This window comes from Haliotis cracherodii, unplaced genomic scaffold (assembly GCF_022045235.1).
Source record: "Haliotis cracherodii isolate W230 unplaced genomic scaffold, xgHalCrac1.p SCAF_13, whole genome shotgun sequence".
Taxonomy (NCBI): Eukaryota; Metazoa; Mollusca; class Gastropoda; order Lepetellida; family Haliotidae; genus Haliotis; species Haliotis cracherodii.
In genome coordinates, this window is record NW_027266268.1 from 9601854 (window position 1) to 9667026 (window position 65173).

A 65173-nucleotide genomic window follows, 5' to 3' on the forward strand; every position below is an offset into this window, starting at 1 on the left:
GTTCTGATGCCACACAGCACTCTGTGTTGATAATGTTTGATTGTGAACATCTTGACTTAAAATGTGTTTGTGACCTGACCCACAATAAAGATTCCTGGAGTAAATTGGGTAGTCAGACTCTGTGCTGTGGCTGATTACAATGGCATGGATTGCATGGAATCACTTGTGTGTCCTGTGTTGACAGCGTGAGGATGCCATGCAGTTGGTGCGAGATGCCATTGCTGGAGGCATCTTCAACGACCTTGGCTCTGGCAGCAACATTGACGTGTGTGTCATCACCAAGGACAAGACGGAGTACATTCGGCCATTCGACCAGGCCAACCTCAAGGGAGTCAGGTAATGAAGACTGGGTGTTGGGTAATAGAGACTGGGTAATGCAGACTGTGTGTTGGGTTATGCAGACTGGGTGTTGGGTTATGCAGACTGGGTGTTGGGTAATAGAGACTAGGGGGTGGGTAATAGAGACTGGGTGTTGGGTAATGCAGACTTGGTGTTGGATAAGAGAGACTGGGTGTTGGGTAATGCAGACTGGGTGTTGGGTAATAGAGACTAGGGGGTGGGTAATAGAGACTGGGTGTTGGGTAATAGAGACTGGGTGTTGGATAAGAGAGACTGGGTGTTGGGTAATGCAGACTGGGTGTTGGGTTATAGAGACTGGGTGTTGGGTAATAGAGACTAGGGGGTGGGTAATGCAGACTGGGTGTTGGGTAACAGACTGGGTGTTGGGTAATAGAGACTAGGGGGTGGGTAATGCAGACTTGGGGTTGGGAATAGAGACTGGGTGTTGGGTTATAGAGACTGGGTGTTGGGTAATACAGACTGGGTGTTGGGTAATAGAGACTGGGTGTTGGATAATACAGACTGGGGGTTGGGAATAGAGACTGGGTGTTGGGTTATAGAGACTGGGTGTTGGGTAATAGAGACTAGGGGGTGGGTAATGCAGACTGGGTGTTGGGTAATAGAGACTGGGCGTTGGGTAATACAGACTGGGCGTTGGGTAATACAGACTGGGCAATGGGTAACACAAGGATCTGGTTTCACAAAGCGATCTTAGCACTATGACTATTCTTACTCCCATTCTTTAATATAGACTTGCATTGTGGAACAGGGCCAAATTCATGTCGTGATTGTATTGTTTGCCTGTATCTTGTGAGTTCCTGGGACCCACTTCATGTTGTGATTGTGTTATGACTATCTTGTTACTTCCTGTGTGCAGACAAGGCTCCTACCGCTACAAGCGAGGTACGTCGTCTGTGTTGAAGACTGAGGTGAAGAAAGTCGAGTTTGACGTTGTGCAGACCGATGTGCGACCCCAGGCTATGGACACCGACTAGACCAAGTTCTCAGTTCCTGGTGTGCTACAAGTACACATCTTTCCATCTTGGGTACATCATGCAGATTGTATAACTCATGACTTGACACAAACACAAAAAAACAACACTGTAAAATAGGATAGAGTTGTTGATATTTTGTATCGGTGTCAATTCCTGTGTTGGTAGCTGCCTCTCTAACATGGCACAGTAAATGTTACAAAACATTTCATCTCATAGCAGCATGGTCATTCGATACAGAGTTTTATGTGAACTATATCTAAGTGCTATGAAGAGACGGGTTCGATTATGTTTGTTAACAGTTCATGTCCAGCTGATGTCTGACAGCTGTGTTGTATGAATAAACCTTGTCACTGTCTGGTCTGGTCCTGTTGTGTGTGTACAAGCTCCTCACAGCGATAGTCCGTTTGGGGAGCTCTCTATGCTACCAGTCAAAACTCCCCACTGTGATAGGCATGCTTGGAGTTGAACTCGCAACCGAACGACTGTTATGTTTACAAACAAGTGACGACTGTCGTGACGCCGAAAACACTTACCACTGATAAATTACTTTGTTTGTCAATTTGAATTTCTATTTCATTAAAAGTATCATCTTTAATTGGTATAGTAAAAATGTAAGGGAGAAGTTGGTTGATTTTCCATTAGTCTGCAATCTTGAACCGATCTGATTACTAAAACAACAAAGTAAATTCATCTGGAAAACATGGTCAGTCGTAAACCTTTTCAAAATGAAACATGATGGCATTCCCAAAGACATAAACAATAGTATAAACGTTACTAATATGGGGTTAGAGGGCAAATTTCAAATTTTTTGTAATGGCAGCGCCCACACTGGTGGCAGCGATGTTACCGAGATTGTAACGAAGGTGTCACGCGCTGGGAAGGAGCTTGGTGTGTGTACTACTCAGTAGGGGCAGGTAGCATGGCCATTTGTCAGCAGTAATATAATAGTGTCTCCGACAGTCTGGGGGCACAGGTCACCCAATTGTCTTGGGAGCCATAATTTCGTTGTGCAGTTGCACATGCATGCCACAAACCTATGATCATGGGTTAGAATCCTGCCCTGTTATGTTTCTAGGTTTGTCAGCACCATACCTGTGTTTGTGAGTTTTGCCAAAGCAGTCAACGTCAGAGACCTGCATCACTTGGGCTTTCCTCCCCTATTAAGCTGACATGCCGTAATATAACTGGAATACTGTTCAAAGCGGTGTTGATCCTTTATACCCAACTCACACCCACTCTCCATCATCCTGGGGCGGTGGGGGTAGCCTAGTGGTTAAAGCGTTCCATCGTCATGCGGAAGACACAGGCTCAATTCCCAACATGGGTACAATGTGTGAAGCCCATACCTGGTGTTCCCAATCGTGATATTGAAGGGATATTGCTAAAAGCAAAGTAATACAATACTCACTCACTGCCCTGAGGATGTTTCTGGTTTGTCAGCACCATACCTGTGCGTTTGGTTTCACCAAACTTGTAAATGTCTAAGACCTGCATCACTTCAGGCTTTCTTCTGTCATCAAGCAATGACATGCGATTTAGCTGAAATACTGTTAAAGCAGGTCCATCTGTCACTTTGAGTGGGACAGGGCAGAGTTGCATCCCTTATTAACTGTCAGGATCTGCTGTTTGTTGGTTCAAATCCTGGATTTCTCCAGATTTTGCATGTCAAATTCATATAGCTGCTGACAAGATTGTACAACCATTGCCAGGGGTCCCTCATGGTAATATAGCCGAAATATTGATAAAAGCAGCTTCAAAAGCAACTTATGACTTTGAAAAATCGAGTATATCCACATATACTACTCAAAAGAAGTTAGGGACCACTCAATTCTTTCATATGACTACAGTTGATTTGTCAAGGTATGACAGATTAACTAAGTACACATTCCTTAACTTCTTTTGAGTAGTATAATGTCATGTGACTATGCAAGCCCTGTACTGTGTGGTTTCTCAGTGTTCTGCCCTGTACACTGATCTTAGCACTGTTTTTGAATCTATAAAATGTCTCCCTTTCATTGTAGCGAAATGTCTACCTTAGAGGTTGAAATTTGAGGTGTCTTAGAAAATACATCTGATATCTGATAAACACATTTATGACAAACGTTTTTAGTGTGGAGCTATGTTACCTGTAGTGCTAAACACTTTACATGTAACACTGAAACCTCGTGCTCCATATTCAATTCCTAATTCATCTTTGTTTACATGGAACCAAGCCATGCTTGCCGTAAGAGGCGATTATGCTTGCCGTAAAAGGCGACTTTGCTTGTAAGAGGCGACTAATCCGATCGGGTGGTCAGGCTCTCTGACTTGGTTGATGCACGTCATCGATCCCAAATGCGTGAATCGATGCTCATGGTGTCAATCACTGGATTGTCTGGTCCAGACTCGATTATTTGCAGACCGCCGTCATATAGCTGGAATATTGCTGAGTTTGGCGTCAAACAACAAAACAAACCGAGTTACCATACCATTGGGTGATAGTACAGATGTACGGATTGTACAGATTCAGATACGTCATCACCTGAGTCAGACGCTGGCTTAAGAAATCATCTGTAGAACAGCAAATACTTCTTCCTTCAAAAACCCAACCCTCCAATACTCGTCCCGTTTCACAGCTTTTAACTATTTAACCAATTATAATGCAGTACATATCTTTATCGCTACCCCGTCAACCCATATTTCAGTAAGGTACAATAACAGCAATATTTTGAGACCAACACAGGTGACATTTGCACCTGTGAGAATGTAGGGCCCCCTGTGGTGTCATCACCTCGGGGCAGGTGTTGGGTAATTACCTCAGGCTGTAAGCAGTTGCATACATGCATGACAACACACGGATAATTTCCAAGTTTATCATTATTTTACCTGTTAAAGTACCTTTTAAGGCTAATCGGAGTGACGGTACGGATGATGTTCGTTAATTAATACATGCTATTTTCTCAGCCCTATGATTCGTATTTATTAAATGAAACCAGAAAAGCATTTTTCGACATCACTTTAATGACCACTTCTTTTCTACACTTTTAGTTTAGTTCGACAGTAGGATTATTGACAAGGACGCACATTAAAAAACATACTGTGGATTTTACACGACAATATACGATGCAGTTATATGTAACTTATAATGCTTGAAAGAACGAATGATCATCATGGACTTGACATATACATACAAATCCATCAAGCCGGCGTAAACAAACACACTTGAAGATCCTGGTTAGAATGTGTCTTCAGCAACCCATGCTTGCCGTAAAAAGCAACTAACGGGATCGGGTGGTCAAGCTAGCTCACCTGATTGATGCATGTCATCGTATCCCAGTTACTTTGATCGATGCTCATGATTTTATTCACGGCATTGTCTGGTCCAGACTCGATTATATACAGACCGCCGTCATATAGTTGGGATATTGCTGAGTGCGGCGTTAAACAACAAACAAACAAACAAACAAACAGCATTCACAAAAGCTGACAGCAGTTTACCAGGCACTGCCGTCATGACAAAAGGGAAGTAAACGCTGCTTGGGGAAGGTATATATCTGGGTGTGTCCGCTCCATGCCATCGTCATCTCCACCGGTTTGAGTTAACTACGGTCCTCCTCCGTGACTACAAACAGCCGCAATGTCGTCTCTTCTTTTAACCAACAGCCTAAAGCAAAGTCATGATACCAAGGAGAGTATCGAAACATGGTCTTCGAATGTCATAAGTATTGATAAGTCTGGTCGATAACATTCATAAATGAAGGTTTTGTTTGAGCATTTTTTTGACATTTTCTGTGACGTTTTTAAGGAAATTGAATAGATGAAATATGTTTGTAATCAAATTTCCATTCACCCAGGTTACACCCCAGTGGGATTATCCATTGCTTGTAGTCAGTGTGGACTATGCCGTAAAATGCGACTATGCTTGTCGTTAGAGTCAGTGAGTGAGTTTGGTTTTACGCCGCTTTTAGCAATATTCCAGCAATATCACGGCGGGGGACACCAGAAATGGGCTTCACACAATGTACCCATGTCGAGAATCGAACCCGGGTCTTCGGCGTGACAAGCAAACGCTTTAACCACTAGGCTACCCGACCGCCCCTTGTCGTTAGAGGCGGCTAACGGGATCGGGTGGTCAGGGTCGCTGACTTGGTTGATGCTTGTCATCGTATCCCAATTGCGTTGATCGATGCTCATGATGTGAGTCACTGGATTGTCTGGTCCAGACTCGATTATTTACAGACCGCCGTCATATAGCTGGAACATTGCTGAGTGTGGCGTTAAACAACAAACAAACAAACAAAAATGTGGACCAAACTGAGGATGTGGTGGGGCAAGGTCCCTTTTTCCCATCACTTGTGTTCTATTCTGTCACTGTAACCCAGGGGTGGTCACTCATGCTGTCAACCACTGGTTCGTCTGGACCTCGATTGCTTTCTGGCCGCCGTGATTAATTAAGCTGGTCTAGTCATCACTGCGACTTGTAAGCACGCCTACTCACCATCACTGTACTATATATAACAGGTGTCATTTCCTGAGCGTTGTGCTTCCTACAGATGTTTCCTGCTTGCATTGACATCTATGCTTATAACGATGCCCAGGGACCCGTTCCACAAAGCAATTTTAGATCGTAATTCCCATTCTTTAATACTGACTTGCGACAGTCGTAGCCCTAACATCTATTTGTGAAACAGGGCCAAGGCCTGTGTTGGGAGTTAAATCGCACAATTATGAAACATCTTGACAAATTATGCACATATTTCGGGAATGTTTTCCCAAAACAGATTTATTGCTGGGATTGGCAACATAACATTGCCAAAAACGACATAATCATTGCTTTCGAAGAGCCTGCACAAGCAGGGTCGAGTCTCCTGGCGCTGCTGGGTGTGCGCGTTGTTCAACAGCCATGACGTCATCGGCTTGTTATCTATACTCAGATGTCAAATGGGATGAAACAATGACTGGTTAGATACAAAGTTCCATTGTGTTGAAACCTGCACTGGCGGAACCTAGGCCTGTTTGTGATTAAACAGGATCTCCCGGGCGTGTCCCACGCGAGTTGATTTCCCTACTTCTCCGTGTGTGAACATCTACGATAGACGCTTATAAATATTCATACTCCAACACTTCACGTCAGAAGTGTTTGATGAGCCCGAGGGGTGGACCCTAGGGGCATGGGCAGCAGGCCGTAAGCATGAAGTGGAAATAAAACAAAATCCTCGACAAAAACAAACAGATCACCTTTTGTAGACTGAACCAGTCTCTATTTTATAATAAATATGTCATTGATTTTACAAAATGAACGCTCAAGCGAAACCACACAGCACGCTTTATAGGAGTCCCAGTGTTAAAACAGGCGCTCTTGTGCATTTGACACTCCTGTGTTTTGTTTCATGCGTCGTAGACGTGATGTTTTCTTTCAGAAAGACTTAGTCCAGTCTACTCTTGGGGGTGTAAAAACAATCATTTTACATTTGTACTAGCGGACCTGACTTTCGTGTCCGCGAATATGTCTGCTACAGACCCCAAGTGACGTGTTTGCTGGCCACGCCGTTCAGAGTGTAAAAGCACAGTATGGGTATTTTAGTTCACCGTGAAACTTCAGAACTGAGCTGAATAGATATGCCCCCCCCCCCCCCCCCCCCCACCCCCCCCCCCCCAACTAGGGGTGTCACGATAAATCGAAATATCGATATATTGCTATTTGTAAGCACTTAGAGTCAATAAACGATTGTTAAATCAGTTCCCGATCAATAGTATCGATTTCAGTTAGGAATATCGATAGTTTCGATTGGATTTACCATATCAATAAAATACATGCACTGCTGTTCAAATTTGTTTTTCTTTTGATCATGAGTGGTAGTAATTTACACATGGTAATGTGGAAGTTCCTTTTTCTTAAATTATTAGGGTAAAGAAAAAACAAATCAGTCATATCTAAAACTTTACTTTTTATTTGTTGTTATGGTTATCACATTCAAAGTAAACCTCAGTTCCAATTTTTAATTCAACTCTAAAATGATACACTGAAAACTATCGATATTTATTGCAATAGTTGCTTGCAATATCAATAGTTATCACAATAGTTTTTTTCAATATCAATAGTTATCGCAATAGTGATTTCCAAACCAATAGTCACCCCAACTCCCCACCCCCGCCCCGTGCCCCCTAGAGTCGGAACAGAGAGATACAGTAACCAACCACCCTGTCGGAACAGAGTGATGGAATCTCCCACCCTTCCCTGTCTGAACAGAGAAAATGTACAGTGCCCCTTCCTGTCTGAACAGAGAGATACAGTCACATACCCTGTCTGAACAGAGAGATACAGTCCCCTACCCCCACCCTGTCTGAACAGAGAGATACAGTCACATACCCCCAGCCTGTCTGAACAGAGAAAATGTACAGTGCCCCTTCCTGTCTGAACAGAGAGATACAGTCACATACCCTGTCTGAACCGAGAGATACAGTGCCCCACCCTCACCCTGTCTGAACAGAGAAAATGTACAGTACCACTTCCTGTCTGAACAGAGAGATACAGTGCCCCGCCCTCACCCTGTCTGAACAGAGAGATACAGTCCCCTACCCCCACCCTGTCTGAACAGAGAAAATGTACAGTACCACTTCCTGTCTGAACAGAGAGATACAGTCATACCCTGTCTGAACAGAGAGATACAGTCCCGTACCCCCACCCTGTCTGAACAGAGAAAATGTACAGTGCCCCTTCCTGTCTGAACAGAGAGATACAGTCACATACCCTGTCTGAACAGAGAGATACAGTCCCGTACCCCATCCTGTCTGAACAGAGAGATACAGTCCCCTACCCCCACCATGTCTGAACACAGAGATAAGGTGCCCCAACCTGTCTGAACAGAGAGATACAGTCCCCTTCCCCACCCTGTCTGAACAAAGAGATACAGTCCCATACCCCCACCCTGTCTGAACAGAGAAAATGTACAGTGTCCCTTCCTGTCTGAACAGAGAGATACAGTCCCGTACCCGATCCTGTCTGAACACAGAGATACAGTCCCCCACCCCACCCTGTCTGAACCGAGAGATACAGTCCCCCATCCCAACCTGTCTGAACAGAGAGATACAGTCCCGTACCCCCACCCTGTAAGAACAGAGAGATACAGTCCCCCTACCCCCACCCTGTAAGAACAGAGAGATACAGTCCCCTACCCTCACCATGTCTGAACACAGAGATACGGTGCCCCAACCTGTCTGAACCGAGAGATACAGTCCCCTTCCCCACCCTGTCTGAACAGAGAGATACAGTCCCGTACCCCCACCCTGTCTGAACAGAGAAAATGTACAGTGCCCCTTCCTGTCTGAACAGAGAGATACAGGCCCGTACCCGATCCTGTCTGAACACAGAGATACAGTCCCCTACCCCAACCTGTCTGAATCGAGAGATACAGTGCCCCACCCTCACCCTGTCTGAACACAGAGATACAGTCCCGTACCCCCACCCTGTCTGAACCGAGAGATGCAGCCCCCACCCCCATCCTGTTTGAACAGAAAGATACAGTGCCCCAATCCCTGTCTGATCAGTTCAGCCGACGGGCAATTATCCCGGTGTGAGGCAGGGCAACAGGGGTGAAGCTGTAAAGACAATGATCGAATGTTGGAGTGTTATTTCCCGTGCATTAGGAAATGGGTTGTCGATAGTGTGTGCATTACATCTTCTCGTGGGTGCAGCAATCTGACTAATTGCCCCATCTCGTGGACTGTTTGTTGTATTGTCCGGCAGGAATAGTCCGGCACGGTCCGGATTCTCAGTTGTCGTGGGTGTTGTCCCTGAAACGTTATTTAATATTTCAGCAATTTAAAAAAATGCTTTGTACGGTGTGCAAAAACAAATACATTTTAAAGTGATAACGAATTTGTAGTCATCCGCCTTTGCTATCCACCCATCCCTGGTGTCCACCATCTTCCCGTGGCAAGAGAGTTAACTGACTATAAAAGTCCAGTTTCCACCCTTGCCGAACTAGGCTGGTATTATGGAGTTACATTTTTACTGGACTTACGAGTTTATGCATAGTCCAATCAAAATCGCGCAACGAAATAGAAATCTGGTTCGTAAACTGTCGCGCAGATTTCGGTCGATTGCAGGATTTGCAAAGCATGTGCACCGCCAGGTCGTTGTCAAAAGATTATTTTCCAAACCTTTTCATGTTTTTTATCAAGGTGCTCACGTGATTTGATGCACTTCGCGATGTAAGACCCGTTTTATGACAATATAGATCTTGATTATCGATCAGATCGTCTTGACTGGGCGCCACCGTTTTGTTTGAAACAAATGCAAGTGATGGAATCTGATTGGTCCATAGGACAGGCTTAGAAGGGACATAACCACTGGTGGCGCTACGATCGAGCCCAGGAATTCCAGCTAAGTTCGGCAAGGGTGGAAACTGGACTTTTAAAGTCAGTTAACACTCTTGACCAGGGAAGTTGGGTGTCCACCAGCCGTGATATTGCCGGGATATATAGCTGAATAACAGCCGCGTCAGACCCACTCACTCTGCTCATTAGGGTACCATCTCCCCATTCTATTATGATAAATCATATTAAACACTGGATAATTCATAATAGATTAAAATAATATAACTGGGTAATTCTTATAATATTATACACAATATATGTCCCAGCTGTGATGTATATAGTAACACCCATATAACTCACGGGGTAGTTCAATACACTGAACTCTGTCACAGCTGTGATATATCTGTAGTAACACCCATATAACTCACGGGGTAGTTCAATACACTGAACTCTGTCACAACTGTGATATATCTGTAGTAACATCCATATAACTCACGGGGTAGTTCAATACACTGAACTCTGTCACAGCTGTGATATATCTGTAGTAACACCCATATAACTCACGGAGTAGTTCAATACACTGAACTCTGTCACAGCTGTGATATATCTGTAGTAACATCCATATAACTCACGGAGTAGTTCAATACACTGAACTCTGTCACAACTGTGATATGTCTGTAGTAACACCAATAAAACTCACGGTGCATGCACGTCGCTATATAAGTGCAATAAACTTGGACGAGACGTTAAAACCCATTTCACCTCACCTCACCTCACCTCACCTCACCTCACCTCACCTCACCTCACCTCACCTACGGTTACATTCAGTTTGCTAATCCCTATCAAGGCAAGCATATTTCACGCGCTTCAAAAAGTTTATTTCAACCCGCGGCAAATAGTTTAGTAGTGTTAATCAGTGCCTTAAAAAACTATCTCGGTTAATTTGTCCTAAATACATGCACATGCACTCTGATGTCCTTTGCAGTACCGGTGCACTATAGGGTCACGTGTCTGCTGTATGCGTTGTTCATTGCCGGACCCGTCCATAGGTATTCGACACAGATTTATTTCTAGGTCGCCGTGATATACGCATGCATCGTAAAACAACGTTCACTCATAATCTGTGGTGATGACGGATTGGGGCAGAAGAAAACCTTTTATGGTGAACTGTCGCGCTAAAAAGGTGAACTGTCGCGCTATACGGTGGGCCTCAAGCGGTCAATGTGGTCAAAGGCAGGTGTGTCCACTTAGTTGGTGTCATATCGCCTGGGGTGGCCGGGAGAGGTCCCAAGGCCATTTACAGCGATAAGATGCTCTTTCATCATAGTGTGATTGTGATGTCAGCTTACAGACTTTAACCTTTCGTCCCGTTACGCTCACCGCAGCACATCAAAGATTTGACAGGCTGTGTTATAATCTGAAATACTTCAGCGGCACCCAAGATCTATTAATACCTTTATACGCCATTTAACAATGCTTCGTAGATATCAGTCAAGATTATCAGTTAACGTTTATTATTTCTGAAAAACTTAACTCGATCATAAGAGCGAGAAATGTAAAACAGTATTATAAGCTTTACAATGAGAAGTTTAATGGTTGATATAAATGCATTACTAGTATATCTAATATTCAGGACATAAATAATATGGGGGGTTGGGGTAAGGGTACAAAATATATGTAATTATTGATAAAATACAGTATTTATTTGACAAAAGAATTGAAATCTTATTTGAGTAAAATAACACATAATATGCCAAAACTACTTGCCTACATTTCCCTATACCCAAGTAACACCGCGAATACCACTAAAACGATACATGTACAACACACAATACAGTTGTTTTGAGCCAGAAAAATGATTGCGGAAAAGCTGCATTTTATATAACTAAAAGTGTCTAGATAATAATGGGCAAGTTTTGCGAACTATACCACATCATTAGAAAACAACGCTTCTTGTAGAAGTTTAAGAGGCGACACTAAAAATATCCAAATATAGGTGACAATGCTTTAATTGTATGAGAGCATGGTCGGTTCTGGTTTCGTTTATTTTCATTTGTCTTATTTCCTGTAAACGCGGACATGTGGAGTTGCGCTGTGATCGATGCGGGAATGTCGTGACGCATGCACCGTAACGGCATTCCTTCCGTGTCGGCGTGGTAACACTCCTTCGTCTCCTAACACAGAGGCTGCAGGGGTACTTGTGGGTCGTCATAACTGTCTTTCACGGCAGTCGGTCAGTAACGCGAGGACGCATCGGAATTACAGTCAGCAGTGTCCCCAATCTGAGCGATAATCCAGTAGCTGACACTTAGTTTCAGAATCGGCGATCGCGTGAGTGACAAGTATTTGTAGGTGTGTTCATTTTATTGAAGCCGGTTGTCATCAACGAGTTGGACACGCCCACTTGTCTCCGCTTTTCCGGTTTGAAGAAAAGGGAGAAAACTCGTCAGCGTCATATCCAGGACATTCAAAATGGCGGCTTTTCACTACAATTACGCGATTGTGTCTCGTATTCCTAACAGTTTCAAAGATAAAGCAATAACTGCTGGAAATGAACAGATCGACGTAGAGAAGGCGAGAGAAGAGTACAAGGAACTGCTGGCTGTGCTACAGAAATGCGATATAAACCTGATCGAACTTCAGGAAGATGAGAAGTACCCCGACTGTTGTTTTGTCGAAGACACGGCTGTTGTGATCGGGGGGACAGTACTCATCACTCGGCCAGGCCATCCCTCGAGACAAGGGGAGGTGAGTGTTACAAATTGTTGCTTACTTTGCGGTGTTACATTTTGTAGGATATGCGGGTGGCTGTTTCCGTTTTTATGCTTGGAAGCTTCAGCTGTGAGTCACCGCGTGAAAGTAGGTCAGGCGCGTCCGTAACTCGCTCAAGTAGGAAATGCCTACCTGCTGACTACCGGACAGTTGACATTTAAGGACGTCCGTCTGCTGGTCTGGTATAAATTAGTTTCTGAAGAGCACTGACAAGCAGTGATAGGTCAGTCTGTTCATTGAATACATGAATACAATGAATATAAATCTCTCCTGTTCATCAACAGGCCCCTACTGGCAGTACTGCCGAATTGGGTTGTTGTCAACACTTAGGCTCTATAGGATGGTACGCTATTTTATCGCGGGAGTTAAATCAAAATGGATCGTAATGGCGATTGCTTATTAACACATTATCCATGTCATACGCAAAATGTTTCTTGTTCTTTATTCAACTTTTATGACACATCAATTAGGATTGATTGATGCTGATTTTCTTTACCGAGTTTGGTAAAAGAAGTACCTGTCATTAGCAACTCAAGGGCAGGCAACTCTATATTATCCTGGTATGGCTATTTTGTCGTGCGATATGTGTGGATTATGTGGTTTACATCGCTTCCTGTTTTGGATTATGCATAATCAGTGTACAAACAACTTAGGTTGGGTCAAGGACTCAAGGGCCTTTGTCTAAACAAATGGGTTCTTATTCTAATCAGTTTCAAATGGAGGTAGGGATAATTCCACTTCAAAATCATTCCAGAAACAATTTTATAAAAAAAAGTTAACAAGTATACTTACGAGTAGCCGTGACACATTCCGCGAGTCATGTATTCGATCAAGCAATCAAATATCGTCCTTAGATTTGTATAAGTAAACAGTCGAAGGGGGTGTGGATTATGAGATTTAACAATACCACGATAAGACATGTAAGATAGAGCCCACGATAATATAGAGTCATACTCTACATTGTTTACCAGTATATCATCTGTGCATATTACCCATACTGACCACTACTTGAGCACCATTACACAGATAGAAACTAACAGTTTCAGTCCACTAGTCCTTACAATGATAGCATATAGCAAGACCCTTAAAAATGGCAAATTTCTACTAGTCCTTATGGTACCTTAACTATTGGTCAGTTTGGCAAGGACTACAGGACTAGTGCCAATTTCTAATGCTGCATTACTGTAATAGCCAAGACAGTGTCTGTTTAAATGAAGTGATGCACCTCCACTGAAAGATGTGAAAGTGGAGTTGACAGAGTGACAATACTAACATTTAAAACCCATGATAAGCATTGATAAGTTAGCTTTGACCTGTTTGAACATTTAACCTAAAATCAGATCCCGTTAACAGGCATTCAAATTGGTATTATCATGTTTCACACGTTTCTAGGAGTATGACATTGACTGCATATAATAAAAAATGGGATTACCTTTGGAATCCACCTTTCTTCCATCTGTCACTCAGACAAGTAACAAGTGTTTGTGAAAATCTGTCACATTCAAACTTGCAACCTTGGGAATGTTGCCCCCATGAGCTAACCAACTGCGCTAAGCTAAGCTGAGTGTAAATTTAGCTTGTCATGACTGAGACATTATGGAACTGAATGGAAGGGGACAACGTGGTGACGGGTACTTGCTTAGGTTACAGGTAGCCATGACTTCAGTCTGCGGAACTTACGAATGGTCACAGTGCGAGTTGGCATACTTGTCCCATTCTGTAATCTACATATCTCAAGTGGTAAGGAATGAGCCAATATGGTGCAAACGAAACATGAGATGGGGGCACTTCCCTCTTAGACCCCCTACATAGCTCATCAATCCATGTCATTACAGACCTGATTGATTCATTGTGAAAAATGAAAGGATGTCCCTGTAATGTCCCATGGTAGAAAGTGTTCAGAATACTGACGTTTGGATGTGGGCCTGGATGTGTCCAGGCCATTCACCTGTGTTGAAGGGGGACGAAACAGCCCTGAAATGTGTGTGTACAATGAAGATGTCATCCATAATATTTCTTGTCAGAAGAAAGATCTTATTACTGTGAATTCTCCTTATTGATTCCTGCTTGAGGTATCTTCATCTCCACCCAACCCATGTTTCAGGTTGGTGAGATCCGCCGAGTTCTGAAGAATGACCTTCACTTCAACGTGAGTGAGATGAAAGAGGCTGATGCCAAGCTGGATGGAGGAGACGTTCTGTTTACAGGTGAGCACATTGCAGGGGAATACCAGGCTCTGTAGACTGGGGAATATGAGGCTGAGTATAGATACCAGTTAGTGAGTTGGGTTTAACACTGCTTTGAGCAGTATTCCAGTTATATCATGGCATGTTAGCTTTATGTGGCAGGAAAGCCTGAAGTGGTGCAGGTCTCTGATGTTTACCACTTTGGTGAAACCCATGAGTACGGGTATGGTGATGACAAACCTAGAAACGTAATTGGGTTGGAAAACCAGGCTCTGTAGATGGGAATTACAAGCTCCATATACAGGGGAATACCAGGCCCTGTAGACGGGATAACAAGCTCCATTTACAGGGGAATACCAGGCCCTGTAGATGGGATAACAAGCTCCATTTACAGGGGAATACCAGTCCCTGTAGACGGGATAACAAGCTCTATATACAGGGGAATACCACCCCGAAGACAGGATAACAAACTCTACATACAGGGGAATACCAGGCCCTGTAGACAGGATAACAAGCTCTATATACAGGGGAATACCAGGCTCTGTAGATGGGATAACAAGCTCCATATACAGGGGAATACCAGCCCTGTAGACGGGATAAAAAGCTCTATATACAGGGGAATACCAGGCCCTGTAGACAGGATAACAAGCTCCATTTACAGGGGAATACCAGGCCCTGTAGATGGGATAACAAGCTCCATTTACAGGGGAATACCAGTCCCTGTAGACGGGATAACAAGCTCTATATACAGGGGAATACCAGCCCTGTAGACAGGATAACAAACTCTACATACAGGGGAATACCAGGCCCTGTAGACGGGATAACAAGCTCTATATACAGGGGAATACCAGGCTCTGTAGATGGGATAACAAGCTCCATATACAGGGGAATACCAGCCCTGTAGACGGGATAAAAAGCTCTATATACAGGGGAATACCAGCCCTGTAGACAGGATAACAAACTCTACATACAGGGGAATACCAGGCCCTGTAGACGGGATAACAATTTCTATATAAAGGGGAATACCAGGCCCTGTAGACAGGATAAAAGCTCTGTATACAGGGGAATACCAGCCCTGTAGACAGGATAACAAGCTCTATATACAGGGGAATACCAGGCCCTGTAGACGAGATAACAAGGTCCGTTTACAAGGGAATACCAGCTCTGTAGACAGGATAACAAACTCTGTTTACAGGGGAATACCAGGCTCACACACCAAATACCATTGTATACAGGGGAATACCAGGCCCTGTAGACAGGATAACAATCTCCATTTACATGGGAATACCAGCTCTGTAGATGGGATAACAAGCTCCATATACAGGGGAATACCAGGCTCTGTATATGGGATAACAAGCTCCATATACAGGTTCCATATACAGGGGAATTCCAGGCTCTGTAGACGGGAATTACAGGCTACATATACAGGGGAATACCAGCCCTGTAGACGGGATAACAAGCTCCATATACAGGGGAATACCAGGCATTCTAGATGGGATAACAAGCTCCACATACAGGGGAATACCAGGCTCTGTAGATGGGATAACAAGCTCCATATACAGGGGAATACCAGGCATTCTAGATGGGATAACAAGCTCCATATACAGGAGAATAAGTTACCAAGTTTAAATGTATGATGTGGCATCATCATCACTGCGTCATGTAAAGCTTGCATGACTGAAAGCTGTGATTTGGTTGAAATAGTGCTGACTGCATTCACTCACTCATTCACGGCAGTATTCGAAATTCAGCATGAAAAGACTAGGATTCTGGTCTGAAACCTGACGTTAACAGATCAAGAATGAAGGGGGATAAGAAAACATGACACAACCCCACACCCCACACCCACCCCTTATTTACTTGCACAGCACTCACCACTGAACAGCACTCACTTTCTGACACCTTCCCCTGCAGAATGTACATCGTTCATATTCATCATGTTTCCTGCTTTTTTCCAGGAAAAGAAATCTTTGTCGGCGTTGGCAAAAGAACAAATAATGCAGGAGCAACAGCAGTGGCGACAGCATTTATCGATTACGATGTCGTCCCCATCAACATCGGCGACACGGATGTCCTTCACCTTAAAGATGCTGTCAATGTCATTGGACGGGAAGAGCTGGTAGTTGCAGGGGGTGACGGTCCACGGACTATCATGAAGGTAGGTTCTGCCCACTCAGGGGGTCAGCCCTGGTCAGATGGTGCCCAGCACCGTCGTCGTCATGACGACAGGTGTTTTACACTTGGAACCTTGACATTACTGTCCACCAATTTCTTCACCCAGATCTAATCTGTTATTGATCGTTGACCATTATTAATGAGATTGCATGCTTTTTCACAGTTTGCTCATGTCGTGTCATGTATGGTGTTTCAGCGTATGGATGCCCTAAAGACTTTCAACTACAAGATCCTGCAGATGCCGAGCCCGCTGGGGGCAGACATGCTGTACCTGAACGGCCGACTCATCCACAGAACCAATGAGGAACTCACCAAGGAGGGCTATGGGGTGAGTGTCAAGCTTGTAGTCACAGTTTATAATGGTAATGGTGGGAACTATTTTCCTATTTTGTCTTATTGAGGCATCTTACCAATCTAATTAAAATCAGATCTTAGTTCTCGCTACCGCTAAACAAAGGCCTGAGGACACCCCATTACGGGTCACGTCAGACCGAACTTGTGTGAACTTTGACAGACCAATGGAATGACTGACATTAGTGACAAGAAGTCAACATTAGCCAGTCAGAAGGCAGCTTTCTAGTGCTTTTCGGCACTAATATCAAATTGGTGACTACGCTTTGAAACATATTTTGACAAATTCTCGATTAAAAATTTTAAACCTGAACAAAAGAACATTCTGTAATTGCTAATAGATGGTCTAGATTGTATGGATTCAGTCGTTAAAACCAAAACTATTGTTCGGAATACCCAGTGTTTAGAAATCACATTCCCACTTTTACTTTCATGAACTGGTAAGCGATGCTCTGATTGGTTGGATAAAGGGTCGTTCTGACGTGACCCCTAATGGGATGTCCTCAGATCTTTGTTTAGTTGTAGCAAGAACGAAGATCTGATTTGAATGAGATTGTACATCTTACCAGTATTTCTATGAGGTATTTGGTCTGTCAAACATTTTATGAAAGTTTGTAACCATGGTGTTGCCATGCAGAGCTCTCGATAAGCTTTTGGTTATTGGGGTATTTTACTCAGGGGGGTGATTTTTATTGGATATCCACAATTTTTTGAGGGTATTCAAATATGTTTTACCTACCTGTTTCTTGACATTTGGGTATTTTAACTTAAAACCTATTTCGTAACAATCCCCTTAAATCATTTAGTAGTATTTATGTCTGCGTCTGCTTGCAGCTTCCTCTCCGGGAAGCCATTTTTGTTTGCAAAACTTAGCATAGTAAGAAAGGCAGTATTTTTTAAATCACCAATCAGCGACTATTCAAGATACAACATATACACTGACTAGGCACGATGTGCTTTTCAATTGGCATCTATCGGTATGTTTGACGCACAAACTTTTCCGAATATAAGTGTTGGTAAGTGAATTTTGCAATCGGCTGATACACAACCATTATATCTAAGGATTTAAAAATTGTAAAAATCGGTTCTCAGGCAATGGGTGGGGGGTGTCTTTTTTTTCTTCTTTTTGTTTGGTTGTTCAAACCTGGTATCTAAACAAGTAAACAGTTGTGTTACCAAATAAACAATTGTGTACAATTAACCCGGGAAAAGGCCTCCCTACATAAATGTATTCCTTGATGAGTAAAATACTCGAATTCACTATTTGACTACCATTGGGCCTCGAAAATTTAAGGTTTTTTTTGGTTTTTAAAAAAAATGGAAAGAAAAACGAAACATGTGGCAAACTTTATGATGATGCGGGTGGTGCCTGAGAACCAAGGCTATTAATTTTTTTTTAGCCTAACAGTTGTAATTATATGCAATCGTTTTAACTAACAGTTGTAATATACACATTAATTTTATTTCAATAGCGTATTTATAGTTTTTGCTGCATATTTGTCTGCGTATATCAGTTAATTTATTAATGCATACTTTACGTAAATACGCAGCTTATCTCTAGATCTTGCCATGAATCACTTGTAGCAGAAACTTACTAAGCAAGAGAAGAAGAATCATGTCAGGAAATTATGTTTACATATCTCAGTTGTTGCATGAGGTTATCAGCGTTAGAAATTGGCACTAGTCCTGTAGTCCTTGACAAACTGCCCAATAATTAAGGTATCCTAAGGACTAGTAGACATTTGCCCTTTTTAAAGGTTTTGCTATATGTTATCATTATAAGGACTAGTGGACTAAAACTGTTAGTTTCTATGGCTGTTTTTAGAAGATGAGGGGAATGTTTGACTGTACACAGTGCTTCTCTAGTTTATGAGACATCCATGTGACTGCAGTAACTACTTCTCCTTTGTTACAACTTACACGAGAGTGACCTGCCCTTGTCATGTGACTAACCTGTAGAGAGAGATTGACAACTAATTTGTGCCCATGTAAACATCCTGTCATGTGACTGCTGGTAGGCATGTTGTGTTGAGGGAAAGGTTGTATCCCTCAACATCTCGTTCTGTTCTGAACTGTGTTGGTGTTTTGTTGGTGTTATAGAGAGGTCATACTTATACCATGGCTGTGTCCAGCATGTGATAGACAGAGATCCTGCATGATCTTACACAGAGACAATGCCTTACTGCAAGATGACACATAAATAATAATAGTAATAATAGTTGTCTATTTATGTGGCGCTGTACTCCATGCATAAGCATGCTCTGAGCGCTAAGACATTATTACCCTGGTCCCTGGATCAGTGTGTATTCAACCGTCATTCTCAGCTCCCTGGGGAGTATACAACCCAAGCTGCCTGTGAGGCGCTAGAAGACATAAAGATCATGCATGATGTTACACAGAGACAATGCCTCATTGCTTGGTGACACATAAAGATCATGCTGACAAAGACCATGGATTAATGCCTGGTGATACACAAAGATCATGCATGATGTTACACATAGACCTAGAGCGGTTACATAAAAGTCATTCTACAAACTATTAAAGGAAGTTATCGGTAAGGTAGAGGGTCTGTAAGATCAAGGACCATGCATGGGGATACACAAGACCATGCTTGAAGTTCCTTGGAGGCCATGCTTTGGACCAGGATTGATGTTACACAAAGACAATGCATGGTGTTATTTTACTCAAACAGTCATAGACCACCATGCATGACGCTGTGTTATGCATGAAGTTAAATTATGCATGATTGTACCTCACTGCCATGCATTGTTTGTTCTGATGGGAGGCATGTCAGTACAGTCAGCTATGGGCAAGCTCATATGACTGTGTTGCCCAGACTGTTATAGCCAAGTATATGATGTGAATAACTGACTTGCCAGAGTTGAAGACTAACATCACTTCTCATCCACATGATGGATTGCTAACAGCCCTGCAGTTGGATGTGGAGATGTGTGGAATGTTTGCATGATTGAGATCATAGCCAGCCTTGACCTGTGTGATGACTGGATGCCTTGACCTTTGAGGACATGACGTCCTTGACCTTTGTAAGGTCAGCTTCTTCTAGGACCCTGTTGCCTCCTTGTTGCATGGATTGTTGGACCTCGGTCAGCCTTACAACCAAGGGAGGTAACTGTGAACTCTGTAACCAGGAGCTGCAGAAGATTCATGGAGTTGAGAAGCATGAGGTCGCGTTGACCCAGCTGCAAGGATGCGGTTTACATCGGATGCCACTGTTGGTCCTGAAGCTGAAGTACCAGAAACACATCATCTCCACTCTGCCCTGATTGGATGACAGCATCACCATGGCAGCACAGACACACTGACAGACTGGGTTGGTAATCTGTGCATGAGGACCTCCACGTTGTATATGTAGACTCCCACCACCACTGCTCTGGGGTTATTTTGACAGTGATGTTTTGTTGTGTTCGGTGTGGGTTAGATTTGGTTACCATGGACACTCTGTGAGTTCAACCAGGGTACAGTTGGGATCAGAAGTTGCTGATGATCTGGTTGTCAGGATCTCTCATCTGTTGTGTGTTGTAAGAAGACATCCAGTATTGCGGGATGGTAACAGTGTTCTCTGTTTGTGGGTGGGCAAACGCCTGCTCTATAACTACTGATGTTGTGTGTTAGCAGGAAACGCAAGGAGGGTATTTGTGAAAATCTACCTTGTTATATATAGGCTGTCAGAACTACAGAAATGAATGTGATAGTATATACAAAGATCAAAGATCAAAGATACAATACACAATGCATTTACCCTTTTCCAGAAGTAATATTCTCCTAGCTTTGCATTAGTTCAGTTTGTTAAACCTGATAATGAGCCAGCTAGCGTTATCTTACTGTCTATCACGAAACAACATTGACCTCTTGTCAGCGGTACTATCCACATGCTGATTGATTTCACAAAAGGGATAAACTTCTATGAGTTATCACTTCGGACACATTTTTCCCACTAAATCTGACACCCCACAATATGACTGAAATAGAACTTTAAGGGTCAGGACATTGACTGGTATGGGTGTTTCCTACGGTGGCCCATACCCGCCACTGGTGAGATCATTTTTCACTGTATGCCTCTATATTTTATCTGGCGGCCGCCAGGTACTTCCACTGGTGAGATCATTTCCCCCTGTAAACCTCTATGTTTTATCTCACCAGTGGAAGTGTCTGGTGGCCGCCAAATACTTTTCTTTATAGAGGCATACAGTGAAAAATGATCTCACCAGTGGAAGTGTCTGGCGGCTGCCAAATACTTTTCTTTATAGAGGCATACAGTGAAAAATGATCTCACCAGTGGAAGTGTCTGGCGGCCGCCAAATACTTTTCTTTATAGAGGCATACAGTGAAAAATGATCTCACCAGTGGAAGTGTCTGGCGGCCGCCAAATACTTTTCTTTATAGAGGCATACAGTGAAAAATGATCTCACCAGTGGAAGTGTCTGGCGGCCGCCAAATACTTTTCTTTATAGAGGCATACAGTGAAAAATGATCTCACCAGTGGAAGTGTCTGGCGGCCGCCAAATACTTTTCTTTATAGAGGCATACAGTGAAAAATGATCTCACCAGTGGGAGTTTCTGGCGGCCACCGTAGTTTTCCAATCATGCATAAAATAATTACTGTTTGTGACATCACACCTTTATTTCATGCGAAGTTCAATTGTCAAACCAAAACGATAGAGCTCCACACTGAGAAGCTGACTTGTGACACAAGCACTGTGCAGAATAACTGGCAAATTAAAGATAAAGCTTGTGTGTTTTTCTGAGGATGAGCTATTTGCCAGGTTGATTAGATTAGAAGCCAGTGTTTATCAAAGCCTAGATTACAATACATGTGCCTCAATTGTATGAAGCCAATCACCTTACAGAAACAAGGCAGGGGTATTCCCTGAAAAGAATGACTTCCTGACCTGATGGGAATACTCCTGAAATATGGTCACTGGAGCAGAAATTTCTCTCACAGAAAAGGGCGGGTTATTGACTGTTGTTTGCAGTGCTGTCAACGTCAACATCCGGGCATTTTAAACCCTTCTCATTCATTTTGTTTATTTTGAATGTAGCTCATTTTAGAATTGTGTTGGCTCTTGAAATTTTGCTTAAGCTGTGCATATAAATAACAATAGAGCTGGTAGGGGCAAAAACAACTTTGCATGTGGATTATTTTGTCTGAAATGTTGTCTGTTTCTTCCACAGCTGCTGGATGAGAAGCTGCAGTGCACGCGACACCAGACGTCGCTGAGGGAACTGAGCAAGGCATATGGAACCATCAGCAGCATGTGTATTCTGCTCCGTATCAACCGGCGCATACAGAAGGTTCTGTCTAACGTCACAGAGCCCGACCTCACACAGTTCCTCAGCATTGGCCACCAGAAGCCCTGAGTTGACGACCACACAACGCTTAAACTCTCAAATATCCTCTGTCTTAACGCTATGTCTCCTTTATAGGTAGGATATATGACTAGTATTAACATCAGGATGTTCTGCGCTAACTCTCATCATCAGTGATTTGTACCAGGAAGGATGTGATAGTTGATTCAAGCCAATTTGTATGTAAATAAGGGAAGTTTGTACATTGTGAGTATAGGAGAGAGCTGAGTAGGACCGCCGCGATATTGCCAATTAGGTTGACAGTGAAATTGAAACTGTTGCTTGGAAACCAACATGGTTGCCATGGTTACATAGTCTGCTCTCCTGCTACAACGAAGTGTTATCGTGATGAGGTTGGTACTTCGGTGTGTGGGGGTTGGGCATTTTTAGACCTAGATGGGTGGATTGGGTGAGTGAAGAATCAAATTTTGAATCAAGTAATGATCTTTCCAAATAGGACTAAAAATAGGTTAAGTTTATTGAGGAAAATCAAGGTGATATTTGTATGTATATTCTTTGTAGGATATGTAGGCTGTGCCATGCTCTTCTGTATAGTATGCAGTGATGTCATTGGCTGGATGACCAGGATGTATGATGTATTCCACACATACAAGTAGCTGTATACAAGATTGTAATATGTTCTTTTATATGACAACTGCTCTTATGAGTCAAGGCGGTCTTCACCCACCATCTTCGGCCTATTTGGATTGTGCAGAACTTATTTTCTTCTAATGGACAGATCAAGCAATTATTCAACTTACTTTTGACAATATTTTTGCTGAAATTCTTGTCGTTTTTATAAACATGTTTGAAATACACTTGCAATGAATTGTTACAGGAAGTCATTGTACATACAAGACTGAAATAAGTGAAATAACTGTCATGTTTTGAGTCTGTGGATGTGCTTCTGGTTCATGTTAGCTGTATCTGTCGAGGGAGATCAGGATGCGTGGTCACTAACTGATTCTTAGATCAATGTAATGATAAAACAAACTGATCCCTCGTATAGATTTGACCACACTAGTAGGTAAAGACCACATTTCACCCTAGGACTACTCTAAATACACATATATGCTTAGATTAAATGAGCAAGATCAGCATATTGTGACAAAGAACTAGGTCAGTCCTGAGAGATTGGCAAATGGGTCTGGAGGATATACCAGCTTGTGTCTGTCCTTGTAACATGGAGCATTATATGCAAATGTCCCTGTACTGTACCCCCCAGAGTATCTCGTATTGTAACACCCGCTCTTGTATGATGCTAGACATACCATACTTCATCTGGCGCCTGCGCCGCCGAGTCTCCTGCAGGAACTCACCAATCCAGTGCTGTCATGGAGATGTGTTACCATGGTGATTCTGTAGCAATGTGGAGTTTACAGAGCATCTACAGATTGTTTCATTATATTGTTATATTGTTAGCTCACCTGGACTTGTTCCATGATCTGTTGTCTTTCATTAACTGTTAACCTACCCATCTGCATGTGTTAAACTGTTGAATGCAGTCTCACTACTAAGACTTGTGTGAAGCCTATTTCTGGTGTCCCCCGCAATGGTGTTGCTGGAATATTGCTAAAAGTGGCGTAAAACTGTACTCACTCACTCACTCACTCACTTAGACTTATGCTGCAAGATGCTTACTTTGCCATTGACCAACAGAAAGACTGGAAGGATTACACTACATAAATTCATCATCAGCTGAAACATGATAACATTTCATGTGATTAAGCCAGGTGAGCTACAGAGCTCTCGGCTCTATGTTTCCATTGTTAATTGTTACCCACAGATATACGACATATTTTTTTATAATTTTGTAATCTACTACACATGAATATTGATACGTTTCATGTTGTGCGGAACATCATCGACCACAGGGTGGCCATTGGGCCGACATCCAGGACATGAGACATCCCTGTTTATCTTTGCTTCCTGGCAACAATCCACGAGGTGTAGTTCAGGATCTCCCTAATCATGTTAATAGAAATGTTTCTTGTGTATCAGAGTTTCTGAGGAGTTTGAAATGAAATCTTTGTCATAAAGCGCTCTTGATTAAAACGTTTGGGTTATTCAGGCCGTTCTTTTTTGTTATTCATCTTTGTTGCTGGGATGTGAAAGATTATTGATATATTTGATATAGTTTCTGTGAAATGGTTTTGTATGATATTTCCCTGTAGCAGAGATCCTACAGTTGAGATCCTGTAGTAGAGATCCTACAGTTGAGATCCTACAGTTGAGATACTACAGTAGAGATCCAACAGAAGAGATCCTACAGTTGAGATCCTGTAGTAGAGATCCTACAGTTGAGATCCTGTAGTAGAGATCCTACAGTAGAGATCCAACAGAAGAGATCCTACAGTTGAGATCCTGTAGCAGAGATCCTACAGTAGAGATCCTGTACCAGAAATACCATACTTGTACAGCGATCCAGTGGCATAGATCCAACCAAGGTGTTTATATTCATCCTTTATTTATCATAAAAATGTCCCCATTCTTCTGGGGGACATCGGAGGTCAGTTTTTGCTTGCATATCATTAGCCTATCATGTTTTGCTTCGCTGTTCTATACATTTTAGCTCATTTGTTGAATGTTTGTGTGACTGACTGCAATCCCATTTACAAGGTCTGTGGCAGGTTTTCTCTCCTTCCTCACCTTGACCATCAAACATCAGCAATAACTGTGTGTGTTACGTCCTGTGTTACTGTATGGTCTTTGTTGTGATGAATGAAAATTGAACAAAAGCATGTTATCTTTTTATGGAATAAGTACTGGACATCAGAAGAAGCAATTGTACGTTTCAGACAGTGTTTGTGTTACCATGTAGACAGATCCAAATATTCCCCTGAGTGCCAGGTCATCGCATCTTGCATCTGTGTTCAAGACACAGCTCCATGCCCTGAGTGCCAGGTCATCTCATCTTAGGTCTGTGTTCAAGACACAACTCCATGCCCTGAGTGCCAGGTCATCTCATCTTGGGTCTGTGTTCAAGACACAACTCCATGCCCTGAGTGCCAGGTCATCTCATCTTGGGTCTGTGTTCAAGACACAACTCCATGCCCTGAGTGCCAGGTCATCGCATCTTGCGTCTGTGTTCAAGACACAACTCCATGCCCTGAGTGCCAGGTCATCTCATCTTGGGTCTGTGTTCAAGACACAACTCCATGCCCTGAGTGCCAGGTCATCTCATCTTGGGTCTGTGTTTAAGACACAGCTCTACGATTGAGGATGGCAAAATCCTTTTTTCCCTCAACAATGTTAAATAAGTGGCATCGATGCAGAAATGCCAAACACGATAAAGAGATTATCTTGACACCCCCTGAACATGTCATTCTGTTCATGCTGGTCATTGTCCAGAGTCTCACGCTTCCTGGTCTGCAGGGTGAAGACTTGCTCAATCATCTTCGCAGTGAGAGGTGAAGTGTCGGGGTGGGAGGTGGACAGCTTTCAGCCTAGTATCTGCAATGTTGGATATATGCAAACCTCTTCCTTTGTTCAGTGTGTGACACTAACGATTTAACCCACTATCTCTGTCAGTTGTTATGTAGGATTAGTTGATATGCTATGATATACAGACTTGTATCAACCTTGTACTTTGACATGCCAGTTATAAATGTTATGCCATGCCCAGTCTGACAATGTTGCTGTATCAAGCAGTTGGGGTGTACAGCAGTTGCTACATTGTGGGAAGTGTAGGAGATATTTGGTCCTCACCAGATGGCTCTATATTCAGCCTGGTTCCCAGTAGTTTTATAAAGGTCACCCAGTCTAGCTTGCCACTATTTTCCTTTGACTCTTAAATGCATTCTTTGTATTGCTTGTCAATTTTTTTGATATATTTAGTCTTTAATAAAACATAGTTGAACAGTTGGTAAATGTGTTTGTTGTGATCAGATGGTTGTTGGAAGATGTGTAAACTGACAAGGCGATCGTAACTCTTCAGGTGACTTACGGCAGCCTTGTAGCGCTTTGTTGAATGGGGGCCTGGTCCTTGGCCTGACATCAACATAGGATGGGTTTGCTAAACATTTTGTGTCACATTTGTCCTTAACAGGTTGAAATAAAAGAAGTATACTGCAATCATTTACATCAAACTCACTCCTGACCTACCGGTGACGATCCGCGTTAGAATAGGCCTTTAGCAACCCATGCTTGTCAGAGGCGACTAACGGATCGGGTTGTCAGGTTCACTGACTTGGTTGATGCATGTCATCATATCCTAATTTTGTGGATCGATGCTCATGATATCAATCACTGGAGTGTCTGGTCCAGACTCGATTATAAACAGATTGTCGTCATATAGCTGGAATGTTGCTGAGTGCATTGTTAAACAACAAACAAACAAAAACACTCCTGAACCTTGGGACTTTCAAAGAGGAAAAAGGTCACCAACAACCTATGCTTGAGGTGAGAGAGGGCTCGGGTATCAGGCTCGGTGATTTCGTGTCATCTGATCCTAATTCAGTGGATCGCTGCTTATTTTGGCAATCACTTGATTGTATGATACAGACTGGAAAAGACAGTCTCGCTCTCGTCCATGCCAGGTGTGTGGCTATCAGCATCACCAGGTGGATCTGACGAAGATGATGTTCCCTTGATTGCACCAGTTTCATGTGGAACACGGAAAACATTTGACTGTATACTCATGTACTGGTGTGATTAGAATCATGCTCACATTATCAACCACAGGTTTCTGCTCCCATGCTTTGCTTAATTTGGTTATGAGTTCGAATCCTAAATTCGTTGAATAGCGGAATGTCGATGGTTTGATCCCCTGGCGGCGTCATCCCTAAATCCGTTTTAACTGGATCGTTCTTTATGTTGCCCAACCTCACCCTTGGCGTTAATGTGATAAAACAAGAACTGGAGAGTGCGGAGTCAGTATACTGACTGCTGTGTCACTCACTGCTTTAAAGGGGCGGGTAGCCTACTGGTTAAAGCGTTCGCTCGTCACGCCGAAGACCCGGGTTCGATTTCCGACATGGGTACAATGTGTGAAGCCCATTTCTGGTGTCCCCCATTGTGATATTGCTTGAATATTGCTAAGAGCGGCGCAAAACAATACTCACCCACTCTTAACACAGACATGAAACTAAATCAGGTGATAGTACAATACGATTTTAAAGCAGTGAGTGGGTGAGTATGGACACCAGAAATGGGCTTCACACATTGTACCCATGTGTTAACAAGATTACTCTGAATACCTTCATGACACACAGCACGAAACCGCTTCCGTGGTTTAGTGGTAGAGCCTCCGCACGGAGAGCGGAAGGTTCGAGGTTCGATCCCGGCCGCATCATACCAAAAGACGTTAAAAGATGGTACTTGTTGTTACCCTGTCTAGCGCTCAGCGGCTTAAACAAGAGTCGGTATACTGTGTCTGAGTGGGGTATTCATGTTAAACTGCGGCATTGGATCTCAGTGTGCAAGCACTATAAATCGGCATCAGTATGGAATAGTACAAGCAGCCACCCACACAAACACACGTGCATGCACGTCCCTTTATAAGTGCAATAATATTGGACGCGGCGTTAAACCCCATTTCACCTCACCCCACCTCGAACCGCACGCCGAGTCGTTATCAACATGGCAACAGAAACCGTATATTTCTTGCGATAGAACAACACAGCAGCTGCCATGTCTTTTCTTGCATCATGTACCTACGATTACAATTGTTGCTGTAAGCAAGGGTGGATTCATTGTCAAACAAACGTAAACATGAGAATATTTGTGTGGTTAAGACGTACAATTGATGATTTTGTCATTACTTCCCATTAAGAAATGTACCCCTTTATACATGTTGTATGGAGAACTTGGAAGGGTACCTTTAAGTAATTCTATCAAATGTCGAATGGTATGTTTTTGGGCTAAGGTCTTATCTGGCAAAGAACAAAAGTTATCAAGAATTCTATATCAAATGTTATACAATGAAGTCTGTACAAACAATAGCTGCAAAAAAATGGATAAAATGTTTAGAAAGTATTTTCAATGAAACGGGCTTCAGTTTCTATTGGTTAAGCCAACAAGCAATTCCTCCTAATTTTCTTAAATCTAGTATGTCGTTAAGATTATCTGATATAGCAACTCAAACATGGAATTCAGAGATTACACATACTTCTAAAGGTATCACATATCGCGTATTTAAAACTGAACTCGTCCTTGAAAAGTATTTATTAGTTATCCCTTTCTCGTTGGCTGTAAATTCCTTCTGTTTAGAACCTCATGCCACCATTTACCTATTGAACTAGGTTGGTGGCACAAAATCCCTGTCAATGAACGAACGTGTAAAAACTGCGACATGAGCGACGTTGGTGATGAATTCCATTATATTTTAGTTTGCCCTTTTTTAAACCCCAACGGTAAATACATGTTCTAATTTCATATGCTAAAACCCCAGATATGTTTAAATTCAAAGAACTTTTTAATTGTAAAAAAATAAATGTTATTAAGAAACTCTGTACATTCTGTAATGTCATTATGAAAACTGTAAAATCTTCCATGTAAACCACCCCGCCATCTGATGTATTTACTGTTTGCCAATTTGTACCTCATATGCCGAGGATCCCGGCCTGAGCGTAAATAAAGTTCTGTTCTGTTCTGTCAGCCATCAGTGATGCTTGAGCCCTCCTACTAGGACATCTATGAAAGAAGGTTGCATAAAACGTTATGTCTATCATTACCATACAGTTTGGTCAGTAAAGTGAGCACTGGTATAAAAGTCATGCTTCGAAGCAGCAATATATCGAAGCCTTGCAATAATACAGTTTCACTCAAGAAATGTGTTTATTATGAACGTATTGTCCGGATGTTTAATATCCAACACGGTCACCGGATGATGAGTTGAGTTTAACGCCGCTTTCAAGAATATTTCTGTTTTATCACGCAGTGTCAACCTGATGTGGTAGCGAAGCCCAAAGTCCTGTGGGTCTTTGACGTTTTCCACTTTGATGAGACCCACGAGCATCTTGGATCTGGTATCCGAACCCACGACCATAGGTTTCTGGTTCACCTAAGGGACGCAACTCTGTAAATATGACGTCTTATACAACTGGGCCGCCTGTACATCTGGGTATAACCTATTCCCAGTGTATTAACTAATCCTCGGATCTGTGTGGACGAGATACTGTGTTCTTGGTAGAATACTATACTCCAGGTACAGGCAGCATATACCCTGGTTTAGGTCAGTGGTATACACTGCAAGTTTCAAGACAACTATTGTCAGTGAACATTGATACAGGCAGTACATCCAATCTGGGTCCAATGATATATAATAAAAACAGACTATTATATGGTCGCACCGATGGACGTGTTATTCCCGGCGTAACGTTATCGCCTACCTGGCGGGTGGGTTATCTGTCATAACGTGGTCAAGAAGTGTGGTCAGCACTATGTGACGTAACGACCGTCAGTGTCACATCACCCACCCTCTCTGTCCAGTACTGTTCCGCAGATTAATACGCGGGAGTCTCAAGTTGGCCTCAGCCCGCTGTCCGTGGCGCTGTTTTGAACACTTTGTTCCGCGTTGGAGACGTTTCGTGATGTCGTCTATCTCCTCTGCTGACTTCTTCTTCGTCACTGTCGTCGTCCTGTCGGTGCCGAGTTTCTCTCTGCAGCGTCTGCGTGCGGATTCCGACTGGCACGTAATACGTGTCTGAAGTCTCGCCACGATGTCGTCCATGCCTTTCTGATCCACCTCTCTGAATGCGGGCGCTCTGGGGATGCCGATATTCATTTCGGGGTAGAAGTCGTAGAAGCGACGAGGGTAGCGTTTCCTATTGGGGGTAGGGAGGCGCACACGGGGCAGGTGCACATAGTGGTGGTGGTGAACAGGCCTCTTTCCGGTGTAGGAATACATATGGCGGATATTGTTTTCCAATACGGTCTGGAAGGAGGTGCTGAACGCGGCCATTTTGAAACAATTACGTTTAAGTCACTGTATAACCGGACTAGACAATTTTGTCCACTTTTGTCGACTTCAGCTGCACATGGCAGTACATGAGGAAGCAATCAACACTGCTCCACCTTCAGTCGTATACCCTCACTGGCCCAGTAAGACAATCTGTCTCTACGGGTAGCTAATCTCACGTTGCCAGGAACCGGACACGTGGCGCTGAGCGAGATATGTTGAGGTTGAGATATGTGTTAGAGGCTGAGATATGTGTTTGAGGGTGAGATATGTGTTAGAGGGTGAGATATTTCTTAGAGAGTAAGATATGTGTTAGTGGGTAAGATATGTGTTAGTGGGTAAGATATGTGTTAGAGGGTAAGATATGTGTTGAGGTCGAGATATGTGTTAGAGGGTACGATATGTGTTAGAGGAAGGTATATATGTGTCATAGGATAGGACATTTGTTAGAGGGAGAAAGATGCGAGTGTCAGAGAATGACATATCTGTTAGTGGGTGAGTTGAGTATTCAACAGTATTTCGGTTATATCGTGGCCTTTGAGCTTGGTTTGTGAGGAACAACCCAAGTGATGAAAGTATTTGACTTTCACCTTGGTGACAAACCAAGCTTCAGGGCTTATTTGGGATTCGAACCCATGATCATAGGCTACTGGATCGCATAAGAGTCGCAACTTAGAGATGTGCCACCCGTGCCCCTGTAAGAGGGTGAGATATGTGTTAGAGGGTGAGATATACGTTTTAGCCTTAATGGTTAAAGCGTTTGCTCGTCACGCCGAAGAACCGGGTTCGATTCCCGACATGGGTACAATGTGTGAAATCCCCCCGTGATATTTCTTGAATATTGCTAAAAGCGGCGTAAAACCATACTCACTCACTCACTCACTCACGTAAGCGTTGCGTAAAGAGGTCGTCTGGTTTGTGTTCGGTAACCATGACTGCACTAAGCGTCACGCGAAACAACGAGCTAGGATAGATAAGAGGGCATCAGTCTATTACCAAGTGATTGTGGAACATTATGATGGCCCATGAACGAGGATTTGACGTCACAAGACATGTAGGTATATCTCTTACTGTTACTGCAGTCGTGCGTTGCCGTGCTTGCCTAACTTGAAATAATTAATAGTCAAAGGTTTGACACCTGTCAGGACTTGATAATCAATTACAGGAACAGGTCTACCATCACGTGGTCGACACATTGCTGATCTGAGATACCTATCTGGAGGCGAAACATTAATTAAACATGACGAGTCTCGGTCTATAGAAAGCGTATTTGTCAGGAATCAGTGAAAGAAAGGACCACGTGGATTTGATAGTACCACTAAGATATCGCGAGATATAGCGAGAACAAATCATGCATCATGGCTTGATATGATAAGCATGAATACAGTTGAGGTTTCTCGGAGTCGGTGGTTCAAAATCCATCATGTCGGGAGTGTTTGATTAAACTGCTGAAACTGCTCGGTGCCGTCATTGCTCGTCGCGACGTGTGATATAATTATTTATTAATCTGACAGGGTCACGACGGCGCTTCGCGGGGGTAGTTTTGTACGCGTTGTCATAACAACGGTCGGTTCACGTGACGTCGCGCCCCCAAGCCTACAGTAACGACAGCACTACGTGGATGTTTCCTGGAGGGCACTTGACAGAGCCTCTCAATACCGACAACGTTGTCGTCTTAGAGTCGTCCTCTCGCCGCCGTCCATAATTTTCCCAGCGTGTACTCAGAACGGACGTTGTGTGTAAGAGGACCAAAGGTTTTCTTTCTTCGTGGGCACAGTGTACGTTGTAATTAAAACAGAGAACTTTGAGAGAGATCCCACCGTGTGTTGGAAGGGTGAAACAATGGCCCAGCATTCTCTGGCGTTCACGGACATCCTACAGAAGAACATTCGCCATGTATACAGTGGACGTCCTTCAAACACGAGCTTCAGAAAGCATCCCCCGCCGCTCGCAAACAACAGAATCGACGTGCCGCGCCGCATCGACGAGCTACAGAAGCGGTCGCCGGGCAGGTTCAGGCAGACGTTTGAGGAGTATCTACCAGAGTATGACATCTCGCTGCCCCGGGCTCCGGCCTTTAAAACTCTCAAAGGACCGGAAGTGGATCACATGGTCGAGAGACTGACCAGGCCAAACAGGCGCGAGAACCGCCACGGCGTGACGTGTGAAATGGCGTCTGCGAAGAAGGTGTCGCCGGAAGAGATGGAGACAATCATAACGAGGCTGAACAGGCCGACTAAATCCTCCATGGTACGCATCATGATGCGAACACCGAATGCGGAGAGTCAGTACAAAGTAAGGTCATGCAGTGCGCATGACCGTTTGACAAATCCGGCCGGGAGAGAAGGTTGCTGTGTGCCCTGCAGAATCATTATTCAGTCCCACCGTCCCACCGTGTCGGAACGGTGCTGATCCACTCTGAATAAGAGAAGAAATCTGCCACTGAATTAGAATTCTGACTTTTACATAAAGGTGATCTTCACTGTCCATGGCAACCGTACAGACGATATATACTGAATAACAAAAGCTCGGGATCACGAATATTTTTGGGGATAGTTTTGGTAGCGAAGATTGAGCACACGATTTCATGAAAAAAATATCCCTAAAATATTCGTGATCCCTAAATTGTTTTGTTCAGTATGTATCGGGACGTACATACATACAGCAACACAATATGGCCATGACGTTCAGCTCGTTTCCTGGATTGATGGCGTCCTAGGGTTGTGTATTTAAAGGAATGTCAATGTGATCGTAGACGGCCAACAGTGTAAATAGATGGCTGATAGTTTTTCACAAGAATTTTTTCATATGTTCTTCCGGGAACGGATATATCTCCATGCATTGGGGGTCGTGCCAGACATGGCCCCACGTGGTGTCAACCCTCGTTTGGAAGTAGGGTCTTAGACAGACAGAAGCAGACACGTGGATTAGTGATGTGTTTGAGAGACACTGTGTGATGATGTGTTTGAGAGGCATCATGTGATGATATGTTTGCGAGATCCATGTGGTGATGTGTTTGAAAGACCCATGTGGGTCATCTATACTACGTGGAATATTTTAGAGCTCCCATCAGGTGATGTGTTTGAGAAACTCCAAGTGATGTCAAACCTCCCCTGGAGGCCGAGACTCGGTGAAAAATATAGACACGTATCAACACCGTGCTTACCTTCCAAGTTCATGACCCAAGAGGATGTATATATATTGTCATATGTCTTAATTTAGTTTACCTAAACTGCAAAGACATCCTCTTGGGTCGAAAACGACTAATGTTGATTCTTAGAAATATGAATGCTTCGACATTCATCCTCATTACCATAATTAGGTCGCTTCACTGTTACATTTAGTGTTGTAGTGTCTAGAAAACGCGAGTGATGGAAGAAACAAAGTAGTCGTCTTGTTCATTCAAGTAATAGAAGCGGTGATTAAATGTTTTTGTTAACATAGAAAATGGTTGTTCAGGTCATAAAATGTGGTGCTAGAAGCAACATTCCTGTGTGCGAGGATGTATCTGCATAAGCCACAGCATTAGGAAGACGGTGAGTTCAGGAACCACTTGGCTCAAAGATGGACTCGAGGTCTTGAGATCGGAATAGGTTTCATGAAAACAGTGATATTTGAATGGTTCGGTAACTTTCCTCCGACAAAAACGACCATTCGTGACACACTGATTGTTATGCCGGGGAAGCCGAATAGCGACTCGTGCCCCTCTCGTGGCCATTTTTGCGACTGGGCTCCGTCTAAGCGCAAACGGGCATAGTTAAAAGAATTGTCAACTCGTTGCGAAATGATTCACGTATATTTCCCCAATGCATATATATTCCAGATGCTATTTAAACACATCGGGACCTATGGTATTTATACAGTTTGGTTGAATCTATTCAACTGTATCTAGGGTATATTTTTAGATGCAAAACATATGTAAAATCAAAAATTATTCCTGATGGATTCTTTGACCAAAGTACTTGAAGTCATACGCGCATTCTGATTGTTTTTTTTCGTATTTTCGCAGATAACAATCATCGATAGGGGGACGAGTCTCCTTGGAGGTTACGGGAAGGGGCGAGTGGTGACGAATGAAAAACGACCGGTCAAAAGAAAGTATACACCCATGTTTGATAGTGGCAAAAAATGAAACAAACACGAAATGGTTATTCGATGGTGATGTATTTGATATCAGAGTTGAGTTTTAGACCTTACTGAAGTTTGCAGTGTTTCGGTGACTGTTTTCAGCCTATTTGCGTTTTGATAACGTTTGTAATTCTTTGGTCAGATATAATTTTCAAGTGTATACTTTCTTTTGCCTGTCAGTTTTTGACCGACTGGCGCCATTGTCCAATACACCAGACTAATATACATTATCCATGTTCCGGTGGTATTCTCTTACCAAGCATATGAAACAGCGAGAGTGTGAATATTGTATTACGCCGTATTCAGCAATGTCACAACTTTGGTGTAGACTAACATTTTTTACAGATAAAACAGTTGTTAAATTTTAGTTATGAAATAAAATAAAAAAGGAGCCCAGAGACTTTCTTCTTTTTAAGATACTGCAGAAATCTAGACTGGCCAAATATTATAGTGTGAGTGACTTTGATTTTACGCCGCTTCAGCAATATTCCAGCAATTTCACGGCAGGGGACACCAGAAATGGGCTTCACACATTGTACCCATGTCGGGAATCGAACCCGGGTCTTCGGCGTGACGAGCGAACGCTTTAACCACTGGGCTTCACGACCCCCCCCCAAATATTATAGACTTGCATGGGCTGTATTGGATATATTTGTTCCAGGGTCTGTATGATAGACTAGTCTTGGTGGTGCATGTCCTGTAAACAATCGACTGATACTGGGAATATATTGCACAGGGCCCCGTTCCCCATTGTGATCTCCGCACTACGATTGTGGTAAGTCTTTGTCAAAAGTATGGGAGTTAGATCGTCTTTGCGCTAAGATCGCTTTGTGGAACGGGGCCCTGGGCAGTCAGGTTCAGTGAGGTGCACACTATGAGGTAGAAGCTCGGGAGTGACTTTCACTGATGTGGGGTTCGGGACAGGAAGGAGTGTTGGAGGGTGACCCGGCTCACCACGCCTACTCTCATGGCTTGTATGTATATGTCCAGATAGAGGGCTATCAAATACATAACTTACATCGGCCTTAATACTGCAGTTTGAAGGTGCGTGGGGAGATATGAAATCGTGCACGCACAGTGCACTGAGCTACAGGCTATATTAACGACGAGAGTCGGAATGCTCAGCGCACCGGGCAACAGTCTATGTAAATGACTTGGGTCAGGCAGAGACCATATGATAGATTATATGGTCTCTGGGTCGGCTGTTGTTAAACGTTTAATGTAATCCATGAAGTCTCGCTATGGTTTGATAGCCTTCATAACCGGGTGACATCACACAAAAGCCCGTTGCTCAACTAGCATTGTCAGGAAATATATACTGACACGATGTACCACACGTATACGTCACACAATGTACCACACATATACGTCACACAATGTACCACACATATACGTCACACAATATACCAGACATATACGTCACACAATGTACCATGTGGCTACATGGACGTCACTCAATGTACCACATGGCAACATATACATCATACAATGTGGCACACATATACGTCACACAATGTACCACACATATACGTCACACAATACACCACACATATACGTCACACAATGTACCATGTGGCTACATGGACGTCACTCAATGTACCACATGGCAACATATACATCACACAATGTACCACACATATACGTCACACAATGTACCACATGGCAACATGGACGTCACTCAATGTACCACATGGCAACATATACGTCACACAATGTACCACACATATACGTCACACAATGTACCACACATATACGTCACACAATATACCATGTGGCTACATGGACGTCACTCAATGTACCACATGGCAACATATACATCACACAATGTGGCACACATATACGTCACACAATGTACCACAGGGAAATATATACGTCACACAATGTACCGCACATATACGTAACACAATGTGCCACATGGAAATATATACGTCACACAATGTACCACATGGCAACATGGACGTCACACAATGTACCACATGGCAACATATGCGTCACACAATGTACCACATGGCATCATGGACGTCACACAATGTACCACATGGCAACATATACGTCACACAATGTTCCACGTGGCAACATATACGTCACACAATGTGCCAAATGGCAACATATACATGACACAATGTGCCACATGGCTACATGGACGTCACACAATGTACCACATGGCAACATATACGTCACACAATGTACCACATGGCAACATATACGTAACCACAATGTGCCACATGGCATCATATACGTCACTCAATGTACCACATGGCAACATATACGTCACCCAATGTACCACATGGCAACATATACGTCACACAATGTTCCACATGGCAACATATACGTCACACAATGTGCCAAATGGAAACATATATATGACACAATGTGCCACATGGCTACATGGACGTCACACAATGTACCACATGGCAACATGGACGTCACACAATGTACCACATGGCAACATGAACGTCACCTAATGTGCCACATGGCAACATATACGTCACACAATGTACAACATGGCAACATATGCGTCACACTATATACCACGTGGCAACATGGACGTCACACAATATACCACATGGCAACATGGACGTCACACAATGTACCACATGGCAACATATGCGTCACACAATGTACCACGTTGCAACATATACATCACACAATGTGCCACATGGCAACATATACGTCACACAATGTACCACATGGCAACATATACGTAACCACAATGTGCCACATGGCATCATATACGTCACTCAATGTACCACATGGCATCATATACGTCACCCAATGTACCACATGGCAACATATACGTCACACAATGTTCCACATGGCAACATATACGTCACACAATGTGCCAAATGGAAACATATATATGACACAATGTGCCACATGGCTACATGGACGTCACACAATGTACCACATGGCAACATGGACGTCACACAATGTACCACATGGCAACATGAACGTCACCTAATGTGCCACAAGGCAACATATACGTCACACAATGTACAACATGGCAACATATGCGTCACACTATATACCACGTGGCAACATGGACGTCACACAATGTACCACATGGCAACATATGCGTCACACAATGTACCACGTTGCAACATATACATCACACAATGTGCCACATGGCAACATATACGTCACACAATGTACCACGTGGATATATATACGTCACACAATGTGCCACATGGCATCATATACGTCACACAATGTGCTACATGGCATCATATACGTCACCCGATGTACCACATGGCAACATATACATGACACAATGTTCCATATGGCTTCATGGGCGTCACACAATGTACCCACGTGACAACATGTACCCACGTGGGAAATCGAACACCGATGTCGTGACACAGTCTCTTAACGTCTTCAACAAGCCTGAAACTTGGCTCTGTCTTTGAGATGTCGGGCCGGGTGGGGGTCTTTGATGTAGGGCTGGGACGTCTCCAAATTTACTACCCGGGTACCCACCCCACTATTACCCGACCCTACCCGGGTACCTGCAGTGTGTCTCGAGAAATAGGTACAAATGTCCGATTGGGGATAGTTTGACCGTAGCCGTGGTAAAATGTATTTAGATACTCGTATAAAAGGATCTGGTCATGCATACACTGAAGTTGACTGGAGTTTTACCTCTATTCAAACATAAAGTCAGAAGGAATACGTGCATAGTCAGAAAGAAATGCGAACATTAGTCACTTATAGTGTAATCATGGAAGTTCTAGATAATTTTTGCCGTTAAACAATATATCACGTGACTAACCACGGGTCCGGGTAGTCCAGTAAGTATCCGGATCCTACTCAGGAACCACCCGACCCCAGTACCCGATTTACTAGTTCCAGCTTTACTTTGATGTGTCCAATGCTTACACTAAAATACGTTTTCTGTACCCCGACTACTCAGACATCTGGAGACATCTTCCCGAAGCAAGGGAATTAACTGACTTTAAAAGTCCAGTTTCCACCCTTGCCGAACTAGGTTGTTATTCATGGGCTCGACCGTAGCGCCACCAGTGATTATTACGAGTCATGTCCCTTCTGAGCCTCGCCTATGGACCAATCAGATTCCACCTCTCGTATCACTTGCATTTGTATCAAACAAAATGGCGGCGCCCGGTCAAGACGATCAGATCGATAATCAAGTTCTATTGTGTGATAAAACGGGTCTTACATCGCGAAGTGCATCACATTGCATGAGCACCTTGATTAAAAACATGAAACGATTTGAAAAATATTTGTTGACAACGATTTGGCGGTGTACATGCTTTGCAAATCCTGCAATCGACCGAAATCTACACGACAGTTTACTGACCGGATTTCGATTTCGTTGCGCGATTTTGATTGGACTATGTAGAGACTCGTTAGTCCAGCCAAATGTAACTCCATAATACCAGCCTAGTTCGGCAAGGGTGGAAACCGGACTTTTATAGTCAGTTAACTCTCTTGCCTCGGGAAGATGTCTTGAGATGGTCAAGTCTCAAAGCGAGCTATGTGCATCGCAATCAGGCCGCAAAGTGTCAGGTCGGGAATCACTGACCCAGCATATATACTGTGGCAAGACTAAACGGCGAGCCGATGGCGATGACGACGACGATGGCGAAGATGATGGTCATTAACCACGCCGTTGTAATACATGCAACTAAATTTCAGTTGGTTCAATATATAAACATTCAACTTTAATCAGCAGTACAAACAGTCAACAAAATCGATTAAATCAATGTTTCCACGTAGGTTATCACGTACTATAGATTGACAGTCGACCTACAGCGACTACAGGGGCTGACAGCATATGGCTGTGAACGTGCAAGACCGCCACGATAACGACCCATCCCGGATATGGTTATTTATGTCAGTGGCATAGGAAATCAACCGAGGGTCAGGCGATATGGAGGTTGGGATCACTCGTATATATTCATTGGCGAATAACAGTTGAAGATCTGGGCCTCGTTTCACTAAACGCTACGGCTGTCGGAACTCCCTTTCTTGTATCCAATCCGTTGCACTATGGTGAATAAAATATGTTTAAAACAAAACTACCTTTCTTAGACAGCTTAAGCGTGGCAGAGAACACAAACAGGTTGCACAAACGTTGTGTCACACACCAGGCAAACACATATCACAGGTGACGCTTTGATCTTGACGCTGTACTAAACCCCGACGTCACGCGAGGATCGTTGTGCGAGGTCGGGTCGGGTCCGCGTCTATACGTCGATCCTTGTGAGGGGTGGGTGTCCCGCTTCTCGAGTCTGGTTCACCCTCACAGTCGTCGCCTTGGTAACGTTGCCATAGAGACGTTCCGTGATGGCTTCCATTTCTTCTTTGCTCACCTGCTTCTCACCTTGACCTTGTGGATTCTGGTCGTCCTTGTCCTCTTTTCTTGACCTTGGTTGATGAAGCCGTTCAACAATGTCGTCAACTTCGTGGCGGGAAAGGATACGAAAGGCCGGGGCACGAGGCACGAGGCAGTGGTAGTCCGCCCTATACTCGGATACCCGGAGGACGTAGTCCTTGAGGTACTGGTTGTCCTTCTGTTGCCTGAGCTGGTCCATGTTCGGGTACTCCTTGGAGTGACGGTACGCCATGTTCATCGGTTTGCCACTGTAGATGTGCCGAATGTTGCTGTCCAGGATTGTTTGGAGGCTCAAGCTGAACGCCATTGTTGCAGGAGATGGAAGAGGTGGTGGTGGAGTCGGTGTAGCCGATGTTCCCTGACCTAATCGTGTGACAGTCTGGAACAGCGATATGACAGATTTTAGTGAGATGAATTCAGTGAAGCGGCCTTTGAGTTGTAGTCAGTGAAAATGGGAATTTAACGCGACACTCAAAGTAACACACCTACACTACGTCAACGTGACGTCGTCACATCTCCTTTACGAAGACATACAATGTGACGGCGGCACCACACACACACTACGGTGACAGCGTAACACACAACACACATACGGCATCACACAAAAGTGACGACGTCACTACACCTACACTACGGCAACACACAAAAGTAACGACGTCACCATACCTACACTACGGCAACACACAAAAGTGAAGACGTCACTTTACCTACACTGTGGCAACAAACAAAGGTGACGACGTCATCACACCTACACTGCGGCAACACACAAAAGTGACGACGTCACCATATCTACACTGTGGCAACACACAAAAGTGACAGCGTAACCACACTCACTCTACGTCGACACACACAGTCTACGCCATCTACAACCTACCTGTAGCAGAGAAAGTTTCCAACACTATCAGCTTTAAATTTTGGCCGCGCTACCGACACCTCACATGGAAAGGCCCCAACTTCTCGTGGGATCACCCATGGCGACAAGTATGGATTATTTGCGACGAATTTGTAGCGGATTGTGTGCATTGGGTCAGCTGTTACAACAAAAGTGAACTGTGAACAGATAAAAACCAAATACATACCCGTTTAAGCTGTGATTTGATTGCTGTCCGTCACAGGAAGAAAACTTTTGTGTATTCCTGCTGTGTTTTCAAATTATTTCTGGATCATCTGAGGGAACGGTTACCTAGGCAACTCAGCACGCTACTACAGCAGTGTTCAGTTCCTTGCGTCTGTGTGGGTTTGTTTCACACGCCTTTGGAACAATACAGCGTTGTCATCTGAGCCTTCGCGTGTTGGATCTCGCGCTGGATCAGGTCCTGGATCTCGTCCTCCTCTACTGGAACAAGCAGACGACAAAGTGGCAGATGACTCGGGTTTCCAAATACAGTCTTCGTATGTGGCGTCCGCGTCCGTTGGTCTCAGAAATCTCATTTGACTAAACCGCGAAGCTTTGGGATTAACGTGGGATTAACTTCATGCGTCTGTGATGAAGTAACTCTTGTTTCCTTAAACTGGTCAGTTACGTCCGATATATTCTAAACGAGAAAGTCAGCATTCTGTAAGTGTTTCAATGTAACTGAGGGGTTGAATATGGTAACATTGTCCTGGTTGTTGAAGTCGATGGCCCGTGAACACCTCCACCGCGCCGTGGAACACTAATCGCTACAGACTGCTCGGCTGTTGCTCCCTTGCATTTGAGAGGTACATAGGATATAGATTTGGTAATCCTGATATCATCTACACTTCACTGACCCCCACAAAGGCCAACTCGGGGATTATGGCGAGATTTTGGGGATTAACAATGCGGCGGCAATCAGAAGGGATTATCCATCCAGAGCGATTTAAGCCGCATCACATCACTTTCGGCTCCCTGCATAGATCAGGCTAATGTTGCGCCCGAATGGCTGGGCGTAGGGGTAGCATGGGCGAGATATAGAGGGTGTGTAGCATGTACGCGTGTGGCTGGTCAGGGATAGCAGGGGTAGGTGTAGCGGGGACAGAGTGTAGCGGGGGTAGGTGTAGCGGGGATAGGTGTAGCGGACACAGAGTGTAGCGGGGGTACGTGTAGGGTGTTGGAAGACAGTATGTAGCGGGGACAAGGCGTAGTGGGGGCGGATGTAACGGGGGTACGTGTAGCGGGGGCGTTTGGAGACATGCTGTAGTGGGGGCGGGTGTGATGGGGAGAGGGTGTAGCGGGGACAAGGTGTAGTGGGGGCGGATGTGGCGGGGACAGGGTATTAGGAGACAGGATGTAGCGGGGACAAGGTGTAGTGGGGGCGGATGTGGCGGGGACAGGGTGTTAGGAGACAGGATGTGGCGGGGTAAGGTGTAGTGGGGACGGATGTGGCGGGGACAGGGTGTTAGGAGACTGGATGTAGCGGGGACAAGGTGTAGTGGGGGCGGATGTGGCGGGGGACAGGGTGTTAGGAGACAGGATGTAGCGGGGGCAAGGTGTAGTGGGGGCGGATGTGGCGGGGACAGGGTGTTAGGAGACAGGATGTGGCGGGGGCAAGGTGTACTGGGGGCGGATATAACGGGGGGGGGGGGGGGGGGGGGTGGTGGGGGTGTACGTGTAGCGGGGGCAGGGTGTTTGAAGACAGGGTGTAGTGGGGGCGGGTGTGACAGGGAGTGGGTGTAGCGGGGACAAGGTGTAGCGGGCTTAGTTGTAGCGGAGACAGGGTATAGCGGGTACAGGATATGTCGGGGACATGGTGTAGTTGGAGCGGCTGAGGCGAGGGTCCGTGTAGCGGGGGAGGATTTTTCGGGGGTGGGCGTAGCGGGGGTAGCGGAGACGGTGAGGGGGAGACTGCCAACATGTCACGTGTCACTTAGGGTGCAAAGCTACAAAAGCATGACGTCACAGGTACGGGTGGATCTGTAGATACTCGCTAATTGCTGATCTGCCGGATACTCGGCTTTGTTTACCCGAGACTCAAGGGTCATACTAACTGATAATCAGCGTTCCTGGCATTGTTTTCAGGGAATATTTTCTTTCATTTGTCTGGCAGCGTGTCTGACTGAAGACAATACACGACCAGCACAACACCCTGCCCAGAGTGTTGGTTTGTTGTTAACGCCGCACTCAGCACTATTCCAGCTATATGATATCGGTCTGTAAAAAATCGAGTCTGGACCAGACAATCCAGTGATTGAAACCATGAGCGTCGATCCACGCAATTGGATACGATGACAAGCATCAACCAAGTCAGCCAGCCTGACCACCCGATCCCGTTAGTCGTCTTTTACGACAAGCATAGTCGCCTTTTACGGCAAGTATGGGTTGCTGAAGACCTATTCTACCCCGGATCTTTACGAGTGAGTGAATGTTGTTATATGCAGCAGTGAAGCTGTTCCTGCTGTTCCACGTGTTATCTGTGACGTGTGTGTTGTCTGTGATGCTTATGTTGTTTGTGATATTTGTGTTGTCTGCGATGCTTGTGTTGTCTGCGATCCTTGTGTTGTCTGTGATGCTCGTGTTGTATGTGATACTTGTGTTGTCTGTGACGCTTGTATTGTGTGTGACGTTTGAGATGCCTGTTCCGTTTGTGACGCACATGATGCTGTGACATTTGTGACGTCTGCCGTTTGTGATGCCTGTTCCGTTTGAGACGCACGTGATGCTGTGACATTTGTGAAGTTTGACGTTTGTGATGCCTGTTCCGTTAGAGGCGCACGTGATGCTGTGACATTTATGACGTTTATGTTTTGAGATGCCTGTTCCGTCGGAGACGCACGTGATCCTGTGACATTTGTGACGCCTGACGTCTATGATGCCTGTGATGTTTGAGATGCCTGTTCCGTCTGAGACGCACGTGATGCTGTGACATTAGTGAAGTTTGATGTTTGAGATGCCTGTTCCGTTTGAGACGCACGTGGTGCTGTGACATTTGACGTATGTGATGCCTGTGATGTTTGAGATGCCTGTTCCGTCTGAGACGCACGTGATGCTGTGACATTAGTGAAGTTTGATGTTTGAGATGCCTGTTCCGTTTGAGACGCACGTGGTGCTGTGACATTTGACGTATGTGATGCCTGTGATGTTTGAGATGCCTGTTCCGTCTGAGACGCACGTGATGCTGTGACATTTGTGAAGTTTGACGTCTATGATGCCTGTGATGTTTGAGATGCCTGTTCCGTCTGAGACGCATGTGATGCTGTGACATTTGACGTTTGTGATGCCTGTTCTGTTTGAGACGCACGTGATGCTGTGACATTAGTGACGTCTGACGTTCATGATGCCTGTGATGTTTGAGATGCCTGTTCCGTCTGAAACGCACGTGATGCTGTGACATTAGTGAAGTTTGATGTTTGAGATGCCTGTTCCGTCTGAAACGCACGTGATGCTGTGACATTTGTGACGTTTGTGATGCCTGTGATGTTTGAGATGCCTGTTCCGTTTGCGATGCACGTGGTTCTTTGACATTTGTGATGCCTGTGATGTTTGAGATGCCTGTTCCGTCTGAGACGCACGTGATGCTGTGACATTTGTGATGCCTGTGATGTTTGAGATGCCTGTTCCGTCTGAAACGCACGTGATGCTGTGACATTAGTGACGTCTGACGTTTATGATGCCTGTGATGTTTGAGATGGCTGTTCCGTTTGAGACGCACGTGGTTCTGTGACATTCGTGATGCCTGTGATGTTTAAGATGCCTGTTCCGTCTGAGACGCACGTGATGCTGTGACATTTGCGACGTCTGACGTTTATGATGCCTGTGATGTTTGAGATGCCTGTTCCGTCTGAAACGCACGTGATGCTGTGACATTTGCGACGTCTGACGTTTATGATGCCTGTGATGTTTGAGATGCCTGTTCCGTCTGAAACGCACGTGATGCTGTGACATTAGTGACGTCTGACGTTTATGATGCCTGTGATGTTTGAGATGCCTGTTTCGTTTGAGACGCATGTGATGTGACATTTGTGACGTCTGACGTTTATGATGCCTGTTATGTTCGTGATGTGTTGGTGAGATAAAACAACAATTTTGCACAAACCATTGACGTCTTTCAAAGTAAGTTCAAACACATACATATCACTTGTTGAACACAACACGTAGCAAAGCTAGCTGTATTTCATGGAACTGTCAAAAGTTGTCTGGACAGCCACAGTTCATGTGATTATTGTTATATACCTAAAATGACTGCAAAAAGTATCAACAAAATAACTAAAAGCGCCATTATTTTATTCATAAACAAAAGTAACGATTAAATCAACAAATAACTAGAAGCACCATTATAAAATCTAAAGATGTCGTCTGTACTGTACACATAAGCATGGTAACATATCAGTAAGATATCTATGACATGAGGCTTTCTGTAGTCGTGAGCTGGCAGGCTATAGAACAACCATTAACAGACAGTGCTGAACAGAGAGTACTGAATACAGTGTTGAACAGACAGTACTAAACAGACAGTGTTGAACAGAGGGTGTTGAACAGACAGTCCTGAACAGTGTTGAACAGGCAGTACTGAACAGAGAGTGCTGAACAGACAGTGTTGAACAGACAGTCCTAAACAGACAGTGTTGAACAGGCAGTACTTAACAGAGTGTGTTGGACAGACAGTCCTGAACAGACAGTGTTGAACGGGCAGTACTGAACAGACAGTGTTGAACAGGCAGTACTTAACAGAGTGTGTTGGACAGACAGTCCTGAACAGACAGTGTTGAACGGGCAGTACTGAACAGACAGTGTTGAACATGCAGTACTGAACAGACAGTGCTGATCAGTGTTGAACAGGCAGTACTGAACCGACAGTGCTGAACAGACAGTGCTGAACAGACAGTACTGAACAGACAGAAGAGACAGTGTTGAGCAGACAGTGCTGAACACACCTTTCCTTACCCTGTATTGACTGGTCTATCTGTGGGTTTGGCTGGGTGTACATTAAAAACCTTAAAAATCTGGATAATACTGTTTCCAGTTAAACTGTCTGGATAAACTTATCAGAGGTACTAATCCCTTTGTATATATGGATACATCCACAGAAACAATCATCTTTTGGGAAGTGGACTAACAAGGTTTCATTGTGCAGAAAATAAGATCCTTCACCTTGAATAGTTGCATCAGTTGTGATTACAAGGCTAACACGATTCTAGGACACACAGTGAGCAGCCTGGGATATACATCAAGCAGTATCAATGTAGGAGAAAATACATGATGACTTATGTGACAGTTCATGGGTATTGTCGTGACACTGACAGCAGCTATAATGTCACTGTAATGTCGTGACTCTCACAGCAGCTGCAATGTCGTGACTCTCACAGCAGCTGTAATGTCACTGTATTGTCATGACTCTCACAGCAGCTGCAATGTCGTGACTCTCACAACAGCTGCAATGTCACTGTAATGTTGTGACTCTCACAGTAGCTGTAATGACACTGTAATGTCGTGACTCTCACAGTGGCTGTAATTTCACTGTAATGTCGTGACACTCACAACAGCTGCAATGTCACTGTAAAGTCGTGACACTCACAGTGGCTGTAATGTCACTGAAATGTCATGACACTCACAACAGCTGTAATGTCACTGTAATGTTGTGACCCTCACAACAGCTGCAATGTCCCTGTAATGTTGTGACACTCACAGCAGCTGTAATGTCACTGTAATGTCGTGACTCTCACAGGGGCTGTAATGTCACTGTAATGTCGTAACACTCACAGGGGCTGTAATGTCACTGTAATGTCGTAACACTCACAGTGGCTGTAATTTCACTGTAATGTCGTGACACTCACAACAGCTGCAATGTCACTGTAATGTCGTGACACTCACAGGGGCTGTAATGTCACTGTAATATCGTGACTCTCACAGGGGCTGCAATGTCACTGTAATGTTGTGACTCTCACAGCGGCTGTAATGTCACTGTAATGCTGAACACTCACAGGGGCTGTAATGTCACTGTAATGTCGTGACTCTCACAGCGGCTGTAATGTCACTGTAATGTCGTGACTCTCACAGCAGCTGTAATGTCACTGTTATGTCGTGACTCTCACAGGGGCTGTAATGTCACTGTAATGTCGTGACTCTCGCAGCGACTGTAATGTCACTGTAATGTTGTGACTCTCACAGCGGCTGCAATGTCACTGTGATGTCGTGACTCTCACAGCGGCTGTAATGTCACTGTAATGTCGTGACTCTCACAGCAGCTGCAATGTCGTGACTCTCACAGCAGCTGTAATGTCACTGTAATGTCGTGACTCTCACAGCAGCTGCAATGTCACTGTAATGTCGTGACTCTCACAGCGGCTGTAATGTCACTGTAATGTCGTAACACTCACAGTGGCTGTAATTTCACTGTAATGTCGTGACACTCACAACAGCTGCAATGTCACTGTAATGTCGTGACACTCACAGGGGCTGTAATGTCACTGTAATATCGTGACTCTCACAGGGGCTGCAATGTCACTGTAATGTTGTGACTCTCACAGCGGCTGTAATGTCACTGTAATGCTGAACACTCACAGGGGCTGTAATGTCACTGTAATGTCGTGACTCTCACAGCGGCTGTAATGTCACTGTAATGTCGTGACTCTCACAGCAGCTGTAATGTCACTGTTATGTCGTGACTCTCACAGGGGCTGTAATGTCACTGTAATGTCGTGACTCTCGCAGCGACTGTAATGTCACTGTAATGTTGTGACTCTCACAGCGGCTGCAATGTCACTGTGATGTCGTGACTCTCACAGCGGCTGTAATGTCACTGTAATGTCGTGACTCTCACAGCAGCTGCAATGTCGTGACTCTCACAGCAGCTGTAATGTCACTTTAATGTCGTGACTCTCACAGCAGCTGCAATGTCACTGTAATGTCGTGACTCTCACAGCGGCTGTAATGTCACTGTAATGTCGTGACTCTCACAGGGGCTGTAATGTCACTGTAATGTCGTGACTCTCACAGCAGCTGTAATGTTACTGTAATGCTGAACACTCACAGCGGCTGTAATGTCACTGTAATGTCATGACTCTCACAGCAGCTGCAATGTCACTGTAATGTCGTGACTCTCAAAGCGGCTGTAATGTCACTGTAATGTCGTGACTCTCACAGTAGCTGTAATGTCACTGTAATGTCGTGACTCACAGCAGCTGTAATGTCACTGTAATGTCATGACTCTCACAGCGGCTGTAATGTCACTGTAATGTCGTGACTCTCACAGCGGCTGTAATGTTACTGTAATGTCGTAACACTCACAGCGGCTGTAATGTCACTGTAATGTCGTGACTCTCACAGGCAGCTGTAATGTCACTGTAATGTTGTGACTCTCACAGTGGCTGTAATGTCACTGTAATGTCGTGACTCTCACAGCGGCTGTAATGTCACTGTAATGTCGTGACTCTCACAGCAGCTGTAATGTTACTGTAATGCTGAACACTCACAGCGGCTGTAATGTCACTGTAATGTCGTGACTCTCACAGCAGCTGCAATGTCACTGTAATGTCGTGACTCTCAAAGTGGCTGTAATGTCACTGTAATGTCGTGACTCTCACAGTAGCTGTAATGTCACTGTAATGTCGTGACTCACAGCAGCTGTAATGTCACTGTAATGTCATGACTCTCACAGCGGCTGTAATGTCACTGTAATGTCGTGACTCTCACAGCGGCTGTAATGTTACTGTAATGTCGTAACACTCACAGCGGCTGTAATGTCACCGTAATGTCGTGACTCTCACAGCAGCTACAATGTCACTGTAATGTCGTGACTCTCACAGCAGCTACAATGTCACTGTAATGTCGTGACTCTCACAGCAGCTACAATGTCACTGTAATGTCGTGACTCTCACAGCAGCTACAATGTCACTGTAATGTCGTGACTCTCACAGCAGCTACAATGTCACTGTAATGTCGTGACTCTCACAGCAGCTACAATGTCACTGTAATGTCGTGACTCTCACAGTGGCTGTAATGTCACTGTAATGTCGTGACTCTCACAGCAGCTACAATGTCACTGTAATGTTGTCATTCTCACAGTGGCTGTAACGTTACTGTAACATTGTGACAGTGACTAGAGTTTCAGCACAATGTTTCCCTGGGCACTCTTGGTGTTCATGATAAGCTCGTGAGTCTCGGCCGCCTTTTCTAGAGGAAACTCCTTCCCCACGACTGGTCGCAGCCAGCCCTGGGACATCCCTGACTCCATTGCTGCGTGCATCTCCTTCCAGTCAGCCTGAAACAAAGAGAGTGAGTGAGTGAGTGAGTGAGTGAGTGGATGTTGAGTGGATGAGTGAGTGAGTGAGTGAGTGGGGTATTTGGGCGAGTTGTTGGCAGTGAGTGAGTGGATGAGTGGGTGTTGAGTGGATGAGTGAGTGAGTGGGGTATTTGGGCGAGTTGTTGGCAGTGGTTGAGTGGATGAGAGGATGTTGAGTGGATGTTGAGTGGATGAGTGAGTGAGTGAGTGGGGTATTTGGGCGAGTTGTTGGCAGTGAGTGGTTGAGTGGATGAGTGGGTGTTGAGTGGATGAGTGAGTGAGTGAGTGAGTGGGGTATTTGGGCGAGTTGTTGGCAGTGAGTGAGTGGTTGAGTGGATGAGTGGGTGTTGAGTGGATGAGTGAGTGAGTGGGGTATTTGGGGGAGTTGTTGGCAGTGAGTGAGTGGTTGAGTGAGCAAGTGGTTGGTTGGTTGAGATAGTGAGTGGGTGAGTGAGTGCGTGGATGAGTGGTTGAATGAGTGGATGACTGAGTGGTTGACTGAGTGGGTTGGTAAGTGAGTGGTTGAGTGGGTGAGTGAGTGAGTTGTTGTTTGGTTGAGTGGGTCAGTGTTGGGTGGCTGGATGACTGGTTGAGTGGTTGAATGATGGTTTCACCGAAATTGTAAATATCTGAGAACAGAATCACTTCTGAGGCACCATGATCTAACCGAAATGACTCCTTCGCTGTGAGAGTGGGATGGCACACCACATCCAGTGACGATGATCAACACTTAGAAAGGTGTTTGGGTAAACTAACAGTAAACATGAAACAACAAAGATTCTTGATTGGATGGTCAGGCTCTCAGACTAGGTTAATGCCTTTTATTGTATCCCAATTGCGTGGATCGATGCTCATGATGTCAATCACTGGAATGTCTGGTCCAGACTTGATTACTTACAGCTTGCCGTCATATAGCTGTGGAATATTGCTATGTGCGGTGTTAAACAACTAACAAACAGCATGAAACATGAAAACTGACAACCTACTTTCAACAACATTCAAATTGCCAACCAACAAAATGCAGACCTCTTCACATCATTTTTGGAAACATATGTGTCCATGCTTGCACTATCAGCCAGGTGTCAGACTACTGACAGTCATCCTCGTGCTGGGTCTGACATCACACATGGACACTATCAGCCAGGTATCAGACTATGGCCAGTCATCCTCATGCCGGGTCTGACAACACACATGGACACTATCAGCCAGGTGTCAGACTATGGACAGCCATCCTCATGCCGGGTCTGACAACACACATGGACACAGTCAGCCTTGACCAACATCCCTCTGTACAGTGTCACCCACAGGGCAACACCCTCACAAAATACTGCTATCAGTTTCTTCACTAAAAGACCAGAAGAAATGTCTTGAATGTTCTCCAGCAAATAGTTTGGGAAATACTTACATCCCCTGATATCATCAGCATGACGCCTGTGATGGTGCACTCCTTCCCCATTGTGGCGCGTGGGTTGATCTCTGTTGGTCCACGGGAGCCGATGTTCTGCAGACATAAGGTATTACAAGCTAGAGCTATCTGTTACATGAGGTGAGGTGAAGTGGGGTTTTACGTCCATAGAGAACAGAGGCGTCTCGAGTGGAAGTGTCGAGAACAGGTGTCTTGGGTGGATGTGTCATGATTAGAGATTTTTACGCCCTGTCCCAGATTATTTCACACAAGCATGCATGTGTGTGGCTGCTTGTACTATTCTGGACTAATACCTATTTCATGGTGCTAGCCTTCTGAGATACGACTGGAGGTGTCTAGAGTTAAGTGTCAAGAACAGAGGTGTCTGGATTGGAAGTGTCAAGTACAAAGGTGTCTGGAGTGGAGGTGTTCAGGACAGAGGCATCTGGAGCGAAGGTGTCAAGAACAGACGCGTCGGCAGTGGAAGTGTCGAGAACAGAGGTGGTGTCCAGAACAGATGCGTCGGGATTGGGAAGAGTCGAGCAAAGAGGTGTCTGGAGTGGAGGTGTGCAGAACAGAGGTGTCTAGCATGGAAGTGTCCAGAAAAGAGGTGTCTAGTGTGGAAGTGTACAGAACAGAGGTGTCTGGTGTGGAAGTGTACAGAACAGAGGTGTCTGGTGTGGAGGTGTCAAGAACAGAGGTGTCTGGTGTGGAAATGTCAAGAACAGAGGTGTCTAGTGTGGAGGTGTCAAAAACAGAGGTGTCTGGTGTGGAGGTGTCAAGAACAGAGGTGTCTCGAGTGGAAGTGTACAGAACAGGGGTGTCTGGTGTGGAGGTGTCAAGAACAGAGGTGTCTAGCATGGAAGTGTCAAGAACAGAGGTGTCTAGTGTGGAGGTGTACAGAACAGAGGTGTCTGGTGTGGAGGTGTCAAGAACAGAGGTGTCTGGAGTGGAAATGTCAAGAACAGAGGTGTCTAGTGTGGAGGTGTCAAAAACAGAGGTGTCTGGTGTGGAGGTGTCAAGAACAGAGGTGTCTCGAGTGGAAGTGTCGAGAACAGAGGCGTCTCGAGTGGAAGTGTCGAGAACAGAGGCGTCTCCCGTGGAAGTGTCGAGAATAGAGGTGTCTGAAGTGGAAGTGTCGAGAACAGAGGCGTCTCGAGTGGAAGTGTCGAGAACAGAGGTGTCTGGTGTGGAGGTGTCAAGAACAGAGGTGTCTGGTGTGGAAATGTCAAGAACAGAGGTGTCTAGTGTGGAGGTGTCAAAAACAGAGGTGTCTGGTGTGGAGGTGTCAAGAACAGAGGTGTCTCGAGTGGAAGTGTACAGAACAGGGGTGTCTGGTGTGGAGGTGTCAAGAACAGAGGTGTCTAGCATGGAAGTGTCAAGAACAGAGGTGTCTAGTGTGGAGGTGTACAGAACAGAGGTGTCTGGTGTGGAGGTGTCAAGAACAGAGGTGTCTGGAGTGGAAATGTCAAGAACAGAGGTGTCTAGTGTGGAGGTGTCAAAAACAGAGGTGTCTGGTGTGGAGGTGTCAAGAACAGAGGTGTCTCGAGTGGAAGTGTACAGAACAGGGGTGTCTGGTGTGGAGGTGTCAAGAACAGAGGTGTCTAGCATGGAAGTGTCAAGAACAGAGGTGTCTAGTGTGGAGGTGTACAGAACAGAGGTGTCTGGTGTGGAGGTGTCAAGAACAGAGGTGTCTGGAGTGGAAATGTCAAGAACAGAGGTGTCTAGTGTGGAGGTGTCAAAAACAGAGGTGTCTGGTGTGGAGGTGTCAAGAACAGAGGTGTCTCGAGTGGAAGTGTCGAGAACAGAGGCGTCTCGAGTGGAAGTGTCGAGAACAGAGGCGTCTCCCGTGGAAGTGTCGAGAATAGAGGTGTCTGAAGTGGAAGTGTCGAGAACAGAGGCGTCTCGAGTGGAAGTGTCGAGAACAGAGGCGTCTCGAGTGGAAGTGTCGAGAATAGAGGTGTCTGGGGTGGAAGTGTCGAGAACAGGAGTCAGAATGGAGGTATCAAGAACAGGTGTCTATGGTGGATGTGTCATGATTAGAGATGTCTGGAAGAAATGTGTGCAGAGGAGACCTATCTATAGGAGATAGTCTTCAGAGGAAAGATGTCTAGAGCTGAGATTTCGGAGCCTGACAGCCTTGCCAGTCACACGAGCAATGATAACAGTCTTACCACAATCCGCCCACGTAACTTGATCATGCCGAGGTCCTTCTCCAGGTTTACGTTGGCCAACATCTCCAGGATGACATCCGGCCCCTCCCCTCCTGTTGCATCCTGGGAAACACACAACATCAACCTTCATGAATTACTTCAGTTAGTCTTGTACAGTACAATGTCAGTCTTGTTAGTACAATGTCAGTCTTGTTAGTACAATGTCAGTCTTGTACAGTACATTGTCAGTCTTCTTAGCACAATGTCTGACTTGTGTACAATACAATATCAGAGGCTTGTACAGTCCAATGTCAGTCTTGTACAGTACAATGTCAGTCGTGTTAGTACAGTGTCAGTCTCGTTTGTACAATGTCAGTCTTGTACAGTACAATGTCAGAGTCTTGTACAGTACAATGTCAGTCTTGTACAGTACAATGTCAGAGTCTTGTACAGTACAATGTCAGTCTTGTACAGTAAAATGTCAGTCCTAGGAAATACAATGTCAGAGTCTTGCACAGTATAATGTCAGTCTTGTACAGTAAAATGTCAGTTCTAGAAAATACAATGTCAGAGTCTTGTACAGTACAATGTCAGTCTTGTACAGTAAAATGTCAGTCCTAGGAAATACAATGTCAGAGTCTTGTACAATTCAATGTCAGTCTTGCTAGTACATTGTCAGTCTTGTACAGTACATTGTCAGTCTTGTTAGTCTTGTATAATACAATGTTAGTTTTGTACAATACAATGTACATGTAAGTCCAACTGACCATGATCTTCTGAATGTAGCCCTCCTCGCGATGGTTGAACACCACATCAGCTCCATTCTTCTTGATGGCCTCCATACCTTCTGCACTCCCTGCCGTGCCGAGAACACGGATGCCCCTCGACTTGGCGATCTGGACGGCCGCAGAACCCACCTGGCATCACGAGAAAGTGAGTGAGAGAGTAATGGGGCAGTGAGCAACGAGTGGGTTTTCCGGATGGTTGGTTTGTGAGTGAGTGAGTGAGTGAGTGAGTTGGGTTTTACGCCGCTGTTAACAGTTTTCCAGTTATATCGTGGCTCAGCTTAATATGGGAGGAGAGCCCGAAGTGATGCAGGTCTCAGACGTTTACCACTTCAGTGAAATCCACGCGCACAGGTATGGTGCTGCCAAACCTAGAAACATAATCAGGGCGAACCGGGATTCGAACACACAATCATAGGTTTCTGGCGTGCCCAAGGGACGCAATTCTGCACAGCGAATCGTGGCACCTTAGACGACTGGGCCATCCGTGCCCCCGTTGGTTTGTGAGTAAGTAAGTGAGGGTGTTGGTTTTGATTGAGTCATGAGTTGGTGGGCGAGTTGAGTGAGTTGAGTGAGTGAGTTCGATTTTGACCAGTATTCCCGTTATACGATGAGGAAAGCCCAAAGTGACACAGGTCGCCCATGATTACCTGTATGGCAAAATCAACAAATATGGGCGCTGACAAACTAAAGATCCTATTCAGTTCCCTATTGTCTGAACCTTGCAGATCATGTACTCACCCCTCCACTGGCGCCATGCACAAGGACGGTCTCCCCGGGACGGGCGCCACCTCTGTAGGGGACAAAACAACAGCACATGTAAGTGTCATTCATACTCAAATAATAGGTTTCTAGTGTAATACATGCAGATTTTGCCATGGTGGGACATTGCTGTTCACCTCAGTGTGAGAGTTCTGTAAACTGTTCACCTCAGTGTGAGAGTTCTGTAAACTGTTTACCTCAGTGTGAGAGTTCTGTAAGTTGTTTACCTTGGTTTGGGAGTTCTGTAAGCTGTTCACCTCAGTGTGAGAGTTCTGTAAGCTGTTTACCTCAGTGTGAGAGTTCTGTAGGCTGCTTACCTCGGTGTGAGAGTTCTGTAAGCTGCTTACCTCAGTGTGAGAGTTCGGTAAGCTGTTTACCTCGGTGTGAGAGTTCTGTCAGCTGCTTACCTCGGTGTGAGAGTTCTGTCAGCTGCTTACCTCGGTGTGAGAGTTCTGTCAGCTGCTTACCTCAGTGTGAGAGTTCTGTCAGCTGCTTACCTCAGTGTGAGAGTTCTGTAAGCTGTTTACCTCAGTGTGAGAGTTCTGTAGGCTGCTTACCTCGGTGTGAGAGTTCTGTAAGCTGCTTACCTCAGTGTGAGAGTTCGGTAAGCTGTTTACCTCGGTGTGAGAGTTCTGTCAGCTGCTTACCTCGGTGTGAGAGTTCTGTCAGCTGCTTACCTCGGTGTGAGAGTTCTGTCAGCTGCTTACCTCAGTGTGAGAGTTCTGTCAGCTGCTTACCTCAGTGTGAGAGTTCTGTAAGCTGTTTTTCTCAGTGTGAGAGTTCTGTCAGCTGTTTACCTCAGTGTGAGAGTTCTGTAAGCTGTTTACCTCAGTGTGAGAGTTCTGTCAGCTGCTTACCTCGGTGTGAGAGTTCTGTAAGCTGTTTACCTCAGTGTGAGAGTTCTGTCAGCTGCTTACCTCGGTGTGAGAGTTCTGTAAGCTGTTTACCTCAGTGTGAGAGTTCTGTCAGCTGCTTACCTCAGTGTGAGAGTTCTGTCAGCTGCTTACCTCGGTGTGAGAGTTCTGTCAGCTGCTTACCTCAGTGTAAAAGTTCTGTAAGCTGTTTATCCTAGTCTGAGTGTGCTGTCGACTGCTTACCTCAGTATGAATGTGCTGTCAACTGCTTACCGCAGTATGAGTGCTCTGTAAGCTGTTTATCCTAGTCTGAGTGTCCTGTCAACTGCTTACCTCAGTATGAGTGCTCTGTAAGCTGTGTAGTAGGGGACTCCAATTCCAGCACCCTGTTCAAATGTGATGGCATCGCCAAGACGACCGATGTACTTTTCCTCGACTGTGGCGAACTCAGCATAAGCTCCTGTTGATGTCCGCATGGAGTATACACGATCGCCCTTCTGTAACCATACAGACATGTGCACTGTCAGGCGTACTGAACAGACAAATACATGCAGCCACTGTAACCCACGCTCACCCCATCCTCAGGGAACTGTTGGGAATCACTCAAAACACATGAAATATAATCACGCGTCAAATAGAAAACTAACTCATGATCCATTAATGTCTTCCTCAGGGTTTCGCCTTGCATACACAACTAGGGTCCAGAAATAAAATAGTGTAGTGTGGTGTGGTGTGGTGTGGTGTAGTGTAGCGTGGCATAGCGTAGCGTAGTGTAGTGTAGCGTAGTGTAGTGTAGCGGAGTGGAGTGCAGTGTACTGAAGATTTAATAATTACCGTATATCGCTGTGTATAAGGCGAGTTTTTCGTACCTAAAATGAGGGGGCTAAGAAGGGGGGTCGTCTTATACACGGAGTCGAAGATCTCACATTTTTTTCCACTGGCGATGTCAACCGGCGTCCGATAGCCATCCCAGCATTTGACAATAAAACTTCGCATTTCGTCCTAAATAACTGTTCCAATAACTATTTCCATACATAAACATGATTTGTATCTCTTTTCCTTGAATAAAGTTTAATAATTTCTGCAAATAAAGTTGAAATGACCCTCGCCTCGATGCAGATTGTCAAACCACCTGACACGGTAAAACAATCAACATCCGTGAGCAGAGAGCCGGAAGTACCGGTAACCATTTGCATATTGCACATGTGACCTAACATGTGATAACCGGTGAAGCTGAAATCAATTCCCGCTGTTTTTACAGTTGTATTAACAAGTGTTGGAGACAGTGTGTACAAGTGATTGTGGAATAAACACGCTGAATGTGAAGCAAACATAAGCCTAGTTAGTTACAACATAGTTAATTGGCGATTAAATTACTCACCATTGTCTCTTATATGTTATTACTTCATAAATGAATTTTATTTTACGGGCACCAATTTGGTGTCGTACCGTGTAAACACAAAATGGCGACGTGTGCTGGAGTTACACACGCGACCTATCATTGTAGAAAAAAAACAACGCAAGATAAACATATTTTTATTGCATATATAAGGTTTGTGTGCGCACTTGTTGATGTGTGCGAAATACGCATCAGTCGGAAAGCGCACGTTAAATCTCCAAAGTAACTAACGAACTAACTTGTGATGTCCGTGTGCGAAATACGCTACAGTCGGAAAGCGCACGTTAAATCTTCTATATCAGTCAGACTTGTGATGTGTTTCATTCCCGGTCGCCTTATACACGGAGTATAGGATTTTTGGTTTGATTTTTAAGGCGTGTACAGGGGGGTCGTCTTATACGTGGGGTCGCCTTATACACAGCGATATACGGTACTTAAAATCACTGAAACTTTATATTTCTTATAAAAAATTTGGTACAAGGAATGTCATAGTTCGTCCCTCGGGACACAATATATACTTATTTCTGCGTCCATTCTATACATGCATTTCTGTGTCGTGTAAAACACACAGACAAGGTAGTGTCACAACCCGACACAGGTCACCTTCCTGAGGCAAGGGAGTTAACTGACTTAAAAAGTCCAGTTTCCACCCTTGTCGAACCTGGCTGGAATTCCTGGGCTTGATTGTAGCACCACCAGTGGCTATTTCGAGTTATGTCCCTTCTATGCGTCTCCTATGGACCAATCAGATTCCACCCCTTGTATCACTTGCATCTGCTTCAAACAAAATGGCGGTGCCCAGACTAGACGATCTGATCAACAATCAAGATCTATATTGTAATAAAACGGGTCTTACATCGCCAAGTGCATCAAATCATGTGAGCACCTTGATTAAAAACTTGGATTTGGAAAATATCTATTGAAGAGTTGGCACTGCAATGCTTTGCAAATCCTGCAATTGACCGAACTCTGCATGACAGTTTGCGAACCGGATTTTATGATTTTGGTGCCGATTTTGATTGGACTATGCATAGACTTAGTCCAGCGAAAATCTAACTCCATATTATCAGCCTAGTTCGGCAAGGGTGGAAACTGGACTTTTATAGTCAGTTAAATCTCGTGCCTCGGGAAGATGCACACAGGTTTTTTTATAGCACATGGTGGATGTAGACATAAATGTTAAGTTGCTTTTTTCAATAATAGGCTGCACTTGTGCATGTTTAATATTACTAAAAGGAGCCATGAGGTCTGCTGACCACTGTTTACCTGGAACTTTTTCACATCCGCCCCGACCTCCTGGATGACACCAGCCACGTCCATCCCTGGGGTGTAGGGCAGGGACGGCTTGACTGCGTACACGCCGCTGCGGATGTAGGTGTCTACCGGGTTGATGCCTGCAGCACTCACTTTAATCAGCACCTACAGGTACACCAAGTAGAAAAACAAGTGGAATACAAGTGTAAGAGAAGTTGAGTACAAGTTGCATACAAGTACAATAATATGATACAAGTGGATTACAAGAGAAGTACAAGTAGAGTACAAGAGAAGCATAAGTGGAGTACAAGAGTGGAAGTGGAGTGGAAGTTGCATACAAGTACACTAATATGATACAAGTGGATTACAAGAGAAGTACAAGTAGAGTACAAGAGAAGCATAAGTGGAGTACAAGAGTGGAAGTGGAGTGGAAGTTGCATACAAGTACACTAATATGATACAAGTGGATTACAAGAGAAGTACAAGTTGAGTACAAGAGAAGCAAAAGTGGAGTACAAGAGTAAAAGTGGAGTACAAGTTGCATACAAGTACAATTAATGATACAAGTGGATTACAAGAAGAAGTACAAGTAGAGTACAAGTAGGGTACAAGAGAAGCATAAGTGGAGTACAAGAGAAGCAAAAGTGGAGTACAAGAGTAAAAGTGGAGTACAAGTTGCATACAAGTACAATTAATGATACAAGTGGATTACAAGAAGAAGTACAAGTTGAGTACAAGTAGGGTACAAGAGAAGCAAAAGTGGAGTACAAGTGGAGTATAAGAGAAGGACAAGTGGACCCGTACAATATAAGTACAAGTTCAATACAAGTGGAATACAAAGCTTGGGTTAAAGTAAGGAGAGTCCTGGGCACATCTATCATGACTTACCTCGGAGGCCTTGGGTTGAGGTATGGGGACATCAGTCTGTACTTTCAGCACCTCTGGCCCCCCGAACTCTGTGACTCTGATCGCCTTCATCACTGCACGCACAAAGCTTCTACTGGACATACAACCCTGATGCAGAACAAAACAGTAAACAAGTCAACTGACACCATGTTTGTTTGTTGTTTATTTGTTGTTAAACGCCCCCTCAGCAATATTCCAGCTATATGGCGGCGTTCTGTAAATAATCGAATCTGGACCAGACAATCCAGTGATTAACACCAAGAGCATCAATCCATATAATTGGGATACGATGACATACATCAACCAAGTCAGCGAGTCTGACCACCCAATCCTGTGCTTGCCTCTTACGACAAGCATAGTCGCCTTTAACCACAAGCTTGGGTTGCTGAAGACCAGTATTCTACCCTGGATCTCCACGCGTACTAACCATGCTAACACCACGTATTGCTGGTCAGTCAATCTTGTTGTTTAATGCTGCAGTCAGCAGTATTCTAGTATTTCATGACAGTTTGTAAACAATCAAGTCTGACCCAATCAAACCAGGGGCCTTAGTGTACGACCGGGTACAAATGGTGAGACACTCCTGAAGCCCCATCTTACCAGTTCGTCGTTTTGGGTACTGGGGTAAACAATATAAGACACGTGCATTAAAGCTTAACATTCTTAAAATAAATTTCAAACTGTTTCTTGAACAGGAATTCATAAATTCCAGATCGCAATCAACCTATCATGTAATGTATGAGGTGTGAGGTGAAATGGGTTTAACGTCGCGTCCAAGATTATTGCACTTATATAGCGATGTGCATGCGTATGTGTGTGTGTGTGTGGCTGCTTGTACTAGTCCGGACTGATGCTGATTTATAGTGCTAGCACACTGAGATACTACCATGCCACAGTTTAACATGAATACCCCACTCAGACACACTATACTGACTCTGAGCCGACCAGTCCTTGTTTTAGCCCCTTAATGCCGAGCGCCAGACAGGGTAACAACAAGTACCATCTTTTAACGTCTTTTGGTATGACGCGGCTGGGGATCGAACCCTGGACCTTCCGCTCTCTGGGCTGACGCTCTACCACTAGACCACGGAGGCGGTCTTGTAATGTATGAGATCACACAGTAACGATGTTGTCTGAAATGCTATCAACATGATCAAACAGACAATATCGCCTCTTACAGAGAAACAAGTATTCCTCACCTGACCTGATTCAGTTGTTGATTAATCGAGTATGCAAGATATGAATATTCAATTAACTGTAGCTGGAACTTGTGGCTGGTGATTATCTCATTATGCTGACCCACATCCTACAAGCTATTATGCTGACTCACGTCCTTCAAGCTGTATCTTGTAGGGCCTGCACAGGTTTTAAGCCTCTACACTCACGAGTGTGTCAACTATTCCTCCACTGAGTCCTGAATACCATCTAATTTTAACTCTGAGTCTCATTGTTAACCCCTGAATCTCGAATACTACTTAACACAAATCTCAAAAGCATTGAGAAAGGAGTGCGATTTGAAGTTAAATTACTAACAAAAATAAAATACTATTGCGGAAACTTTGAAGTACCGTACGTCGTCAATTTGTTTAAAAATGATGAATTTGCCCACTAAATACGATTTTATTTGAGTCCCGAGTACCGCACTGCGGAATACCGTCCGAATACCGTCTAAATTGCCCCCCGAATCCTGCGTAGCAGAAGGGGGTTGCTCACTCACCAGTCACGTGATACGTACATGGTCAATCGGGCTTTATATTTGTTTAACTAGTTTGTAAAGTTTGTGAACCTGTTTCAAACATCTGCAAGTAAACGTATCCCCGACTGAAAGTTAAATCATGTACCTGGTCAGACGTGTGACAGTGATTATCGCCTAGACTATCTGCATCCTCTGAGTCTGATTCTGAATCTGATGAATGTTGACAGGTGCGCGGAACCAGACACGCCAACAGTATTACAATACTGACAATTTTACCATGACAACTGTCCGCGCACGACAAATATAACGTCATGCCCTAGCAGCATTTACACACAGATCTTGTTGTTAAATTGTTGGACGTGCATACGCCACTGATATTTCCTACCTTTTCAACACGTGCAACGTCCCTCAATTTCAGTCACTTCCGTTGACTATAAAGGGACATAACTCCTGTCTCCTTGTTGGCGTATCAACGCAACTGTGGTATTTCTGGCATGGGCGCTGACAAATGTACGGGTTGCAGCTCGTCAACTTGTTCACAAAATAATGGGTTTATAACTTTAACAACTGTTGGTTAACCTGTTTAAAAAACTGGCTGACACGTACGCAACGATAATTAAGTACATTCATTGATTGGCTAACTCGTAAACACATACACACTCTTCAAAAAAGGAAACGCACAGGTAGTATGTGGTCCATTGAACCTGACTGCACACCAAATCCGGTATATAAATTGGATATATGTTATTGTAAAATGTTAGTGGCCTGATATTCGACAAACGTTGCGTCAAATCGCAGCCATTGTCGATTTGCAATGTCTGAAACGGCATTGTTTTCACACTTGTTCAAAAATGTCATGGAGGAAAACAGTAAAGCAAAATGCACGTGCAAGTTATGGCATTCGTAACTCGTGGTAGTGGCTATAAAAAGGTAAGCATAAGCCAATAATTTGTCATTCAATAGTCAAGTTCGAAAATGCCCAGACTCAGCGCTGCCGATCGGAACATCGCCAAATGACGTATCCAAAGACGGGAATCGCAGTCTTTTGTTGCACGCCACTTCAACGTCCGCCACAGCACCATTTGCCGCCTTTGTGACCGATATACACAGTTCAATTCCACTGCAGACCGTCCGAGAACCGGCCGACCAAGAGTTACCACCCCTGCCTAGGATCGCTACATTCGACTGTTCCACCTACGTCATCGCAATGCCACAGCTACGAAGACTGCAGGATACATCCATGGTTTGAGGAGGATATCGGACCAGACTGTCAGGAACCATCTTCGCGAGGCTGGTGTAGGGGGCCATATCCTACACCAGGAGATCTGACTTGGTTGTGGTTCAGGAACATTTGACAGCAAATCGCTACATGAATCACATTCTTCAACCTCACCTTCTTCCAATCATTGACCGCCAGAGGGAGCTGTTTCAACAGGACAACGCTCAATCGCACACGGTAGACTACCTTCATAATGCCAACATCAACGACTTGTCCTGGCCGTTTCGATCTCCAGATCCCAACCCAATCGAACACCTCTGGGGTGAACTCGATCGACGTGTATGTCAACGTCAGAGCACGCCGCAGACACTCCCACAACTAGCCAACGCGACACTTCGTACACTTATCCAGTCAGTGCCGAGGAGATGAAAGATTGCTGCCCGGGGCGGTCACACGAGATACTGAGTTCAGCGCAACCTTGTAGCTATATGTGACATGACAATGAACAGTTTCAATGCCTTTGTACAACACGTGACTATCGAAATCCAAAATTTCATATTTGTATCTAAATATATTAAATTAAATATCTCGACTTTATTAGGTACACTAAAGTCACTAAAAATCTACCCGTGCGTTTCTTTTTTTGAAGAGTGTATATACCCGAGACCTTTAGTTTAGTCATGATTACACGCATATTTAGACATGTGATGTCCCACACTGCAACAAAATAATCTAGTTACCACCAATCATCAATTATCCCCAGTAACACCAATCATTTAAATGCCTTAAAGATGATAATATATTATGATTAAACGTTGATTTAGTTAGGTCAGGGAGTGTGGCAATTGATTATATGAAGGGTGACTGTTTGACTGGCATTTTAGAAGTTGTGTGAGTAAATTACAAAACGTACACCTTTTATGGATAACAACTTCTGGCTTGTTGCATACAGCGACGTTTCGATGTGGATTCGTTCACCTTTTTAAGGTGTTTGGAGCTTGTGTACGAGTCGCAACGAAGCTGGAGCTAACGTGTAAATATCTACATCGAAACGTCGCTAGTTGTTATTAATAAAGTTGTACGATTTCTTTTTTGAGTGGTAGTTTAGTGTGTATTGTCATATTTTGAGACATTTCAATGTATTGAACTTAAAACACTTCTACAACACGACTTGTTTGATCGCTCAACACACTGTATGAATATATTTTTTAATTTATTGATTTATGGCCATGTAAACTCTTAAACGGGTTAAAAACAGAAATAGTCTGCATGAGATCGTATTCAAATAGTAGAATCTCTCGGAAATATCTTTGTGCGAGTAAACAAATTGATAAACTCAGCGTGCATGTTTACGTATCAACCAACGAATAATACGGTTTATGATAACTCAATTTCAAACTGTCTCGGAAATATATTTGTACGAGTACAGCGTTAGTTTTCACATGTGTACGAGTAAGATAACGAAACAATGTACTTAGCGCATCGTTGTGTACGGACAGGAAGTCGGTTTATAAACTCTCTGGTACGGGTCTGCTAAAAAGTTGTGTACGGATCAGCTAATTTGGAAACGAGTCTCCGCGCGAACGTGTTGACTAAAGTACTTCAGGGCCGATCGGTAAGGGAGTGTTCGTCCGTGTGCCTGTAATAGAGGTTTTGTGTCCCGCGCGTCAATTGTTCGGGCGAAACGTGAAAAAGAGTGAGTGAGTGAGTGAGTTGGGTTTAATGCCGCTTTCAACAGTATTCCAGTTATATCACGGCGTGTCAGCTTAATGTGGGAGGAAAGCCCGAAGTGATGCAGGTCTCAGACGTTTACCACTTCGGTAAAACCCACGAGCACGGGTATGGTGCTGACAAACCTAGAAAAATAATCGGGGCGATCCGGGATTCAAACCCACAATCATAGGTTTCTGGCGTACCCAAGGGACGCAACTCTGCACAGCGAATCGCGGCGCCTAAGACGACTAACCATGCGATTAAAGCCAGCGACGAATGGGTGGTGTAGGACGCCTTGATCACGTGACTAAAGCTGGCGACAAATGGATGTATAGGACGCCTTGATCACGTGACTATAGCTGGCGATGAATGGATGTATAGGACGCCTTAATTGATCACGTATGCCTTGACCACGTGACTAAAGCTGGCGAAGAATGGAGGTATAGTACGCCTTATATTGATCACGTATGGGGGTATAGGACGCCTTGACCACGTGACTCAAAAGCTTGCGACGAATGGAGGTGTAGGACGCCTTATATTGATCACGTATGGAGGTATAAGACGCCTTGACCACGTGACTCAAAAGCTGGAGACAAACTGAAGTATATGTCGCCTTAATTGATCACGTGACTAAAGCTATCGACGAATGGGGGTATCTGTGTCATATTTCCACGTCCTGCTACACAAAAACCAAACTACAGACGCCTGGGTAAGATATTGATAGTGTGGTCTAGCTGTTTTGGTGTGTCTATCTGTTGTTCAGCTGTCATTGTGAGGTTAATCAATCAGGTTATTTCAGGGAATATAAGCTGAATAAACAGGAAAAGAGAGATTTCTTCCGGTTCGAGGTTTAAAAAGATTTTTGTTTTTCACGGAACACAGCCACGCTAATTGTGGCGGACCATCCTTTACCATCTCAAATTCCACGTAAGTTTAAGTTACAATGATACCTTTTGGTGCAAACTATGGCGTCATACTCGGTGCACACTTTATTTTTAATGTGTAAAAGGAATTACACCCACATTTATCACAGTACCATTGTAAGACGCGTGTAGACAATGAGCTTCATTGTAAAACACACACACACACACACACACACACACACACACACACACACACACACACACACACACTTTGAGTTCAAGCGCACTAGTGGTGTCCTCCGTGTTGAAGTATGGACAGGGCCACTTTGTGAGACACGTTCAAACACCACCATGTCCCACCGTAAGACATAATATCACACACGCACGCACGCACGCACGCACGCACGCACACACACGTACACATAATTGCCGCATATGGGTGATTAGCAAAAGAGATGTCCATAACCATCAGCGCTAATTATTGTAAAGTGTTGACTTCCATTTTCTTCTGCTCAACACCCATCGGCGGCAATTATCTGTTGGCCTTCCTTGTTAGTTTCCTCGTTTTGTTATCTTATTACTTACATGTACAATGTCATATATATATGCTCTTTGCCTGATAGCATTCATATACTTGATGAAGGAGTATGCATATACTCCGAAACGTTGTTTCATCATAATAAAGAAGCTGATATCCTTAAATTCTCTTCTCTGATATTACTCACTTTGGCATTTCTTCAACGCAAATGTTCAAGTTCATATCAACTTAAAATTGTCCAGTGAAAGAGCTTTTGCGTTCCAGCTGTAAATTTTTCCGATGAAAGAACAGGAACGACACGGAGGAGAGAACGGCGGACCAGGAACGGGGTTGGGATACTATAGTGAAGACAACAGGTACATAGAACAGCTTTGTTTGTTTAACGCCGCACTCAGCAATATTCCAACTATATGACGGCGGTCTGTAAATAATCGAGTCTGGACCAGATAATCCAGTGATTGATATCATGAGCATCGATCTACGCAATTGGGTTACGATGACATGCATCAACAACGTCAGCGAGCCTGACCAGCCAATCCCGTAAGCGGCCTCTGACGACAGTGAGTGAGTGAGTATGGTT

General features: G+C 44.4%; 5 protein-coding genes and 1 pseudogene across 7 annotated transcripts in view; 3 read left to right on the forward strand and 3 right to left on the reverse strand.

The window, feature by feature from the left end:
- Positions 1-1689, forward strand: part of LOC139459589 (proteasome subunit beta type-7-like) — an 11560-nt gene extending 9871 nt beyond the window's left edge. Inside the window, exons 7-8 of the mRNA XM_071241147.1 lie at positions 185-336; positions 1217-1689. Coding sequence (XP_071097248.1) covers positions 185-336; positions 1217-1334 — 270 coding nt within the window. The 3' untranslated portion in view covers positions 1335-1689. The remainder of the gene's footprint in view (positions 1-184; positions 337-1216) is intronic.
- A 10108-nt stretch (positions 1690-11797) lies between these two features.
- LOC139459591 (N(G),N(G)-dimethylarginine dimethylaminohydrolase 1-like) lies at positions 11798-26347 on the forward strand. 2 transcript variants are annotated; one of them, XM_071241151.1, is made up of 6 exons: positions 11798-12380; positions 14509-14611; positions 16549-16748; positions 16962-17093; positions 20266-20447; positions 22310-22398. In XM_071241151.1, exons 1-5 carry the CDS (start codon positions 12105-12107, stop codon positions 20398-20400), a joined length of 846 nt encoding a protein of 281 aa, XP_071097252.1. In that variant the 5' UTR covers positions 11798-12104; the 3' UTR covers positions 20401-20447; positions 22310-22398. The 2 variants fall into 2 exon arrangements, with proteins under 2 accessions (XP_071097252.1, XP_071097251.1); XM_071241150.1 differs by lacking the exon at positions 20266-20447 and having other exon boundaries at positions 11801-12380; positions 22310-26347.
- Positions 26348-28229: 1882 nt separating this feature from the next.
- LOC139459447 (uncharacterized) lies at positions 28230-28981 on the forward strand (annotated as a pseudogene).
- A 907-nt stretch (positions 28982-29888) lies between these two features.
- On the reverse strand, positions 29889-30386 carry LOC139459354 (uncharacterized). The gene has a single exon (XM_071240818.1). It carries the CDS (start codon positions 30384-30386, stop codon positions 29889-29891), a length of 498 nt encoding a protein of 165 aa, XP_071096919.1.
- Positions 30387-39718: 9332 nt separating this feature from the next.
- Positions 39719-40174, reverse strand: LOC139458858 (uncharacterized). Its single transcript, XM_071240289.1, has one exon. It carries the CDS (start codon positions 40172-40174, stop codon positions 39719-39721), a length of 456 nt encoding a protein of 151 aa, XP_071096390.1.
- Positions 40175-48780: 8606 nt separating this feature from the next.
- LOC139458859 (zeta-crystallin-like) lies at positions 48781-60711 on the reverse strand. 2 transcript variants are annotated; one of them, XM_071240291.1, is made up of 9 exons: positions 60646-60711; positions 58547-58672; positions 57671-57823; positions 55339-55502; positions 54131-54182; positions 53372-53521; positions 52626-52727; positions 50452-50547; positions 48781-49025 (listed from the first exon to the last, which is right to left on the reverse strand). In XM_071240291.1, exons 2-9 carry the CDS (start codon positions 58664-58666, stop codon positions 48864-48866), a joined length of 999 nt encoding a protein of 332 aa, XP_071096392.1. In that variant the 5' UTR covers positions 58667-58672; positions 60646-60711; the 3' UTR covers positions 48781-48863. The 2 variants fall into 2 exon arrangements, with proteins under 2 accessions (XP_071096392.1, XP_071096391.1); XM_071240290.1 differs by lacking the exon at positions 60646-60711 and adding an exon at positions 60406-60638.
- Between the last annotated feature and the right edge of the window lie 4462 nt (positions 60712-65173).

What these genes read in the sequence shown, in the direction of transcription:
- LOC139458859 (XM_071240290.1), bottom strand. Translation starts at nt 60,573, where the DNA reads ATGACGTTATATTTGTCGTGCGCGGACAGTTGTCATGGTAAAATTGTC. An exon ending in ACTGTCACACGTCTGACCAG is followed by an intron (nt 58,673 to 60,405) that starts GTACATGATTTA and finishes GTTCTGCATCAG; the next exon opens with GGTTGTATGTCCAGTAGAAG. An exon ending in CGGATGTGAAAAAGTTCCAG is followed by an intron (nt 55,503 to 57,670) that starts GTAAACAGTGGT and finishes GTATGGTTACAG; the next exon opens with AAGGGCGATCGTGTATACTC.
- LOC139458858 (XM_071240289.1), bottom strand. Translation starts at nt 40,174, where the DNA reads ATGGCGTTCAGCTTGAGCCTCCAAACAATCCTGGACAGCAACATTCGG.
- LOC139459354 (XM_071240818.1), bottom strand. Translation starts at nt 30,386, where the DNA reads ATGGCCGCGTTCAGCACCTCCTTCCAGACCGTATTGGAAAACAATATC.
- LOC139459591 (XM_071241150.1), top strand. Translation starts at nt 12,105, where the DNA reads ATGGCGGCTTTTCACTACAATTACGCGATTGTGTCTCGTATTCCTAAC. An exon ending in AGGAGACGTTCTGTTTACAG is followed by an intron (nt 14,612 to 16,548) that starts GTGAGCACATTG and finishes GCTTTTTTCCAG; the next exon opens with GAAAAGAAATCTTTGTCGGC. An exon ending in GTCCACGGACTATCATGAAG is followed by an intron (nt 16,749 to 16,961) that starts GTAGGTTCTGCC and finishes ATGGTGTTTCAG; the next exon opens with CGTATGGATGCCCTAAAGAC.